This window comes from Lytechinus variegatus, chromosome 2, assembly GCF_018143015.1.
Source record: "Lytechinus variegatus isolate NC3 chromosome 2, Lvar_3.0, whole genome shotgun sequence".
Classification (NCBI taxonomy): Eukaryota; Metazoa; Echinodermata; class Echinoidea; order Temnopleuroida; family Toxopneustidae; genus Lytechinus; species Lytechinus variegatus.
This window is the reverse complement of record NC_054741.1, coordinates 38,556,235-38,626,466: the sequence shown is the minus strand read 5'-3', so window position 1 is coordinate 38,626,466 and position 70,232 is coordinate 38,556,235. Positions and strand designations below refer to the sequence as shown.

Sequence of the window (70,232 nt, the reverse complement as noted above, 5' to 3'; positions counted from 1 at the left end):
CAACCTCAGATATTATCTTGTATTTGTTAGATGAAATTTCATTTATAGTTCTATAGATAAGGCCCATGCACATACTGAGTTGCATAAATGGAACTAAACATGTAACAATTTTCTCGTTTTACATTATTTCGATGAAATCTTCATGGTTAAACTTTTATCTATCAGTCTCTCTTTGTATTTATTCAAATAACTTTTCCTCGAGGTGGACTTGACCTTTAATTAGAAAGTGAAAATGGAGTAATTTTAAGGCCCCTTTACAGGAAAAATAGCAGAAAGGAAGTGGATTTACCGCATCATTAAAAAATTTCCTTCTATTTCCCCTATTATTGTGTCCGATCAAGTACTTTGAATTTTTTCTATTATTTCATAACGATCTACGTATCTATGGAAATAGTAATTGATGTAATTGATGGGAATCACTGATGAACATTTGATAAGGACCGTAAAATTGTGGTTAGCAAATGAAAGTTCGGACTTGAGAAGGAAATTTGTGTTGATCAATAATTTCTGTAAGACAAAGAATTCCTTCTGGCCTGAGCGTAACAGGTGTCTTGCCCATGCTTGTTATTTCATTTTTTAAAATAACTATTACTTCCCGCCTCCTGTCACGAGGCTTGACAGGCCAAAAGTTTTCAAAGTTTGTTTTGACATGGACGATCAAAAATGTAGTCTGGAAATCACGAAACAAAGAAAGCATATATAGGATTGAAGCCACTTGCTTGCTTGCTTCTCCGACTCGGTCGTTGGCCCTCATTAATCAATTTGCTATGTATTAGCAGAAATGAGGTAATTTGACGTCACAGCTCACAGGTGAATCATGGTGCTTTGTCCGAAACTATTTTAGATGAACGGTGTATAAGATACCTAGTAAACCGCAAACATGTTCGCTTCGCTTTGATGATGCTTTGATGGTTTTGGGGGAGGAAAAGGGTTATAGTGAGGACTGACCCACGCAGTCGACAGTGCCAAGTCGAAAATAGTGAGGGTGAGTTTGTGTTACGTGTTGAGAATTTGGCGCGAAGGTTCAGACATCAGCTGTGACACCTTCATAAAGAAAGATTATATGTCGTCTGTTCGTCTGGGTATTCTTTGTCCACTATCCCCGTCGCACATTCCCTTAATTAGGGGCGTATCTACCCCGAATAAAGGGAGGGGCCATTTGAAAATGAAATCAATTCTCATTCATGGTCAAGATCACCATATTAACATTTTGATATTATTGAAAAGAGAAAATATTAAAAAACATAACTGTAAACCGTTTAACGAAAATATGATATCAAATAAAGTTATGACATAAAAAAGGATTTATTCCATAAAACAGTGATTTGCTTTTACAAACACAGGTGGTATAATGACCCTGATGACATCACTCACTTATTTCAGTGTATTTAAAAAATGATATTTTTTATTCTTCTGTTTGAGATAAAATTAATTGTTTCATTTCTAGAAGATTCAATATTGTAATTACTGTAACTTGTATTTCGATCAAGAGCTTTTATCTACAAAAATGATATTTGAAATTATACATAATGAAATATGTACACCATAGCAGAAAATGTGTGACATCGGCTCTTTCATCTGTTCATTTGCACAATCACCGTTGTTGCATGTCAAATATATATTCAATATAAAGTAAAACTTTAAAATGTCCTAACTTTTATTTCAAATCCAGGTTCGATTACATGATTTTATTGATACGCCTGTCCGAAATTCATTTGTAATATTTCACATTAATTTTTTTGGATGAATGGATTAGTATAAAGATATAAGGTGACATTTTATTCATTGTATTTTTCAAGGACAGCCTTATAGATTTTTTTCACTTCTTGTGGTGAATTGCAATCATAACTTTGATTTTTTGTATGGATCTAGTTCATGAAACATGGACATACATGTAGGGTAATCGAGTATCACTGATTGTTTTGCACGAGTTTTAGTTCACATGATCAAGGTCAAAGGTTATTAAGGGTCAATGGACATAGTATTTTATATTAATTATATATGAATGGTGGTTTTTGTGAATGATCATTCAAAGTCAGCACTGCTGCTATATTGAATGGCGTAATGCAGGCGAGACAGCCAGAGGCATTCCACTTGTTTTATTTGGGTCGTGATGAATTCAACACTGCATGTTCAAGGAGGAATTTACCCCCTGACGAAAAGTACATAAACACAGCAAAAGATAATGAAGGTTTGAGGAAATTCCATGAAAGATTGGAATTTTATTTGTTTATTTGTGACGCCATATGCTAGCATGCTCGCAACTTCTAAAAACAATCAATGAAATGTATTTTTTTCAAAAAATGAAACTTCAGTTTATCAATTAACATTTCATTTCACACAAGTTCCTGAAAAAAAAAATCAGTCATTATAAATCACTTAAATCATTAAAACATTTGAAATCGATGCATTTTATAATTATTACATATGGGACAGTTTTTTTTTATATGAGATCAGAAATCTAGAACTTGAAATTCTAATTATTACTTAATCTTTGATGGCTCTCAAAACTTCAATAGTTTTATTATTTTTATGGTATTTTTACAACAAACTTTCCGAAAAGGGTGAACTTCCCCTTTGACTTGATCAAGCCTGATTTTATGCATTGAGCTGAGACATGGGCTAAAAATTATCAAATTTCTAGATTATTTTTGAACAATTAAGATAATGGTCCAAACAATGACTCAAATTCATCCGAACACCACCCACTCCCTCTTCATACGATTCACGTTGAACTAAACTGACTTTACCGTCCTAGCAATGCGAGGGCGTTCTTATTATTATGCAGGGAATTTTCCGGATGCGATCGTGAAGGCCACCGGGGAATTACGTGTAAACCTTCCTGAATAGTGTAACCGTCGTTGCCGTTATATCTTAACGGGTTCAGGAAATATACAGTGACAAATGATCATGCCCTTAGTGATTAATTAAACGCTTCTTGTTTTCATGTTAATGACACGATTTGTAATGTGACATAAAACAGATTACGCTCACCAGGCAAACACTCATTGAAAAGACCGTTCCGCAAAGTTAATGTGTCTAGCTGAAGCCCAATAGTCAAAGAAAAAAATAATAAAATGCATTTTTATTTTTTTAATTCTAAATAATAAAAAAGCAAGCATACTGTGTTCCTGTCAGGAAGAAAATCTCAGATGATCATGGTGATTCAATGAGATTTATGTCGACATTACTACTTTCAACACGTAGGGAAATGGTTAAAGTCACATAAAGTTGTTCTCATGATTTCGAAGTAAAAGCTGTGTTACGTATTGCAGCGATATCAGTGGTTAAAAGTACGTGAAATGGTTCTGAATGTGATGGCAGTTTGCATAGTTTCTGACAGCAAAATAATGACGCTTTGTTCCTGTTTTTATCACAATATTTTTCATAGCCTATATACTCTTGATCGTGAAAATTTGGGGTGCAAAACGTGCAAAACGCCATCCTAAAAGGTAGGTTAGTATGTGCAGCCTGGATAAATGATTATGAATACTGGTAGCAGGGGCCGCGGAAGCGGGGCGGGGGGGGGGGGCTTCAGCCCCCTGTTTTAAAAAACCGTGTACAAAAACGTAAAAATTACCTTAGGATTGTGATTTTCTGCATGGTCGCCCCCCACTTTTGGCTCACTTTGAAAACCATTCCGCGGCCCCTGGGTAGTGGTGGCCCCACGGGTCCGTCGGCAAAGAGGCCATCCCAACAGGAAATGTGAATTTCATCTAATTTTGATTGCCAAATAATAATAAAAAAATAAAATGTAAAAATATTCAGCTCGCGCGTCGTGATTGCATCATTTGGTTAGTGAAATATGATTGGTATCAATTAATTCGTAAAAACAAGCCTTGGAATGCCCTTTTTCAGGTCTGAATATAAAAAAAAACCTTCAGCTCGCGCTTCGCGATCGCAATTTGATTACCGGTAGTGAGATACGTTAACAATGACTATAAAAAGTGCTTTAAATGTTAAGGTGTAATTCTAAAAAAAAAATCAAAACGGGCTTAGCCCTCTCATTAGATGACTATGCTGAACTATGTATGTTCTACATGAATTCCTAAAGAAATATCCCTGTTTGGGGTCAGTGTATACAAAAATCTCAGCTCGCGCTTCTCGCTCGCATTGTTTATTTAGTGAGACAGGTACGTATCACGATAATAAAAATTTCCTATAATGTCTCTTTTTTAGGTCTGAATACGAAAAATCAGTTCGCGCTCGCGTTATTTGATCAGTGAGATACATATCCTTTCAAAGACACAAACCTTAAAATGTCTGCATTTATGATATTAGGTCAGTATACCTGACTATTGAGCGCTTCGCGCGCCCAATCAGTGACTTAAATTTTTGCTGGTCCCCCCATGCCGTGATCAACGGTATGCCACTGCTTCTCTGATTAATGGCAATCTATGCATGAACGAGTGAATAATTTTGTTTTTCATATTTAGACAATGAATTTGGATACATCCGGAACGTAAGATCTGGGGGGGGGGGCTTTAAATCAGCTCACATTGTAATTGTTCTTCATCAGTATATATCTCGTGAAATTCTCATACAGAGTTTATGAATTTAGAAGAAAAAAAAATTAACTTTATTTCTTACCTTTAAAATGGTATGCCTATAGTCATGATATTAGACAGAGAGTCATTTCGACTATTGTGATGTGAACGTTATTTTCATCAGTTTACTTCACGTGGTCATTTCTTTTACTACACTATCACATAAATTTTAGCTACGATATCGCACTGATCTATTAAAATTCAATCATGGATAATTGTTTTAGAGTGTAACCATAACCAATTTGGTTGTTAAATGAGTTTTTGCGGTTGATAAGTTGGGCCACTGGCTTTCAAAATTTTTAAAGGTCAAGTCCACTCAAGAAAAATGTTGATTTTGATAAATAGAGGAAAATCCAACAAGCATTACACTGAAAATTTAATAAAAATCGGATGCAAAATAAGAAAGTTATGACATTTAAAAGTTTTGCTTATTTTTCATAAAACAGTAATATGCACAACTCAAGTGAGACAGTTGATGATGTCCCTCACCCACTATTTCTTTTGTTTGTTATTGTTTGAATTATACAATATTTAATTTTTTGTAGCTTTGACAAAAAGGACCAACTTGACTGAACCATATAGTGTCAAACAATGCTAATTCCACATTTTCAGGGAGGAATTAATCGTTGTTTCACTTGACAATGAGGAGAAAAATAGAATATTCCCTATTTCATATACTAAAATACAAAAGAAAAAGTGAGTGGATGACGTCATCAGTCTCTTCATTGTATACCGACCAGGATGTGCATATAACTGTTTTGTGAAACTAAGCAAAACTTTAGAATGTCATAACTTTCTTATTTTTAGTCCGATTTTGATGAAATTTTCAGTGTTATGCTTGTTGGATTTTTTTCTTTTTATTCAAATCAAATTTCTGTTAGGCTGGACTTGTCCTAGACAGTCGTTAATTGTTTTGATGTCTTGCCTCTGTCATCCCTGTTAACCTGTGCTATTCGTGGTCTTTAAATCGAGGTCAATTGATTAATTAACCTTTTTTCTAGTTAATGACACGGTTACACTCTTGATGAGATGTTAAATGAGCCAACATCTCAATGTATTGAAAAGGTCATCATAATCTTTGACTGTAAATTAGCTATTACCCCCCCCCCCTTTATTCCAAATATCAGCATCCTCCAAATAATACTTAGCAAATTACCTATATTTTTTCCACCAGACAGTACATTGCAAGCGACATTAGTAAGGCAGGATGTGGGTATGTTATATCTATCGGATCATTAATTATCCCCGTTATATGAACAGGTTTGGCGACGTGTCCTTAATCTTCTCGGCTCCATTTACAAGCATCGACTCACAGCCTTCCCGGGTCCACACCCGTGCACTGTTGTCGGCTCCCTTGTTCAGTGGTGTAGTCTCCCATCCAGGGGGTCGGGGGCGCTACCCCCTTTCTCAATGCTTTTGACTTTATCTGGTTCTCCTTCTTTCATTATCAGATTAGTTTGATAGCTACAATTATGAAGAATCATCAGTGATAAGTTTTTAATCAGATACTAGTAGTTCCTTTCCTAGTGCAAATGTTCTATTTGTTTTAATATAGAAGAATAAGTTTGAAAGAGTACACTCTTCAATTCAGTTTGTTTCGTAAAAAAAAAAGAATTTTAGCGTTTTATACATTTTCCGTTGTTAGTGAAATTTTGAATTGATTCGATAAATTTCGGCTTCTTCTCGATCTCCCATCTGTCATGTTGTGTATGGAAGAATTCATTGTTGACTTTCATACACAATAATTGATTGTTTAAATAAACCGAAAACTTTAACATCATTCGATATTGAAATCGTATGGTCTAAAATCAACAATGACCGCGATAGCCACACTGGACTGGGCTCGAATCTCGACCCTTTTAATCTATTATTTGATGCTTAACACTTGTATCTCTGATCTCCGAGTTGTGTATTTTAAAATTTGGTTAACGATAAGAAGGGTCTTATGTTTGAATAATGGGGATAAGAATATATGAAATTTTACTTTCCTAATTAAAACTCTGTATCATCTCCTTAAGTTTTTGGTGGATTATTAAGTTGTATCAAAGTCCCAGCCTCCCCACCCTCTCTCCCCTATAACTCCCCGAGGCGGCTATCACTCCCTAGCTGACAAGCTAACACTACAGCTGTGCTCATGTAACCCCTCCATATCGATGACACGACTCGGCAATAAAATATTCCCGCCATCGATCACTCATATATCATACATTGACCTTTATGCTTTTGTCGTCTGCGATGAACGGTGTAGAAATCATGTGACAGACGGTCACGTCTTGCTTATGAGTGGTTGAAAGTCACGATCATTACAACCCGAACGCACCGCGGGTGAGCAAATGCGTCACCTACTGTGTGTGAAACATTATGAAGACAGCGCCAAAATTAATATGGGCGGTCTTTCGAATAAAAAAGTTAATGAAATTCGAGTACGATTGATAATTTTTCGCACCGAAGATTATACAAACTGTGGAACAAAACCGACGACGAACCAAAAGGAATGTTTTCAAAACTATTCCATCTTCGGTTATTTCAAAAGGAGAACAAAAAGGTTTACCGTCAGTGGCGTACCGTGGGTCACGGCATGGGAGGGGGGGTACCAGCAAATTTGTTGAGTCACTTAATGGGAGCGAGTAGCGCGCTCAATAGCCAGGTATCCTGACCGAATGGAGACATTTTAAGGAATGTGTCATTAAACGGATATGTATATCGCTGATCAAATAACGCGAGCGCGAAGCGCGAGCTGATTTTTTTTATTCACCTATATCAGCGAATATTTGTAATCATGATACGTATCTGTCTTACTAAACAAACAATGAGAGCGCGAAGCGCGAGATGAAATTTTAGTATTGACCCCCAAACAGGGACATTTAAGGATTGTTTTCAGGAATTCACGAAGAGCATAACGATTGCCATAGTCATCTAATGCAAGCCCAAAGAGCTTGCTGATTTTTTTCTTAGAATTACACCTAAACACACGAAGCACTTTTTGTAGTCATTGGAATCATGAACATGTTACGTTTCTCACTATTGAAATATTGCGAGCGCGAAGCGCAACTGAACATTTTTTTAATTCAGACCAGGAAAAGGGACATTTTAAGGACCGTTTTTACCAATCCACCAATTCAAACGTTAGCACGGACTGAAAATGTTTTAAATTCAGCCCTTAAAAGGGGACAATCACTTTTAGTAGTCATAAAAAAGAAGCATATGTAACTACATAAAATAATAAAAACTCGAAATGCGAGGAAATGTATTTATTATATATTGACTTGAAAATAAGATGTTTTGTATCATTTATTCCCCTTGATTAGGACTTATTTGATTAAACAGACGCGAGCACCAGGAGTGATAAAGGCACTTCAGTTTTAAAAAGTTCTGCAAAAAATATTTCTCATGTAATATAATATAACGCAATTTAATATAGTGCAATACACAATAATTCATTCTTCCCTCACTACGTTTCTCATCCTTTCTCCTTCTTTTTCTCCTTTTCCTCCGTTTTTCTTTTTGGCCAGCAACCCCCCCATAGTTACTCCACGGTTTACCGTACTGTGAGTAGTTGTGGCGCCACGGATGGGGGCAACCGCCCCCTAAGATTTTTCAAAATCGTGAAATCAAAAGAAAAGAATAGGGGGTGGAAAATAGAAAAAAAAGTCATAAAAGGTGCGCTTGGGTTGTTTAACTAAAAAAAAAGAACCTTTTATTCAAATGACTTCACCTTTGTATCTTCTTTGGCCCCCATCTTTTTTGCCACCGCCTATTGGAAAAAATAATCGGCCATCAGCAATAGCATGATAGAAAGAGTTTAAAAAGAACTACTTTCCTGAGCAATTACCTTCAATGAATGTACGATTTTCATGACAACGGCCGTCAATCCGCAATTGTGGTTTGTGTTTAATTTGTATACTAAATCATATCCGGAGATCAATAATTAATAGCATTCCAGTCATTCAAAGTTTACTAAAGGTATATCGCATGGATCTAAACATCCCTTCACTTTTTTGAAGTCATTTTCATCAATGCTTCATCGTATACTACCAAAGTCTTATGGTAAAAGAATGTGATTATTGACAGGAGTAACGTGTGCTATATTTATTTTTAATGACAAAATGTGAACCATTTCCCCCTCCTTTCTTGATTTTAAATATATTCTAATAGAATAATAAGAATGTCCGAAAATAAGGTAAAAAAATATAGGGGATCTGACAAAATTTATGGTTATTTTGGTGTTGTTGTTGATTCAGGATTTTGTTTTGTGCTCATGAATTCTGCAAATATTGAGGGATTCTATTATTTGAATATATAGGCACGATAAGTCTGATCCGTAGAATATTTATTATATATATATATGTATATATGTATATATATATATATATATATATATATATATATACGTTAGTATATAGCTATGAGGCATATGCATAAGCTATCACAAAGTATTTTCAATGACTTTGTAAAAAAAACCCGAGTATATTCAATGTCATGATTTCCAGAAAAAATGAAAGATAATCCCTGATTGTTTCGAGTACAATCAGTACATCACACATGTACTGATGTCTGCCAAACTTTCTCATCCTACTTCATATATTGTTGCACTTATAAAGTTCAAATCCTGAAAGAAAAGATCCCTATATATAAAACATCCCACTAACACAACTAACATCAATAGTGCATTGAACTGCTTTCAGTAGCATCAAGATCAGCAATACATTAACGTACGATATTCATCCAGAGAACAATATATCATTTCCATCTATTTTTGTATTTTTACCAGAATAAAGGATACACACTAAGTAATCTGTGTGCCTGAAAACACGGAGTAAGGATTATTAGTGGGTATCTAGCGTATTCCGCTTGATAAAATCCAACTGATTATCAAGATTTACAACTCTCGTTGCCATGGGTTACCATCATATTCGCATGCGCATGCGCGTTGTTTGATTATATTCATCTTTTGCATGGATATATTGATAACTTGTACTATATAGACTATGTGACTTTATTTATGTTTTGCCCCTCTCCGAGGCAATTTAAAAACCACATTCTAATTGGTAGTGCTTGTGGTATCATCTACAGAGTTATAGCGCAACATGCAGCCAAGCAATAAATGAAATAATCACAAAAGGCTTAGTCATGAGAATAATTTTTTAGTTAATCATGTCAGCCTTTCCTTTCAATCCTCTTAAATCAACTTGATAAAATTTATATAAATAATGAAGAAAAAATGAAGGAGGGCGTACACAATCAAAGAATAAAATACATCTAGGCCTATACCCTATATCAACATTGCCTGTAATCACAATATTTTTTTTCATGGTATGTACAACTGTCAATTATATTTCATATGTTTCATACAGGGATAGTGATTGATGAATATGGTTTCCTATTTCATATACTTATATTTCTTTATAGGCCTATACATTTATATCAATATTCACATTCCTATATATATTAGGCTGCATATTTTTTAATACCAATAATGTTCAAATATTCATTTATCCATCCATGTACAATGCATACATTATTTTATTCATGTATTCATATATTTTATAGGTATCCATATGCAGATTACAAATTAAAAGTAGATTATTGTCGCTATACATGACAATGGATTCTTTCTGCACGCACTAAAGCATTTTATAATTTTATCTATTTATTTATCTATTCACACTGTAAAAACGCTGTTTAAAATTCCAACCACGTTGTAAACAACTACCAACAACAAAACATTGAGAGTGAGATACATGGTATTCCAATTAGTATAGATACATGGATAGCACTGTTCAAATGCTACTGATGAACATGATGAAAGGCTCTGCTTAGTTTTTATTTCCAATCATAACCTGAAAATTTATAAGCAAGTTTACAGTATTGTTTTTACTATATACATTCCTTCTTGAATCCTCATCAATCAAATTTCCAGTCAAAGTTGTTGGGTATCCCCCTACTACACTTTTGAAAACATGTCTGTGTATTACACATTTTGGGAAGGGTGCCGAGATTGCGGTTTTGCCCGGTATATACCCTTGACCGCCAAGACCAACGGACTTTCCCTTGATCTGTCCCATTTCAGAATCAATTTCACTCATTTTTCACGGAAATACTCAAATTCCAGACAGATTAAAAACAATCGTTTCGATATGGCCTGCATGCACATCCACATGGTCAGGGGTCGACTGCTTACCTAAAAAAAATAAGAAAAATAAGAATAAGAAGAAAAAAAACCATTTTCTGATTTTGTACTAGACATCGAATGATGCCCCCCTCCCTCATCCGCGGAATAAAACGTATTTTTGTCACCTGAAATAAAAGTTATAAGCATAATTGTAAATTACACACAGTCATACATGATCAAATCTGTGACGTCACAGTTTTACATGGACAAGACACCATTATTTCACCACTCTTACTTAAAAAATGGACAAGTTTTAGAACATCGTGATAATTCCATTCACATATGTATATAGGCCTCTATCATGTTTATAATGATGCTATGTCTTAGTTTGTTTGTCCCCATGTTGGCCAACGTGTATTGGGGATATTAGTCAGGAATACATCATGTACTTTCTTTATCATTATCAGTAAAATGATAGGTGAGACCTAGTTTTAAATGACCTCAACCCTGGTCCTTCTGTGAATCATGACGATCCAAGTCATTATGAATTACCGAACCATTTAAAAACAAGTCAGATAGCTTGTTAAGTTTGTTTAGTGCTTTCTCAAGGGTCATAATAGCAAGTGTAATATGAAATCGCCCTTGAAAAATAGGAGGCCTTTTAATCATGAGTAAATAACATCATAGACCTACAACACTCTTAAAAATGAAGGGCAAAATACTGTCCACACAACAATTGGTTAAAACTAGCAAATTCTGGGTACTTTTAAACCAGTAATGTGTGCTTTTGGGTGAAAACTACATAGTGTTTGTTGAAAACTACCAAGAGTTGGGTAAATTTTTAACCAATTGTGTGGCCAGTAAATAGCCCATCGTTGCACATAACTTTTCTTTAAAAACATTAATGTATCTGTATTGGCTAAAAAAAATGTCATTGAGCATGGGAATGTGCCCGGGGGGGGGGGTATTTGCGGATGGTAGCCATAAAAGCGCCCTGCAATACTGTTGTTGATTTCATTCAAATGGGTAGGTATCATTTCGCCCAAGGAAAATATCACAGTGTGATAGCACACCCTATATAATGGAAGTACAAGTCCCTCGTAATCTTTCAAATAATTATGAAGGCCATCTTTCTGTTGGGCTTTGTGTATTTCCTGAAGTCATCCACGGGATTATTTTCTCCTTGTTGGAGGAATCATTAATATCCCCTGGATATTTTCGCCGATTTTGCGTTAAAATGACAATTCAAATCAAAACAAACAAAGGAGCAAAAACGACACCAACAAAACCGGACAGGGTAACGGATTTTACATTCATCATCAACCGGATATAACCGGCTTACATTACATCCTTAACATTCAGTACTTTAAAAACACTATTCCAGCATGCCCATGCAGTGACAGTGTACATCATTATGCTTGTTAAGTTAACGACTCCACATACCATAATTGCAGAAAAGACTAAATAATTCAATGACAATCAATACCATCCATATATTGTTATGAAATTGGAACAGTGGGTGCAACAGGACGCCAGGATTGAACCTACACCCCTCCCCATTTTTTAAAAAAATCTTGTTTTAATTGTTGAAAAACCCAGCATTATTCAGGCTGGCAACCTTGAGGGACTGTTATTAAAGGGATGATCCGGGTTGAAAATGTTTAAATTCACAAAGCAAAATGCTGAAAATTTCATCGAAATCGGATAACAAATAACGAAGTTATTGAATTTTAAAGTTTGTAAATTATTTTGTGAAAACACTTATATGCACATGGCCATGAATATTCACTAAGTGGGCTGATGATTTCACATCCCCACTGACTTTTTTTTTCTTATGTTATTAGATGAAATAATAAATGTTTCATTTGTTCATACAGGTGTAAGTTGCGGCAATAAATAACTAATGCACTGTATCAGTTGTCAATCCAATTGTTTTATAGTTCTTGGTAGAAAAAATTGAATAAACCTAATTTCATATAATAAAATACAAAAGAACACGAGGGGATATGACATCATCAGCCCACCTGATGAATTTCATGACGACATGCCTAGAACTGTTTCACCGGAATAATGTTATTATTAATGTTATTTGGTATCCGATTTTGATAACATTTTTTCGGCATTTTGCTCTGTGAGTTTTACTCTATTTATTAAGATAGAAATATCCCCAGCCTGGACTACCCCTTTAACGTTAGCGGAATTTGTCTAGAGTTGTTGTGCTGAGAGGATCCGGTTCAATCGATAGTTTATAGGCATGTATATTAAAACATGGTTTTAAGGATGAAGGACTGTCTAGATATCTTGTCAAAGACAAGACGTACCGAAATTTGTCTCGTTATAGATAGGCCTATACATATAGGGCCTAAATGTTATGTAAACAAGAATCAGAAAATGATCGGATGAATGAAGTCCAAATAGTTTTTCAACAATATGCATGCAGTAAATAGTAGCAAAAAAAAAGAAGAGAAAAAGCATGGTAAGTAATCTTTGTAATACATGTACTAGGTCTTTGCAATATTCGTGCAGAAAAAATGAGTATTGATGGTACAATGATATTGATTGATTATAATAACGACAACAACAACAACAGGAACCAAACAGAGCCTACAAGGTCATAGCTGCATGAAAAGCACAATTTACAGGCTTCCAGATAGGCATAGGCATGCATTTACACAAGTGATTAACAATGAACACTATTTATAGATTGAGCATTAAATGGATCATGAACTTACTACACTAAATTGAATTGAGAAATAAGTATAAAGCTCGATTATCATTACAAATATGTGCAAGCACGTTGCAGCATTACAATGAAATGTGTTTAAACCTCATTTTGTGTCAGCGATAGTATAGCTAACCTCATCCTAACCAACCATGACTGGAAGCCGGTATGTGGGTCAGGGGAGGTTTGACAATCTCTAGTAGGGGGGTTTGTGGCCTACCGCACCCTGTCAGATAGGGGTTTAACGGGTTATTATTATAGATAATGTTGACCACTTATAGCTATATACCTGCTACTTCTAGCTGTCTTGTCCACTCAAACCAACGATTCGCCGAATCAGTATTACACCAGCCCCCCTGTAAAAATGACCACTTATCACATGCAGTACAGTAATTATTTATTTATTTATTTATTTATTCATTTATTTATCTACTTATTTATTTATTTATTCATTTATTTATTTACTTATTTATTTATTTACTTATTTATCTATTTATTCATTTATTTATTCATTTATTTATTCATTTATCTATTTATTCATTTACTTACTTATCTATTTATTTACTATATTTATTTATTTACTTATTTATTTACTTATCTTTTTATTCATTTATTTACTTATTTATTTATTTACTATATTTATTTATCGATTTATTTATTTACTTATTCATCTATTTATTCATATTTATTTATTTATTTATTTGCGCATTCATTTATTTATTATTCATGTATGTTCATATTGTCACAATATGAATACAATGTATTGAATTAGTATTTGAAAGTACATTGTGAACCGGGATTGCGAACATGCAAAGGTGCTGAAACATATATTATAAAGCTTAAAGTTAGATTATTTGAAACACCGTGTAAATCATGCGAAATTTACTATGTATACCCAATAGTTAAGATGACCTTGACCTGAATATACCATAGTTCAAAACTATATGCCTATATCTATCTTATGATTTATGTCTTTATCAGTTGATGTTAATTCGTGTTCCTTGGAACAACTAATTGAGGAAATGTCTAGAAGAACTTATCAAATGAAAGGGTGAAAGGTTTATTTATAACACGTGGATAAAAGAGAAACAAAACAGGGGAAATCCCATTTATGTATCGGCAGTCAGTGATACTTTCTATTCTTCCAGGGGTTTCCTATCATTTTAACAGTGATTCATATATCGATTAATAATCATGGTTTCATTACTGGTTAGTTTCCAACCATCTTTTGATCGCTCTCTGTAAAACAGAGAGTACCTCTATTTGGAACGATATGCGATGTATCTATGAATTCTGTTGGTAATTATGTTGTCATGACATCTGTGTAAATGTAACAAATTTATTTGATATTAAAAAAAAATCTGATTTGGAGTAATCATAAAAGTCTTGTGAAGAGGTCACCCATCTTGGCAATGTGTGCTATACACGTCCCACTCATTTAACAGTGTTTCTCTCAAAGATATATATCAATGGATTTATCCTGATCTTTTAAAATGAGTTGAGCATTATGATTTCCGTGATACATTTGACGGCCAGATACTTTCTATAAAGGATTGGGAGGACAATATAAATGATATCATCCTTTCTGTCTATACACCCGTCTGTCTCGCTCTCCACGCAATCGATGACGTAGTCTTCAATTCAACATGACTTGTATGAAAGTGGTATTTTAGGCAAAAAGAGGAAATTAATGAAATCCCTCTGTTTTATTCTGGCAGGGCTGTCGGAAAACGGAAGGATACAAACACCTAATCTACCACATACACTAAATAGACAATGGAATAGAATTTATTATAGATCGGCTTGCTAAGTCAAATATATTTATTCATTTCCAGTTTGGTAATATACTATGAAAGATCTAACCAAATCAATAACAAGAATTTCTCACATGAAGGTGGCGATCATTACAATGTCAGGAAGTGGATGACTGGTTTAATATAAGTAACTTAATCATTGGCATAAATGAAAAATACATGAATATAGTATCACTCTCAGAACAAAATTACTAGAAGAGTAGACAGACTTAGAGAAAGACAAATAGACAACCAGACAAGCAAACACACATAAAGACAGAAAGAAAGACATATAGACAGATAGATAGATATAGAAAGATAGCTAGCTAGCTAGATATATATATAGATAGATAGATAGATAGAAAATTAGGTAGGTATGTAGACAGGTAGACAGACAGACAGACAGACAGATAGATAGATAGACAGATAGATAGATACATAGATAGATAGACAGATCATGGATGGATGGATAGATAGATGAATAAATATATAGATAGATATATAGATAGACTGACAGACATATAGATAAACAGATAGATGGATGGATGATGGACGTATTGATAGATATGTCACGTAGATAGATAGATAATTAGGCAGAAAGAAAAAAAAAACAGCTTAACTTTATTTATTAAAAGGATTGCAAATACTGGGCTCAAAAGAAATACACTTTATTATAATCACATAATCACAATAAAACTTTATCGTAGACAAGGTTTTGTTGATAAGAAAATACCAATTCATATTCCATCATTTTTCACGTTGTTTTCAAGATTAAATTTTCCATTCCCACATCGGCTAAGATGCGAGCAGGATGTTTCCATTAAAACAATGTTCTTACTGTACAAATTATTTGAAGCCATGCATGGTTCAACCTTAAATTAACACAATGGAATAATAATTGAGATGATATTGATTTCATGATAATGCTCATAAATACTACTACTATACTACTACTACTACTACTATTACGCCTACTACTACTACTACTACTACCACCAGTAGCGGACCGTGACCAGGAGGAGACGAAGCATTGGGGGGGGGGGGCACTGCATTGTTTGTGAACAACGCCGTGCCCCCCAATGCTTTGTCTCCTCGGGGTCACAGTACGCCACTGACTACTATACTGCTACTACTACTACTATACTACTATTAGGCCTATACTACTACTAATGCTGCTGCTGCTACTACTACTTCAACAACTACTTCTACTTCTACTACCACCACTACTACTACTACTACTACTACTGTTGGTACTATTTCTTCTATTGACTACTTCAATGCTAATGATGATAATGATGCAAATATCAAACTATGATACGAATGCAACAAAGCGAAGAGAGCTTATAATGAGAAAAATATCGATGAAAATATAACTTGCCATCACTTATCAGTTCATGAATTTAACCATGATTATTATCCATCATTCTCTTGACCCTTAATTGAATCCACGTTTGATGAAAATTAAACAATTTAGAGTAATTTATATTTTGTTGAATATAGGAAGTGTAATTAGATTGGCAAGGATTTATTTGTTTTGACACCCTCGTCACTCATTTTAACGAATTCGAGGAAAAGGGAGGCAAAGACACTTCGGAATGCTTTATTATGACGTCGAAAACTAACATCGGAAGCTTTTTATCAAAGTGAGAAAAAAAAGAAATTTGTGCAACGAGGAGAGAGAGAGCTGGATAAAGGGGTAGACGGTGAGTGCCAACATCATATAGGAGGGAAATAAGAATAATTAAAGAAGAGATCCTTATCTTTACCCCCCTTTTCTCACTTCTGACATTGCGTGATCAACGATGATTATACAGAGATGGTTCAGTTTTAATATATTGTGACATCACAAAGACAGCGTGAGGGCGTGGTACAGGCGGTAGCAGACTAAATGCTTGTCATACTTTGCTTTAGCCGATAACAACAACGTTTTTTTTACTCCATATAACTCTTAAAACAGGATGTAAGTTCTTTAATAATTTTGATAATAAGATGTTATTAAGCTTCATTTCAACGAAATATGAGAGCTGTTTGTTTTTTCGATATTTTCTCTGCAATTAGTTGGTAATTGGATCGCAGGTGACACTAAAAAATACTCATTTGGGCTTGTATGTAACAAGTGCAAAATCCCATAATATGACTTGAATTTTACATTTCAAAATAGATAATTTGGTTTTATAGTGGCAGCCAACGGCCGAATAAGAAATTTTCACTCTCCAAAACGTTTTAACTAACCTACTCGTTTGGGATACCAGCTATTCCATGGTTTAGAGAAAAAAAATGTTTTTTTTACAGCTGTTAGGTTCACGTGATAGCTTTCTGATTTTGTTTAAACTCCGAAAGTTATATCCGCACTGTAAAATGTTCCGTTTATTCAATGTTGTATAAACGTATTCTCCATTGTCTGATATTTTGGTTAAGATTCAATAATGTTACTTATATACCTTATGTAATAATTGTATAATAGTTATTTTGACATTCAAATATGATAATAATAGCCATTATATAACATTTCAATGAGTGATTTTTTTGGTAAATAAAATTACATGAATTTAGCTCTTAAGATAAACTTACAATGTAGTATTTTCCCTATTTTATCTTCTAAAGGCTCATTGAAAACTTTTTTTACATATCTATATCAGAAAGCTATGCAAATATCATATCGTGAAAACTATTCCATGTCGTGGAACTGGTTCTTGCTTTTACGTTGATGGTAAATTTTTCCCATCACTGTTAAGGTTGAATGTATATCATGGGCATGAGGTTTTATATTCTAATAGCATATCATACTTAATAAATTAATTTAACCCTATACAGCACATAGCTGAACTCAACAGTATACCAACAATTAATTTAACAATCAAAATAATATAACAAAATCAAAATTAGGAGTATCAACATTACAGTTTTTGTTGTCGATAACATAATACCGATTGTTCCCAATAAGATTGGACTAGGAACTCGACAAAGCAGCGTTTCGCCGCATCAACGCCAAGCTGGTATCACCTATTCCCTATACATTTTACATCTCTGTTGTTAATCAGTCATATAAACGACAGAAATTACTTTTAAAGCCCTTTTTTGCTCAAACTGGAGACAATAGCAGAGCTGAGATTTGAACTCACAACCGTTCAATCATGGGTCAAATGCTCTAACCACTAGACCACACGGACTCAATTCAGGAATAAGTTCGAGAACTCCACTCAGTTTATGATATGATAATTCACTTTTATCTAACAAAGAATTCAAAATTTTACATTAATCATCATCAGATTTGAACCCATCTTTATAGAAGTTGATGATAAGAATTGAACATGACGGGTAAAGCAGGTCGTTTTCACAAGAACATTGTCAAAGCATTATCCCTACTTTCTTCTATATTTCACTTTTTCAATGAAGATAGTGTTTTAGGTATATCCTTGGAAATTTTCCTGTTTTTGAATTCCTCTCTATTTCCTTCTCGTGATCTGTGTCTTCACAGTATATTGTCACTCATTTCCTGAATCGACAAACCAAATCTACTGGGAAATAACGAGAAATGGTTTGGGGAAATTATCCCGGTAAATTTCCACATGGGTGTTTATATACACGTATCACAAGACTCATACATTATATAGGCTTATGTATGATAGTATAAGTCATCCATATTTTATTAAATGAATTTTATGGAAATGAAAACTAAAAGAAACATCTCAAATCGATTGATTGACTGAATTCTCTATAATTGCAATTTTTCAAGCCAAAATGTTTTATTTTTTTTAAACTGAAATGAAATGCATTGTGATAATTATGAATATTTAGAGGCGCTAGATTTAGATTTAGATTTATTTATTTCCGTTCAACAATTTTTTCAAAATATGATCAAAGTATAAATACATATTCAATATAATCGATAATACGGACAAATCAATGAAATTTCGTAACAAATGTTGAATATAAATTAAACAAAACTACAATTTGTTGCAGTAATTTTATCAATGAAAAGAAACAAGAAAAATGAACGGAGGGACTTGCCAAGAAAAGCAAAAGCTTGTAGAGAAGGCAAGCCCCTAAATACTAAAACGCGCTAAAACAAGAAGTACAACAGCGAGTACAAGCTACAAGGTGTGAAAAAAATTTAATAATGATTAAATATTCAGTCGTTCAAGAGGAATATAAAAGAATAATTATTGAGGAAAACAGTTTTGTCTTATAGGGGAGATTTGAAGCCAAGAATACTGGATGCATTTCTTATTGGAAGAGGGATGGCATTCCAACATGTATAGCAAAAATATTAATCGATATTACGTGCTTGGGGAATTCCAATTAGACCCATGTGTGTGAATAGTCCACCCATAATCATGCATCATTTAGTATCAATCAGCAATATTTGAATAATAAGAGGAATTCATTTGGATAATTAGAGGAACTATGCGTAGTTAATATCCTATTCATATTTAGATCCTTATACACATTAACATTTTCCTTATAAATTCAGATATCGCTTTCTATTTCTTCATAGATTGTTCAAAACATTCATCAGAGATGGAAATTTATATATGTCAGTGGAATGAATTTGGTCCATGTACTCTACAAAACATGCAGTGTATCTCTTCAAAGTTCAAATGCTACAAGCTACTTCTTTTAGTGTATCCCTTCCGTTTGTATATTGTGATCATTGCCTTTTGTACATGAGCTTTTGTTCAGAGTTGTCCAAGCGTAAGCTTTGGTAAAGTTTAAATATTGCGAAATAAACTAGATTAGCATCTATCATTCAATGAATAATATTTGAATGCACCAAATCTTAACCAAGGATTTACTTGAAATTTCAAACCAATTCAAATTTTTGGCCAAGTCATAGTTGGTGATCTCCCTTTCATTTCACTTTGTGTCACTATACCATAGACCAGGATCCGATCATCTATCCATCCGCCATAAGCATATTCCAACATCTTAACCATTTGAAAAAATCCTTTATTATATCCCTAAAATGTCGATTTATGCATCGTAACATCCGCCATGTACTCTCTTTAATGATAATTAATACAATCACTTTTCTAATCACCAGTTTTCCGTTACAAATTTGCTTGAAGAGGATTCAAAATTTTGCAAAATAATTTTGAGTATGTGCGTTATAATGGACAACGTTTAGTAGGGGAAGGCGGGGTAAGTTGTGACAGTTTTTGATTTTTGCATGTTAGAATTGATATGATTAATAATCTTGTCCAAATAAGTACCTTGCCTTGAAATTTAATTCTTTTGAAATATTTTCCACCTATATATAACTTTCTATCCCCACACTGAAAGTCATCGTGACCTTTGAAAAAAACGATGTCAAATGGCTCAACTTGCCCCATATATGGGGTAAGTTTGAGCCACCTTCTGGGGTAAGTTGAGCCACAAAAACTATGTACAAAATGTATAAGGGGAGAACCAGCATGTCAATTTTTTGTTTAAAGTCTTTTCACTTGCTAATTCTCTATAAATACTAACATCCTTTAAAAGGAAAAGAGCAGTCATGTAAATTTGCTCCTTTCAGCCAGCATTTCAATCGATTTTTATGGTTTGTTTGTTTTTTAAGATACATTACCATAGGAATTACCATGGCTCAACTTGCCCCATGCTGTTTGGCTCAACTTACCCCAGTCTGAACTTAGTGCGATAATTTAGTATCCACACATTTATTATTCATCCATCATATAAAAGACTATGACAAGAATGAAGATCCATACCTGGACTAATAATGTTGTTATCATGTCTTCATTATATTTAAAGACGTGTGTGTTTATAAAGCACTTATCTATTTCACACTATTTTTTACTTTTTTGGCTGAAATTCATATTTTCCCTCTAAAAAACTACTTTTTGTTTCAAAGTTAAAAACAATGTGGTGGGGTTAGGGGTTATGCTATGGGTCATCAATACATAACACCACCATAATGTCTGACTCATTCATTATTGGCCTGGGGCTGGTGGCTCAACTTGCCCCTATGCTCAACTTACCCCGCCTTCCACGTTTAGTACATATAAATCACAAATGTAAGCTTATTTCAAGATATAACCTATATAGATTTAGGCATCATTAATGGAGATTCGAATTTGCAGTATCATTTAAAGGTTACAACAAATACAGAGTCGTCGAAAACAAGTTTGTTCTTAATCCATATATGACTCTTTTGAAGTTCTTTGAATTATCATCACGCAGAGTGAATAACGTTGTGAAAGAAAAAAAAATGTATTGTGCTATATAAGATTACCCCAAAGAATTTCTTTCTTTCTATTTCATTATATTGCATTATGCTATACTTTCTCTATGTTGAATTTCAATACGTTGTTTCTCTTTGTATATATGTATGCATATAATTATTTTTCTTTCACATATTGGAAATCTATTGAAAATGTATTGATGTATTACCTATATTTATACGATATACTGCTATAAATATTTTTATGTTATCATTGTATTGTAGAACAAAATGTTCATGTCAAGTGAATAAATTTTGTTAATAAATTTAATTCATTTCAAACATGCAAAGACAAGGGGTTTTGAGTTTTTATGAATAAAATCTTGATGCAATGACACCGTGAAATCACAGATCACGAATGTGAGATGGAAACACAAACAAATGAGCACAAACAAAATACAAGATTTGACTACTTAGTGATTAGGATGAATCACTCACTGGATATATCAACTTTCATACTCTATCATGACTTGACATCTTATTATTTTTGAAACGGTATTCCCCCTCTTTTGCTTCATCAACAAAGCAATAAATGAGGGAGTTTCTTATCACAACGTACGCGTTGATTAATCATTATTATTTTGGAAGACGATTTTGACGGTTTATCATAAAGAATTTGATTCATGATTCACGGTGACAATGCAGGAAAGGGGGCGAGGGCGACGCATAAATTGAGAAGGAGGGGGTAACCCCTGACACCTTCTCTCTCCCCAATAACCACGGGCAACAAAGAGAAGGATGACGTCACATATTGAGTGGGTTATGTCCCTAGGATGTAACCAGGGTACCCTGTGATGAGTTGATGACGAAATGAAGTCTAGAAAGCATTTTTATCTCGTCTCCCATCTTGTCTCGTAAGAAATGGGAGTTAGAGTTGTTTCTGAGCGGATATTCATCGACGAGTCTGCCTGAACTTCCCCCACACTATCAATCAAGCTACCTCCCCTCTCTCCCCATCTCTCCTCCCCCTCGTCCTCTCTCTAATCTTTGCCTTTCTCAAAAGTGATTATGATGATGAAAATAATGATAATAATAACAATAATAATAAAAATAGAAATAATAATAATGATAAAAATACTAATAATATTATCAATAGTAATAATAATAATAATAATAACAATAATGATAATAATGATAATAATGATAATAACAATAGTAATAATAGGCCTAATAATAATTATAATGATAGTAATAATAGTAATAATAATAATAATAATAATAATAGTAATAATAATAATGATAATAATATTGATAATAATAATGTTCGAAACTTATGCAAGGCAATAATACAATAAACACAATCGGAGTCTATCTTAGATGTTACATCGTTGAAGAAACAAAATTTGTTGTTGATAGATAATTAATATTTAAGATGAACTTAAAGCGGAAGTTTGGTAAACTGGTAGAACCATATAAGGTTATAAGGTTACCGAGTTTTGTCTGTGATCCTTGTAAATATGATAAACCTAGATAACTTTCACATATCAAGTAATAAGGAAGATATTCCGAGAAGGATAACCATCTGTATTTCACTTTCAACTCTTTATCACACTATTTTTAAAAATTCTCTTTTTTTCGGTTTTAATGCTCGTTTCTCTTGTTTGTTCCACCTTTTTGTGTGACAGAACCTTCCCTATATTAGGCCTATAGATTCCCCAACAGTGAACACAACCCCTAACAAAATAAAATGTTAATAAAATGACAATCAAATCAAAACAATACAACACAATCTTCGAGCTCCTTTTCCCCCTATATAGTCCTGTCTACCTACTAGTATTTCAAATAATGTTACTATTTGTATGATTCACCTCGTTGAATATATTTTTTCTTTTTTTGTGTAAAATTTTCTGTCTATATCTCTCTTTTCCTCTCTCTCCATCATTCTCTGGCACCCTCTTTCATTTCACATTTCTTCATTCATTGCATCACTTTTCCTTCTTTTCTTTCTTTATGCTTTGCAGTCATACCATAACCGAAACCGACTCAACATGCCCTGATCGATCAAAATTATTGCGTTATTTCTAATGAGAAATTATCGGTCGGTTTGGAGTCGGTTCAGCCAATGTGACTGAGGCATGTGGGTCATGTTTCATAAAGACTTGCTTGGTACAATAACAAATGCACCAAATATCTATAATGAAAGTACTATCAGCCAATCAGACTAAAGGGCTTCAGTAGCTTTTAACTGTATATGCAAAAGTGTTTTAACCCGATACGGGCGGTGCAACCAATAATTCGTTCCTCAATAGAAAATAAGCGGAAATGATTTGGTTTCATGTATTTCCCTTAGAAGCTTAGAACTTTTCATATTCTGAGAAATTTTATTCAAGAAGGAAACGAAAGCTGCGACAATTGATCACCCCAACTACCTGAACACCATCTCTCTATCCATCGTACTACTAGCCATATATCTGGGTATGTCCAATTCTAGAATCTTCCTGAATTGATTTCACTTACATTTCTAGATCAAATAATGTAAAGGTGCAACACTCTCATATTTTGAGAAAAACGGGCGCACAAAAAGTTGGATAACTTTGAAGGTCAAGTCCACCCCAGAAAATTTGTTTTGATTAGAATCAACGGCGAAAATCAAGCATAACGCTCAAAATTTCATCAAAATCGGATGCAAAATAAGAAAGTTATGACATCTTAAATTTTCGCTTATTATTTTTACACAAAACAGTATTATGAATAACTCAGTGACATACTAATGAAGGTGTCAATTATCATGATATCCCCACTCATTATTTCTTTTGTTTCTTATTGTTTGAATTATACAATATTTCAATTTTACAAATTTGACTATAAGAACCAACTATTCTGAACCAAATGTGTTGAAACAATGGTAATTCCACATGTTCAAGGAGGAATAAAAAGAAACAGTGAGTGAGTGACATCACCAGTCCCCTCATTTGCATATAGGCCTACCGACCAGGACGTAGTCTGCTGGGCAAACCCTTCACTCGAAACATGGGTCTGAATGTGCAGCCTACTCATGCCTTGTGTACTGATGGCTCTCTCGAACAGCAAGTTTTGTATGTGCTAGTCTTCGCGTGGAGGCACACTTGTTGATCAAAGTTCCAATGAGGGTCTGTGCCTGCAGACTAACCAGGACGTGCAATTGTTCTGTGCAATTAAGCGAAACTCAAAAGTGTTTATGCCTTTCTCATTATTTCTACGTGCGATTTTGATGGAATTTTTAGTGTTATGTTTTTGTTGCATTTTTCTCTTTTTTTCAAATCAACTTTTTGTTGGGCTGGGCTTGTCCTTTAAGGAATTGCCCAATTAAAGGTCAAGTCTCATATCTTTGCATTTTTCTATATCGAAGAACGCCCAAGCTCTCCTGCCATAAAAAAAGTAGAAGTTGTAAAAGTGTCAACTCTAAGAATCGGACAGATTCTCTTAAAAAAAGACGGGTCGGAACTTGGTCTGTTTGTCCCCATTCTGGGTCAAAATGATCCGGAATAAGATCCGATGAGACCATGGTAACACAGAAAGGGTTCAGATATAGGGTCAATCTGACCCGGTTTTTTAAAGAGTGGACGAGGCCGCACCTTTTGCTTGGTTCGCCGATCAAAAGGGCTTAACAACTGGCCCGAAAACGGGCAAAGATATTTGATAAAATTTGAATAATGGTTCATTCGTTAAAACAGATTTTATGAGAATTGAAATTTATGAGCGCAGAAGTTGTAATCCTAAGCATAAAGGACGGTGTTTGCCAATTTTTTAGTGAAAAATGTCTATGTGTTACTTGAATAACCGAAACCAACGGAAATATTAATCCCAAAATGACTCAAGATTACAGGATAAACATTCCGGTTACGCCCATAATTCATGAAGGTTTTCCCTTAAAACGGTCATACGAAATAGGTAAACTTTGTTCAAGAAAATAACACGTCATCGTTAATGATGAATTAATTCCCTGATATACCATAGTCATTCACCCCCGTCAATCCATAAGAAAAAGTATTCGCCCTCACGTGCATGGTGTAAAAAGGTGATATTATTGAGTGTTTGTTAGGTGTATAGAGTATCCTCAGGCAATCTCATAAACACGGCGTAGCAGTCGTCTAGAGTAGTGCACTTCCCTCACGGCCTTATATGAAACGGGAAGCGATTAATCTCGTCTTGACATACGATGTGCGGAGAGCCAGTCAAACATGCACTGGAGGGTGCGTTGCGGACAAGCCGGTCTCTCTTACCCCCACGGTGTCGGCTACGGATGGGCTTCCGTCGCCTCGCTAAGATGATTCCATGAAATACGTCTGTAACTTTCAAAATAGATGTTTCTCTCCTCCAAAGTCTGTTCATAATTATGACGGACCAAATTTAGACGAATGTAGCAAGTAGAGGGACAATTATAATCACAGACGAATTTACCTTGACCAATCAACGCAACACATGCCTCTCTAAAGCTTACTTTTTCAAATTAAAGTGCGCTTTCTTTTGTTTATTTTGTATTTCGACATTCGGGGAATTTGATCGGGAATCAGCCTGTTGTTTGTGATTAAATCATTTCATTTATTTACATTCATTCGTAAATATAGTATAATTTAATTTCAGTTTGGTTTATTAAGTGATTAATTTAATTATACGAATGATTGAATTTATTCTTTCATGTTCTTTGGAGGCAGTGCAGGGGCGGATCCAGCTTTCGCCAATAGGGGGGGGGGGGGGCCGAAAAAATATTTTCATCAACATTTTTCTCGATTGGCCGCTATAATCCGGGTTTTTTTCAGGGGGTAGTCCTAACTAAAGACTGAAGTTTTAAGTATATGTTAGTTTTTATTGCCATAAACAACATAAGGTATCTCATATGGTCTTAATATACAATGCGATCGCGAAGCGCGAGCTAAAATCTTTGATATTTTATGTCCTTGGAACTGAAAATTCAGAGCAGTTTTTATAATCATGAACAAAGATAAGTATCCAACTAAACAATGCGAGCGCGAAGCGCTAGCCGAAATTTTATCATAGTAACGTGAAAAGGGACTCAATTAGGCCGGTTTTTAGTGACTAATGAAAAAGATACAAGTATCACCAATTAAATAATGAGAGTGCGAAGCGCGAGCTCCAAATTTTTTAGATATTCCGACCTGAAAAATGGATAGTCTAACCGCGTTTTTATTTAGATAAAGAACAAGCTGTGTGTCTCAGACAATTAAATGCGAGCGCCAAGCATGAGATTAATTTTTTGATATACTGAAATGATAAAGGAGCATTTTGACAAACTTTGGTAGGAATTTCTACAGAGGATAGGTATCTCACAAATTAAACAATGCGAGCGCGCAGCGCGAGCTGAAAATTTTGATATACATCAACAATTTGTGTAAATCAAACAAAATAATGAAAGCTTGATGTGCGAGCTAAAACATTGTGTGTGTAAATTGATATCAGAACTTGATATATTAAGTGTCATTTAACCCACTTGAATGGGAGTCATTACACAGGCAATGCGAGCGCGATGCGCGAGAGAAAATTTTTATATTAAGTCTATTTTCCAATTCTTCCCCTCATCTTTTTGTTTTTTCCTTTCGGGGTCGGGCCGGTCTTTACGAGGCTATAAATTACACATCATGGGTATAATATCTTTCTCACTTTTCTTTCTGTTTTTCGTAGTTTGTATCAAGGCAAAGAGTACACTTTTTTCTGCAGGTTGTCAAAAAATAGGGGGGGGGGCGGGGCCGGCTCGGCCCCCTCCTGGATCCGCGCCTGCAGTGTGAGGATATGTTTCTTCTCCTGAAATGTCAATATAAATCTTTCTATCAAGTTTATAGCTTGTTTGATAATAATAAAACACCATTTCCACTTTAATTAATTACAGTATTTCTTTTTAAACAAGTCATGTCATGAAAACATACACCGGTGTTACTTCAAGACAGGTGTTGAAACAACACCACTTAAGAATCAAACCGATACTGGTTTAACACTATTGGTGTTGCTTATGCCAATTGGTGTTAGCCTAACGCCAAACCGGTATTGTTTCAATATCTCTCTGGTGTGGACCGATATAGATACCAGGCTGGTGTTAAATTAACACCGGCGTTTTTGTAGTGTAACTTAATGTACGGCTATTTCCGACATAACATCATTTGACAATTTATTCATGAAAATTGACAAAATCGATAACTACCCGTTATAAAAAAACACAATTTATCAGCAACTTTTTTTTGTTATTCCATAAAGATTATTTAATTTGATATCGTCGAAAACAATAACGAAAATTCATTTCTTTTATTGTTTCAATAATGATGCTACGTCACAATAGCTTCCCCTTGAAAAACAATCAAATTGGATGATTGAATTCATTATTCTGACAAAGTGATCTTATAGATAACCTAAATCAATCCCACCTGAATTGGAAACTGTTTCAAGTGGGTGTGTTATCATGACAGTAGGAGTGCTACGTCAGACATACATACACCTGTCAAGATGTTGTTATGTACGTATCTTGATTCTAATTTGGTGTGTGTGGGTGTTGTATAGGCATTAGTGGCGGAAGCCCCCCCCAAAAAAAAAAAAATAATAATAAGGGGGGAGGGGGTCCACCTGAAATTTTGGGATGGACACAGGTAAAGGGTAAGCAAAAAAAAGGTTATCAACAACTTTTAGGGGGGAACCGTCCCCAACCTCAAATTTAGGGGGGGGGGGGCAGGTCCCCCGCTCCCGCCGTCTATATGTGTATAGGTCCTAGTATTGGGGTGTTTGGTTGAAAAGCGTAACATTATCAAATCGATGAGAACGTTGAAAACAGTTTTCAAAGGGAGAATCCAACAAACACTAAGACATTTCGTAAATATCAGATTTAAAATTAATTCATGACATTTTACTTAAAAATTCGCTTAAATTAAAAAAAAACAATGATATGCACATCATGGACAGTGTGCCGATGGGAGAACTGACGGCGACACCCACTCACATTTCTTTATACTATGAGATGAATTATTAAATATTTTGATTTTCTCCTTATTACACAGCGACGCAAAATTGATTTCTCCGAGGGCCTAATTTGGAATTATTATTGTTGTGACCGATTGTGATCTGTATTACTGAATTACTTAAATGTTCAACATTGAAAAAATGAAGTTAACCAATGAATAAAATCAAATGATATCAAATCGTATGTACTTTGATATGATTAAAAGTTGAAATATTGTATAATTCACACGATCAAATACAAAAGCAATAGTGAGTAACACCATCGTCTCTTTTGCATTTCACATAGTTGTACATTGAAATAGATAAGCGAAACTTTAAAGTGTCATATAAACTTTCTGACACATGCGAGATGATAGTATTTTTCTTTCTTTTCATTCAAGTCAACTTTTGTTAGGGTGGACGTATAGCCTTTAAGCGTTGATCAATTTCTGAATGAATGATTTTGATAGCACAGTTCTTATCTTTTTGTAATGATTTATTGTCCGTTCTAAATGTTATTGTTATGATTTATTAGCCAAGAATGATGGACATCCACTCTGCATATAGGCCTACATGGGTTAGGGTCAAAATAGATATGTCTTCCTGCCTCGATATATAGGGAATAAATTCCGGTTGAGGCGGGGAAAGTGTTGCTTTAGAATAAAAAAAGCAACATGTCTATTTTGCGACATTCGTGATTTTACTTAAATGGGAGAGAGAAAAATATATCCCCATAAGATGAATAAATATGAACTTCAAGTAGATGAAAGCATAAATGAAGTCCTGGGTGGGATGAAGTACTTCCCCGTAAAGCAAAGCCGTATGACACGAGTTCCTTTATACACACTCTTCTCATGACTCAACACTTGCGCCCTCTCATCAAGACTTGAAGAACTAGAAGAATTGGACCTGACTGAGACACGTCTCTCTGTTCGCCCTACCAATGACCTTCACCTCAGTCATGACCTTGTGCAGGATTTCTTCTATCATGGTGTCAATGTGGACTCCACGGGTGAAGCACATACCATTCCAATATGACGGCCGTTTATTCATAGTAATCTCACACTTGTTCTCTAAAGAAGTTCGATGTCATTGCTTATTTCAGCATGCAGTGGGTATGATTTCGCTGGTTTGTGTAGGCCTATGTAGGCTACAAACAGTCGGTCCACTTTCCAGATAGTCCAATACCACATAAGCCAAACCCATTAGATCTATATACTGTCAATTTGGTATATTTTTACCGTTTGGTCGAATTTATTCTAACTTATTCTAATTTAGTCCAGTATGTCTAATTTCCTCTTTGTGCAATAATCATAATTCATGTTTACTTTGTCAAAATGAAAATTATGTTCATGGACAATTCATCTATCAGGATAGACTAAATTAATGGTGTTAAACTAAGTGGGTATTATTGGACAAAATGCATACATGTATATAGAGGCCCGAATGGGATTTAGACGAAATGGTGAATAGAGTCAGTTATTCTTAGACCAAACGGTCATGAGGCGAAGTATTTGAAGAAACAAATGGTATATAGCCCATTTAGCATAAGTAGAATGAGACCAAACAGGTAGTAGAGAAAGTGGTTGTAGACCAGTACAGCGCAATGAGCCCCCCCCAAAAAAAAAAAATGCTGAAAACCTACATGCGAGCGAGCGAATTTTACTTTTTAAAACAAAAATCAATTTTCAAAATAGATTTTGACATACCTCTTATATCACATTTCACCCTTTCCCTTCCTTTTTTTCTTGCAGACTTTTTTTTTTGGGGGGGGGGGGAGTGGGAGGTCCATAGCTCCACAGCTCCCCCATCTACACGCAAGTGTTGTAGGCCAATCGGTATCGCTGAAACTAAAAAGCCCAATTGTGCAAAAGCCAAGTACAGATTCCTTTATCCGATGTATATTGGGATCCGAGGTTCTTTTTAAATGTGTCGTGAAACTCGATTAAAAAAAATCTTATTTTCAATTTATTATTTAAAGATGAACCCAAGAGAATGAACAAATTAAGATATTTAATACCGGTGTTAAAAGCAACGGTTGTTTGTTTTAATTCTTAAAAATTATAACATCTTCTGATTTTTTTTTTAGTAAAAGGTTTTTGTCAGATTGCTGATTGTGTAGTGTGAATTTGGTGAAATATTTCCAATAAAGCACTAATATGATTCGGTGGCGAGGCCAAGGTATTTTGATAGGACATGGCAGCATGACCTTTTTTATCTTAAAGAGCAAAATAATGTATTATGATGATAGTTACACGACCTGGCACATTATTTCTAATACTTTCTTCCTTCCCTAGCTTTCTCATGGGTTCTTATATTTTTCTTCATTTTTGATTCATCACGTGAAAAATGAGGATCATGCATCCTGGGATACCGTATGAAAACATCGTAAAAAAATCAGATATTAAATGGAAAACATCAATTTTTTCTTCATTATTGATTCATCACGTGAAAGTTTATAAGAAGGAGCACGCCTCCTGGGATGCAGTATAAAAACATCGTAAGATCAGATTTTACATGGAACTTGACATCCAATTTCTGGCGGATCCACGGGGGGGGGGGACATTTTTTATATATAGATTTGACAATAGACTAACTTGACTGAACCACGTAGTATTGAACAATGCTTATTCCACATATTCAGGGGGGAATAAATCGTTGTTTCACTTGACAATCGGGAGAAAATTAGAATTTTTCATATTTCATACAATAAAATACAGAGGAAATAGTGCATTGATGACGTCATCGGTCTCCTCATTATTTTGTATACCGATCAGGATGTGCTTAGAACTGTTTTCTGAAATTAAGCAAAACTTTAAAATGTCATAACTTTCTTATTTTACATCCGATTTTGATGAAATTTTCAGTGTTATATTTGTTGGGTTTTTCTCTTTTTATTCAAATTATTTCTTTTGTTGGGGTGGACTTGTCCTTTAAAAAGACTACTACTTTTCATGTACTGAAGAGTTGACTTATCTCAACGTATAATTCACCGTTCAGTATATCGTCCTGTCTGCGATTGTTCTATTTGGATGTAATTCCATTTGTCCTTAAGTCAGTTCGTCTGAATACTTGCAATATGTTTTCTCTTATAATTTCCATTATACTCCACCACTCATCAGATTAGAAGTAATGACATAAAAGAAATAGTTATTAAAAGAAAAGGGACTAACACTTAGAAGTATTAAATCAGACATTGGTCATCGGAAAATAGTAATCAGCCAAAGTAAAGCCCAAACACTTTCAAACGCTACCATTTTCTGAGGATCAGCGAAAGTTATTTGATTAAATTGATTGTCAACACGTTTGATATTTGATAGAATTTTTTTCAAATGGAGTTTGAGAATACCATTAGTCTTACACAATTTGTTCAAATAAAACAAGAGAGCGGTAGTGAAAACATTGATTTATGGCGATGATAAAAATCACAATTATGAAATTCACAATTTGCATGAAACTACAAGGAAAATCCGTATAGGGTTTATGCATATTCGGGTGTTTGGATATATTCCTTCAAACCCTTTTTCACTCCGTCATAGATATCAAATAATAATACAATCTTATTGTGCTACTATTTTACAAGACTGATTTACAGTAGATATCATATCATTTTGTAACACAAATTCGACGGGGTCCATTTATGAATTATATAGAAATTGAATATAACAGTACACGAGAGAACGAGACAGCGATGAGTAACAGACGACCATGCATAAAGACTACTCCAGGACTGAGTAAGCATTAGTCAATCATATTGGAATGTCTAAACTGCGGCAGCCTTCGAACAGAGAGGGTAGTCTTTTCCCTTAACGTTCCATTCATATGTGAGAGCAAATCAGTTAATAAAGTTTTTTCTACTGATTAAGGGCATTGTCATTAATTTTATATTCGTAAACTTTTCTCCTCAGTTTTAGACGCCGAATAAAACAAACTGCACTAGCCGCATTATGCACGGCCTTTAAACTTGGAATCCTATTACCATCTCTGCACTTTGATCGGATACGTCCATTAAAAAATAGGGGTAAATAAACATACTGAATAGCATTACACAATAAATGCATCAGTGAATCATAATTATGATAACAAAATATACATGATCACGTATAAAATTTACGAAAAAACAGGTTGACATGTTTAAACAAAATAACTAAACAAAGACCATGGAGTTACACATAATTATAAACCCTTAAGACATAAATGGACTCGCCTACGCCGAAATCGGCTCCCGCCAATCATGGTGATATTGGCCCTGACGTCACAATTGTGGGGGTGGTTATGCTAATAGATCTTCGAGTCATCAATGAATGGGCTCGTCATAGCTTGCACGCAGCGGCGACAACACGAGATCCTTTCTTCAATAAATTCCAGTAAATGTTGAGCAGACCAGCTGTAGTCAGTCGCACGCGTGCTAAGAGCGTTGCACTTGTTCGTTTCGTTTGGGAATTTACAGATAGACATTTCGAGTGTCACTCAAAAGATACACATTCAATTGTTTTTTTGAGGATTCCAGACTGGTCAGTGGAAAAATTACCGTCTTATAACTATTTATTTATTGATTCATTCTTCGTGTGGGGATACACTAAACTTATACCGATGACAACTATGCCCAGAGTAGTTCCTGATCAGAGGAGCAAATTTGAGAATGATGAATTATTTAGGAAGTTGGGCCGAGATTCAGAGGTAAGTCAATCAATTAATATTTTCATGAAATTGTAATTCGCCTTTTTGTAAAGAATAAATTACCCTCACGAATTTAATTGATCCCATGGCGAATATTCAAACATGCAGAAGCAAATTTCATCATTTATGCTACAACTGATCTCTAAGTTTCATCTTTTTATTTGAATGGAATAACGGTTTGTTCCACGCGGTTTTATTGTGAAGAAGAAAACGAAACATAATATACCGCATGATGATGAATATATTCGGTATGTGGTACATACACTGCACTATAATGTTCCGCTTGGCAAAGTTCCACTGCTTATTGCGTAATTTGTAAACTCCGACCCGTATACGAAAACACAATGTTTCCTCTTCCGCGAATTTAGGGCTTTAGGTCAATGACACGTTACAATGGTATCACAATTTCTTGAAGAATAGGTAAACATCATGGTTGTTGACTAAATAACAAGTACGTAAAATACTGTTCAGTATAGTATATCAGTCGAGCCGAATATATGTAAGATTTAACTTTAAGCGTGGGTTGTTTGTAGGAGTGCATGTTTAGTAAGAAAACGTGTATATCCCGGTTTTACTCATCCGTAGTATATAATGACAAAAACATCCTGACTCCATCTAGAGTTTTAGATTACAAAATCAGAAATTTAAATTGTAATGTTTAGATTTCTACCGGTTTCTGTCTGAAGTTCTGATTCAGAGTTTACGAGACATAAATTTGACCTGTGATTTAATACCTAAATGGCGAAGGAAGGATGCAGCGTGAACCTCTACATTTTTATGCTCGTTAAAATTCATTAAATTGCCTTTTCATTTGCAAAGGAAATACCAATTTATATTTTGTATTTGCTAGAAACAAACAAAATTTCAGATTTTCGAAATATGCTTATATCCCCAAAGACAAATTTCAAGCATTTAGGGTCGGTCAGTTTACACTATATTTTACTACCATTTTTGGTGACAGAAATGAGAAAAGTGGCGCGTCGGGTCGTATTTTGTTTTGATTCTAATAAGGACTAAGGTGTAAAATTATTAGGAATGTTACTTGTAAATTATATTTATTCGACAGTTAATCTTAATCGTATCTGAAGCAGAAGTTGTTTGGTGTGGTTGATCCAAACTAAGAGCACGTGTATTCATTTGAGTGGCGCCGAGTCTTTGAGTCACTCTCACGCCGCATTGACGGGGTAGCCACTCCGAGCATTACCCCCTACTCAGAATCTTGGCGGCTCTGCTCCTGGCCCTGTCAGGTTCGTTCGCACTATACCGTGACCCAATCATTATACTGTAGGAGGTCATGCGAATTACAATAGAATCATTGAAGGCAAAGAATTGAATAACACTCTTACAAAGATTTAGAACGTTGATGAATACGAGGAAATCAATATAATTTGTGACATGGAAGGGAGCGCAAAAACACTGATGAACGTGAAGGTCAGAGCGAGACGGCCATGGCAAGACGATCGATGCTGCTCCTTCTTTAGTTTTTATCTGCCATCTTGGAACGCTTCCATATCTTTGAGTTATTTACACGTTATCATACCGAAAAAATTACTCCTATTAATAATGATAGATTCACGCCAATATTTAAGTATGAATTTATTGAAGACGTTTTGCAATTGAGACCATATTGTAAGAGTTTCCCCCTTAAGTTATAGTCTATTTGTGTCTGGGATGGATAGAGAGAAATGAAGAGTACACACTTAATCTTTGTGTTTTTTTTAATAATCAATATACTTTCTACACAAGAAGGCAAAGTGAACAGTTTTACCGGCTCTTTGTTTTAATCATGAGTCCATGATTCTGGAAATAAGACGACATTTTCACATTTATAGGTCACTATGGTGAATATGTCTTCAAGTAATCTTGGTGTAATCATCTCAGGAATGGAGTGGATTTTTTGTTTTTCAAACAGGATTTATCTTTTTATTCTTTTATGAAATAAATCAATACCTGTTTGTGTTAGTGATAGATATTCTTATACATCGCATAATTATATCCTATGTATTTTCACACTTTCTTCACATCTCTCTTCTCTTATTAAAGAAATATATATTTTTGTTTTTGTTTAGATTCGGTACACAGGATACCGTGACAGAGCACAGGAGGAAAGGCAGATGAGATTTGTTAATAGCTGCAGAGAAGGACATGCACAGTTGGTAGGTATTTGAACATAAATAACTAAATTATGAAGATAGAAAGTTTGCAAATAATAGGAAGCAAGATAAGAATGATTACACTAAACACATCCATCCTTAATACTACTGATCATCCAAAAATGGTTATTAAAAAGAGATCTAGATTTGAAAAAAAGTAACATTAAAATGTTGTTCAGAAATTATTTTGTTGATGTGCATATTTGTACATTTCATTAAAAAAATCACAGATTATTTTCATTCATTTCCAAGTTTTATTTCAATTAAAAATTGATTTGCATGTTGTTACATTGACAAAACTTCTCTCCGCTTTCGGGTGAGTGATTGTCTGATTGTTCATATGTTAAAACACAACAGGTAAAGTGCGTGCTGCCGTTAAAAATATGTATCTTGTTGATTACTGATGTATAGAAGTATTATTTCCTTACTATAAATTTCACGTCTCACCAAATATGGTTTGTAAAATACGTCAATAAACATCAAATGTTTTAGTTCTTGCTTCGCATAGAAAATAATGTAAACCGTTTTAATGGAAGTGACCAAGCCAAAGAAAGAATATTGTTGCCATTTTCATCAAGAGTTATCAAAATATGCGCAGTCTCCTCTTGATAACGGTCTTTGTCATGTAAAACAGACGGTAATTAATTGTTCTATATGAACAAGTATAGGTAATGTCTGATATCTCCTTGAAGGGATTAAAGTGGTTTGCCTCGAGGGACAAGATAGGTGCACTCATCACTTAATCCCTCTTTCCGTCACTTTAAATCTCAAGAGACATTCTTGATTAAGGTAAACTATGATAGCTATTCAGTGTTCATCAGATATTACAATTTTCTCGTAGATGATTATTATTGGAATGTCATCAAAGACTCGCAGCAAAAATATCAAACTAAAGCAATGTACATTCTTCCGTTTATGTTTAGTTCAATGTTAAACAAAGTTTAAAATATCCTACATATTTATATTCCAGAATGGATTCAAAGTTGTTTGATTTTTTTAAATAGGCAAGAGTTTGAAAAATCTTTAATACGCGACCGTTTACATAATAATTTTCATTGAAAGCATATAGGCCAAAGACTTATTCCGTTTGCTTTTAAAAGCTACAGAATGTACTGAACAGCTTAATATGACACCCGGTTTCTTCATAAAATGGCGAAAGTTTTAGGGCAGCAAATCATTATAGAGGAGCGATGCATTATGATTTTCATGTTCAATCATTGTTTGAGTCGGTCCAATTGAGTATATATCAGATCAATTCTTAGAAGGGTCCATGATTAGAGACATGGGCATCTCTGCAGAAGAGGCACCCATCGTCTCCATACTTCCCGTGCATTGCCAGCTGATACAAACGTGCCCACCACACCTTCAATCATTCAATCTTCCCTGAGGGCACTCTTGGTATTAATTCTACCAATATGAAAACGTCTTTCACTCAAAAGCAGCTCGAAAAGAGGATAATAATGAAAAATCACGTACCAATGGTTCAAGGTTTTTTTAGAATGATTAAATTCCCGAGTAGTGAAGGACCTCCATTAGCTATATCCTGAGCGTGGCTTGAAGGCCTGAAGCCCGCCGGGGAAGTTCGGCCACGCTCGTCCTTCTCATTGCTCGTTTGTACACGGGTAGAAGCGGCCTTGTTGCTACTAGTGTTTACACAGTCAGGCGACAAAGAACAAATTCAATCTTCTTCCTCTCATTTCAAAAGTACCTTTTATTGTACCGACCCATACTTGAAGAAAATTTTGTTAATCTTGTATGACACGGGTCAGTTGATGGATGTAGAGATTAAGAAGAAATAGAAAACCCTCTCATAAAACTGAGACCAGAACCGAAATAATTACTCGCTTTCTTATTGTTCAAAGTCAAGTTTGAGACGATATTAGTCCTCCCGGCCAGTTAACATATCGTTTTTATGTGATGAACATTACAACGTATCCAATTAAAAGCCTATTGCCCATGTACCATATCAATGAGATGGAGAACAATGGCACTTCTTATATACATGTAGACGACTCCATGACCCTCTTTGGCGACAATGGACAATGATCAATCCATCAAAATTGAACCGACTATAAAGCATAACCGTTGAACCCTCATTCTCCCATGCATGAGAAAAATGATTCAATTTGAAATATTGAAAATAATTTGCAAGGTAGTAATGAGCCATTTGATTTGATTTTGATTTTCAGTCTTTCGTAGCGACGGGTACAAATCTTCACCTTCAGTTCTACCCGAACTCATGGAGTGAAACAACAGACAGAAAGCCAACCAAAGAATATGTCGACTTCGACAAGGAAATCGGAAAAGTAAGTAAAACAAAACAATATGTCAAAGTCATATTGATGAAGAATTGGGAGAACATATCTTTTTAATTCTGAAGATGTTCGTCATCGCGTGTTTATTTTTTTATTTATCTATTTTATTTAGTAAATATCTTTATTTAGAATAACATACTCAGACTGACTGTGTTTTTTTTCAGCAGGGTCCCGAGAACATAAAATAACAATAGATATATAAAAGATAGTTTAAACAAATGATTAATTCAATACTTCAAAATCAGAAAATCAGAAAAGTCACTAATACAAAAATTGTTCAACATAACATAATGAATTCATAAGGAATCGGTGAAATGAAAAATACATCAATAATTCAAAATATTTCAGTTGTGATTTATCTCGTGAACATGAATATATTGGTATTCGAAATAAAATATTTAAACACAGGGTAACATTTGAAATTCATTAATCATTGAACAGATACACCGTAAAAACTTTTCTCAATATTGCTCAGGTGGGAACATTTTGTTCCCACACATAGTCAAACACATAGTGATGTGTCAGGTTTATACAATGTGGAATGAGAATTTAAAAACGGAAAGTCGACTTTTACCTAAATTTGCTTCTCATACACGAATAATTACAGTTTACCAGATAATTTATTTATAGTGCAAGTTCATTCATTCTATAAAAGTTTGTTTAAAATTCATATTTCAATTCTTAACATCATCTACATTTGTGTTCAACTTTTTCACAAACTCAGAAGAAATCACTTTATTGGTAAAAATATCATGGTAAAAATTCAGATAATTATTTTGCAGATTAAATTATTATGTATAAACCTTGATGTTAACTTTAAAAAAAAAACTAAATGATTATTCATCATTACTTTTCAGAATAATATGAAATTACGCCGTGCTTTGGCTATATTTGAACCCGGTCATTTGACATGTTTCAAAACTTTGGAATTCCTTTTAATGATGATACCTGGACTATGAAGTATGAATGCATGTTTTTTTAGAGCGGTTGTCACAAAATTGTACATTTTTGGCTGCTTCTCTGGACTCACAAAGAGCAGTAAATGGCACTTCCGATATGATTTATAAAAATGCGGTATAGACCACAAAATAGGCTCATCCAAATCCTAGTAAAAATGTTTCCCCTGCATCACTAGTTTATTTCATAGCGATTTGCCACAACCTTCGTTAAAGCTTCGATTTTATTATACGAATCAGCTTCGAAGTACATGTAGTATTAATCTCGAGTGTATCATTCTGAATTAGACGTTTGGCTTGTTTGTCAGTTATAGTTTACTGTCTTGTGAAAAATGTTGAATATCTCTTCAAAAGTAGTGGATGAAATGTCGGAGATTCCTAAATATTATTTAGTATTTCTCGACATCTACCATGTCTACATTTAACACATGCAGTAAGGGACGCGAACAGAGGGATTTGATATACATGTATCTTGCTTTTCTCAGCAACTGCACTGTGGATCTCTCCAAAAATAACCCCAAAATATATTTTTCAAGAACAGTACAGTTTTACGCCAATACTTTCATCTTTATTTTTGATGAGCAATAAAGAAAAATAATTGATTTATAATTATAGATTCATGTCTTGGTAACAACAACGGAGAAGAAATCTGGGACAGATAGATTTATTAGTGTGGGGTATAATTTGAAATTATTTAAACATAACAATAAAGGAAGGACAGCGTCAATTCATAATTATGAATGTTAGCAAGAATGAAATATCTTTGTTTTCAAATTGCTGATTTCAGGTCCAATTTTGACATTGGAATAACGTTCGTGATCACTCACTTATTTCTCTGTCATAATTCATAGATTTGAGAATAATAATTCATCAGTTTGTGTAAGCCTGCCGAGGCCGTATATAATTCAATTAAACCTTTCTGTCTTTAACAAAACTATTGGAATATTAGATTGAGAATAATGCGAGGCATCTCAAGTTTCCACGTGTTTGTCCAAACGGGTTCCACCTTTTATAATTGCGTGTCATGGACAATAAATCTACTCGGGAAGCGATCTTGACCCGCTTACAGTGACCCATAAACATGGTCACTTAAATAACACCAGCGGTCGTTTAGGACGGACAGTCCATCGATACAAAGACCATATTCTTATATAGGCTATTTGACATTTTTCAGGGGCCGAGGGGGGCTCCAGCCCCATTTTTTTTTCTTAAAAAAAAAACCGTGTACAAGAAAAACCGGAAACACAATGACGATCTGATTGTGATTTTTTTTGGCGTGGTCAGCCCCCCCCCCCCACTTTCAAAAAAAAGTTCCGCTGCCACTGTTTTAGGGGAATCTTTAAGCTGATAATGGATGACCTATATAAGTATAAAATTATGCTCATTTCGATGCCAAGCCTGCATTCTGCTTCAAAAGAGATTTTGTGAAAATGAAATTTGAAAAAAAAGGAATTATGTCCATGGTCACCACAGTATACAGATATGATGAACAATCATTTTTTTAAAACACAAGTCCACCCCAACAAAAAATTGATTGGAATAAAAAGAGAAGAATCCAACAAGGATAACACTTAATTTTTTTTTATCAAAATCGGATGTAAAACATTTTAAACTTTCGCTTGATTTCACAAAAGTAACAGTTATGCTCATCCAGGTCGGTATGTAAATGAGAGTAACTGACCTCATCCACTCACTATTTCTTTGCATTTTACTGTATGAAATAATTTTTTCCTCATTGTCAAGTGAAGCAATGATTGATTCCTCCCTGAACATGTGGAATTAGCATTGTTTGATTCTTTATGATTCAGACAAGTTGGTCTTTATTGTAAAATCTGTTTAAAAATGAAATATGATCAAACAATGAAAGAAAAAACAAAAGAAATCGTGAATGACATAATCGACTATCTCATTTGCATGTCACTGAATACTGCATGCACACTATTTTGTGAAAACTTTCGAAACTTTCTTAATTTACATCCGATCTTGATTAAATATCCAGCGCGATGCTAGTCTGATTTTTCTCTATTTATTCAAAATCAACATTTTCTAGGGTGGTCTTGACCTTAAAAAGGACGTATACATAAAAGCAAAACATCAAATATGTACAGAACAAGCTGACTAAACTACCTCATAGTAGAGAAAACAGAAAAAAAGTAAGAAAATGCAAATGCATATAAATATGCGCTCTAGCATGTATAAATTCCATTCGAAAATTTGTCGATTGCAAACACGATAAACAAAGAAATGGAAAGAAGAAGAAAATCATTGAATTACATTAACTGCATATTATCTTTGTGATTATAATTACTTAAGTATGATGAAGAAAGTTGATTAACATGCATATCCAATTCAATTCAATGCAATTTCAATTCAATTTTGATTATTTCACTTCCATCAAACAAAAACAAATTGTATACCATATATAAACATAAGTATTTGTATCCGTTGCAAAGAAACAAAAATAATAATACATATGTTGTGAAAAACACTTACACAATTTGGGCAACACATTGGAGGTTTTAAATAAGTATACTATTTTTCAATAGAAATTAAATTAAGATGGAAATGGAGGGACCCACTAAAAAGCAATGCTTGTACAATGTGGGCCCCTCAAAAATAGATAACAAAACAAATAACAAAGTACAAATACAGACATGAGAAAAAACATAAATGAGAGAGAAATAATACAAAATAAATACGAAGTTATCAAAAAATATAGTTTGTATAGGACAAAGCGACCCGTCCTAAAATATATCCAAAGAACTTTGGAAACAGAAGGAAAATCTGAAGAAAAAAATGTAACAATTGAATGAAAATCTACTACAAAACGACATATATATACGGTCACAATAATATTGTCACTAGCATGATTAGTATGACAGAAAAGACACAATTGATACAACCACCTAAACATCCCTAAACCTGCATGCCTCTTCCATCCTTACAAACGTCTTTATCGACTGTGTATACTAGTAAAATGCGAATATGAAAATGTACAGGTATTCATAAAACTACTAGTATAATTAATCATTAAGCATAAAACTCAAGGCGATTGAAAGTAAGTTTGAAATTAAAGCAGTGACCTAGGGGTAAAATACGAAAACAAATCGGTAAATAGTCTAAATACAGTCATAATAGAAATACATTTATAAACCGCCGTTGTGCTTTTTAATGGTTATTTTGAATCCACTTAATACTAAATGATCAATCATAATTTTTGCAACGGAAATTCAATAACTCTTTGATTCGCTGAGACAGAGAATTGTAAGTTCAAGAAACAATTGGAAAGGAAACATAAATATATTTGATTTTATGAAACAGGCTGATGATATTAGAATGAAAAGGTTAATGTCTAGCCGTAGGGGTAATTCCTGCATAATAATAATGAAGATTATGCACGAACGGTTATTTTTTGTGGTGCTTTGTAAAATCGCAACAATAGAGGAAAACTCGAGGGCGGAAATGCATTTTGGTGATTTTCATGGGGGGATAATTTTTCTGAAAGTGATCATGTTTAATAGTGGCTGTCAATGAGACGGGCTATTAATCATTTTTGGTGGAGGTATTGTTGGAATCCCTATGACGGTTTCTATGTGTCGATGAACTCGTTTTATTAGCTGTACACAGTCTTCAGCATATCCTGTTTTTGATAATTTTTAGTGTATTCTTTAGAGTGTCTCATTTCCCCCATATCGTTCTCTATTTTCCTCTGTTTTCCTAATCTTTGGCGAAATTCAGTTTCCACAGCGAAAATTCAAACCGGAATCTCAACTTAGATATTTGCATATGCCTATATATTTAACTGTAGGTTGTTTTATAGTCCTCTATATTCAGATATTTAACACATTCACATCTGTTTAGGGCCTACTCGGAAATAGACGTCCATCATAACATGTGATCAATTCAAAAGCTCGGCCAAAGCTCTCCTTTGGCTGTTGAACATGCATGAAGAAAAGTGAAATTCGCAGCTTTTTAGTGGCATTTTACTGGCCGTGATCTTTCAGGGGAATTATGCCTATAATTGGCAATTTTAATATATTTTCAGTTTTTTACGAAATTGGTCTTTGTTTTAGCGTACTCGGGGCCTGATATTCTTCCTTGGTTTTAGAAGTTTCATACTTTCATTTCAATGAAAGTTAAAGATGATGGAACTTAAATTTTAGACAATCCAGTCTTAGCCAATTTCGTTTGTACCATGATCCATAAAATTGGAAGATCACACGCGAGTTCCACTCCACACTCTAATTGGGATTTAAAATAAATCCATGTGGACTGTATATAGTTTAATAGGGACCAATCGAATTTGGGGTTTAAAGGACAAGTCAACCCCACCAATTGGAATAAAAAGAGAAAATCCATCAAGCATAACGCAGAAAATTTCATCAAAATCGGATGTAAAATAAGAAAGTTAAGACATTTTAAAGTTGCGCTTCATTTCACAAAACAGGCCTAAATACACATCTCGGTCGGTATGCAAATGAGGGAACTGATGACATCACCCACTCACTATTTCTTTTGTATTTTATTATATGACATATGAAATATTTTTATTTTCTCGTCATTGTCATGTGAAATGAAGTTTCATTCCTCCCTGAACACACGAAATTCCATTATTTTAACATTTTGTGGTTCAGGCAAGGAGGTCCTAATTGTCAAATTCGTAAAAATTGAAATAGTGTATAATTCAAACAATTAAAAAACAAAAGAAATAGTGAGTGAGTGACATCATCGACTCTCTCATTTGGATGTAACTGACTCGTTCATATAACTATTTTATGAAAAATAAGCGAAACTTTGAAATTTCATAATTTTCTTACTTTACATCCGATTCACTGTGCTTGTCTGATTTTTCTCTATTGATTAAAATCAACATTTCTGATGTGGACTTGATCCTTAATTTTAATCTCAAAATTTATTTTTAAACCTCAAGCCAAGGGATTTGAATCCTCTGAGATTTAAGAATGTATCTTATAGGATTATAACTAAATCCAAAATTCGATTGTCCCTAATTAGTATATACTGTCCACCTGGATTTATTTTAAATTCCAGCAATTTAGAGTGCAGTATCAACTGTTTCCGTTTGATGAATACGACGGCTTGAATAAGCAAAGCCAATTCATAGACGAGATGTAAATTTCTCCTCTTTGACACTTGTCTATTATTTTGGGTCTGTATTTGGTCTTCACGGAGTCGTGCACGAATCACGCCACACTACCGTATCCATTATGCTGGTAAATTAACTATTGTTCGTTTCTCCGTGTATGGAGTCGTGCATTGCCTTCCACTTTAAATTGGCTGAACATCAGCGGAAGTTGGGCTTGTAATCAATTGAAATAAATGGGTATTCATTTGTGATTGAGCACTGAATATGAGTAGAAGCTCTCTTTGGACAATCGTATTATCCACCGTTACTGGTGTTCGGGGCATGGTGCTTCTCCTTGTTAACAGCGATATCGCGATTAGGAGAGATACAGCGGACATTGACATCGGTTCTAGCCGGAAGTCAGCCAGCAGGGATTCGAAGAAAACCGTGTAAAATAGCGTGTTATACGATGACGGAATCTCTCCGCCCGTCCGCCCCCGCAGACCAGTACCAGACTCTATCGACATGGTAGCTTCTATTACCCCCATAGAGACGTGTCTCTCATACCAGCATGGTGTGCATATTGTAATAAAATTATTAACCCCCAACTTTCATAGAAAAGGGAAATACGACCTTCTGTTTCTCGGCATGAAGCCATTACACTTTCCTTCCAAACAGAAATTATTGTATATAGAAATTCACGGCGTGTTGTGGCGTTAATTATAAGCTTCAGATTTAAAGGAATGTTAGATTGATTTACGGTATTCTAAGCTCTTTGTCAGGAATGGAATTTGATGGAATTTTCATGGATTAGTATCGTTGCGATTGCATGGGAAATTGATGCTAAATTTAGTCATCTTTAGATCTGTTTTCCATAGACTTTCTTATTGAACACTGTTCTCTAGTCTTACAATTCATCATTTTATAAACATCGGTGATAGAATTTATGTAATATATAAAACATTATGATGATCATTTTTAATAAATTCTAAGAGCCAACGATCGACTTGATGGGCCATTAGTGGAAGCCTACGTGTAGGCCTAGATACTGTTACTGTCCATTGTAACTACCAGTGCGTCATAATTTCTCGGAAACAATATACTACTTTACGGTGAGAGAGGGCGTTATGCCCTTTCAGCCTTTGTGCACCACAGATGCGTATACCAGGTAAATTGATCTTTTATCTTGAAGGAGCTTATATCATCGTTTTGAATGTATATTACAATGCATGGCGTAATTATTATGGTGTCTTGGACTGGTTAATGTAATTTGTTAAAAACGAAGCGTCTTTCGTTAATTACTGGTAAAAGATGATCAAATGAGAAAAAAAAACGACCACTCGCGTTTTCTCAGCTGTATGCGAATAATTACTTTCTTGATTATATGCACTTCATATACATTGGTGTATGGTTTATATCAGAGTAATTGGATGAGACCAGTGATCATAGAAAACTTTCTCCACAATAAAGCCTTCCTTTATAAGAATCAGAATGCATTTGAATTCAAATCCCATCCATGACGTAATTTCTTTCAGCAAGAAATGGAACCACATTGTGCTGCACCTAACCCAGGTAAATGTGATGGGTACCTGACAAAATTAACTGAAGTGCAGCTTGTGCGATGTAAAACTGGTCGACAGGTTAAAACAGGGGTAATGATATCTCAAATCCTGTAAGCGCATATAGATATTATATCAAAATCTGTGCAAGAACTGCTTATTACTCATCGATAAGAATTATAAACTCGTGAAAATAAAGCAACCGAATCTTTTAGTGCAATCGCGAATCTTTAAGTTCTACAGAACAAAGATAGCATACGCCATTTTCTTGATCGACACATTTTCATATCTTGAAGAAAAACATTTAACCTTAATGACCCGTTATTTCAAAATTGAATTAAATGATTAAAATGTATTCATCCATGTGCCCCCACCTATACCTTCCAAATTTTCATCATGTTTCGTGTCTTTGCGTAAAATTTATGATATACTAGTAATGGTAATAATGAACAGTGATCTAGACTCCAGGAGGATACAATCTGAGATTACGAAAAATCTGTAAGAGCCTGCATGTTTGATCGTTTGAATTACTTTCTAGGATCGCTTATTTTTTTATCACTCTTTCGTTTACACTTCTTTTTCTTCAAAATTTCGATTTCAATGATATAAATGTATTAATTTCAGACAAAAACATTCAATCAAAATGTATGAAACAATAGTATTAATGACTTTCAACTCAAGACAGGTGGAACATAAATCAAAATACGTCAAGAACCAGCATGCTCATGAATAAATAATCAATAACTCAAGTTAAACCTAACTTTAATTAGTATTGTGCTCCGCCATTTCCGACAAATTACCACCAAACACATGAACACATTGAAATAATGAATAAATTAATTTCATGGATCGTTACCGTTCGACGCCCCATGTGTGTGTGTATGTGTAATGCAATTTAGGTAAAAGCTGGCTGCCTTAGATTTAGTTCTCATTCAGTCAATCCGCGGGAAATCTTTGAATACTATTCTCTTTTCTTTTGCTTTTTGTCTGTTTGTTCATTTCTTTTTCTATCTATCTTTCGTTCATCCATTCATTCCTTCCTCTCTTTGTGTCATTCATTCTTTCTTTCTTTTTCTTTCTTTCTTTCTTTTTTTCTATCTTTTCTTTTCTTTTTTGCCTGCTTTCTATAATTTTCCGTCCTTTTTATTACTTCTTTTGATATTGTATTTCTAAAGAATGTCATGCGCTACGATACATGTTCACAGCTTCGATAAGTTTTTTACGAGATCGTGGACATGGTGGACATAATTCTAATTTTGAATAACTGGGTATATTTTCTACAAAAGTTCAGCATTTTATTTCACCTATACATGACTGAATAAAGAAAAAAAATGATTTAAGAGTAACTGTTTTACAGTTATTAAGTATGAAAATTTGGTTGATGGATTGAGAAAAAAAAAACTGATCTCAAATCTTTGTTTGGGAGAAAAGAAACAGTTGAGTAAGGCATTTTAGTGCTAATTTTGAGAATGGAATAAAAATATGCCATCTTTTAAAATATTCGAAAATGAATTGAAAATCAATAACCTAAAATAGGGCACTATAAACATGGTAGAGAGTTTTCTCTATTCTTATCAATCCTTTCCTTTTCTTTTTCAATTCATATTTTGTTTTGATAGTTGCTTAATGTACTGTCTATTTTAATCTAGTTGCTTCATGTACTGTCTATTTTAATCTTTTTACATGTTCTTTAAATATGATTATGTGATACTATGTCAAATAAATATGACAAATGGAAGTGCGAAATAGGATAAAAATGAATTTAATGGAATTAATTCATCTATCTTTATTTAGAAATATATTGTATAGTAGGAAAACAAATTTGCAGCACTTTATGATAAAATATTTTCTGGTATAATTTTCAGCATCTAGTGCAAATCTGTTTTTTATATTATCTGTATTTTTTTCTACACTTTCAATGTGAAATGCATTGACAATTATTGTTATGAGGCCTATATCGATTAAGGAGATTATTTAAACATATTATGAGACTGCTAGCCTAAAGCATGCAGCAGCTATCAAAATGCAGACTATATAGGCGGGGCATACCCCCGACAGTGCAAGCCGAGATTGTGCTCTCGCAACACTGAAGCGAAAAATCGCAGCTTTTGCGTGGACTACCCCATTAGAAACTACTATCGCTATTCAAGAGATAGAGATGTGTGGCGTTGTATTTACCCTGTATAAATACACAAAAAGAGGAATACGTTAGAAATGATTAACAATTTGAATACAACAATTCCAAGGTTGTAGGTTGTTTGATAACATGCATGATCACGTCTATAATCACACAATTGAGGGCATTGTGTTCAATACAGTGTCAATATACATCTCTATAATGATTTAGATTTTTCAATGCGTGCATGGTAGATATTTGAATAACAATAATAAACAAATACTCCGGATACGGAAATGGCCAAATTAGCAGAACATACACCATTATTATACCTAATACCTTCACTGCAGGGAGTCGATTTTGGGGTTAGAATTTAGCAAAGTAAATTAAAAATGAATGATAATTGCGGGGAATGTCTTAGTAATCTTGCCGTACCTAATTAAACCATACAGACTAAAGTATTTTGCGAATCATTTCATTAGTATAAAAATTTCCTTAATGATAATATTTTTTTTGTATTGATTGGCGTCAAGAAATAATTTCCTTCATGTATTTTGTCATTAGTCAATTCACAATTTGAATGTGTTCCGATGATAACGACATCTTCATGCCGGCCTATCATGATTATACCCGCGCACAGTCGTCTTTTTTCTGATTGGTTATAATTCCGCTTTTTGGAAAATAAGTATAATTTCTGGTAGCGTGGTAAGCTATTCAAATTTCCATTCATCTTCAAATCATTATAAAACTATAAAGCCCCAAAATCGTAATTAAAATGTAGGAAAGAAATATAGTGCCCATTCATGGCTTATAATATTCTAATTAATTAAGAATAAAAGTAGTCCATGAAATATACATTCGGTTTGTAAACGTTATAATTTTATCATGACTTCTAATAGAATATGTATTGCTTGGTCATTCTTTGATCATCATACAAGATGTGAACCAAATTTTATTCGTTTTCATATTTTTCTGCAGGTCTGCCTGAAGTCGCAGTTCATCTTAAATGGAGTATGTGTAATATGGAGGGGTTATATCGATCTCAACAGGCTTGATGGTGTCGGTCATGTTGAATTTGATTCTCATAGAGCGAAGGTAATATTTCACACAGCCTCCGTACATTTATATAAGTTACCTCAATGTTTGAACTGTAAGTAATACGCAGTTTGCCCTCCCTGCCGTTTCCTCTATCAAACTAAAAAAAAAAGAAGGTAGATTCCAATGAGGGGACATGACATCATATTGGTTAGGAGCATCAGCAGTTGACAATTTTGATGAGAATGGTTAGATATAGTTTAGCTACAGGATATACTATTGATGAAAGCGTACTTGGGAAAATGCAGATTCATGCTAAGTTAGTACTGCCTTGGAGGCTGTTAACATGATGTATGTTGTAACAAGGGGAATTCTCATTTGAACTTTGAAATAATCTCGTTTTAGCATGAATGAATCATCAGAGAATGACCTTTAAAGGGACAAACGGCAGCGTGGAGTTTTTTCTTCTTTGTGTTGTTTTACACTGCTTTTGACACGGTTTAAGGGATGAAGAAAGTGGATAAATTGGTGAGCTTTACGTAATGGTATTTGATTAAGTAATTCAGTCATCATTACATCATTAGAGTAAGATTAGAATAGAATATTTCAGAACTATCATCGTCATAGCAGTTGATGATTGTGATGACATAAGCCTAATGACCTTTTGGGAAACAACCGTTTCTGGTTAACCAACGCTCATGTTTTTCTTTTCAATAACAGGAAGAAGATGAAATATACCGCGCCACAATGGAACAGCAAAACAGGAGACTTCGGGAGTTTGAGGAGAGAACGATGTTACATCGAAAAGAATTTGAACAACAAGTTGGAAGAGAGGTGAGCACGTGAGATTGTCCCAACAAAAAATATCACTTTGCAATGCCATAGAATATTCCTTGTGTTAAAATATCGGACTTTGTCATGGACTTGGCGCGCCGAGGGAGAGAGAGAGTGATGATTAGGGTTCACCAATGTTCGCGCCACTGCTACAAAGTGTCTTCTGAAATGGTTGTATTTTTGATAAGTTTCTCGTCCAGATTTTGCGATTTTATTTCGTCTTTTCAGAAGAGTGCCAGGGAGGAATGGAGTGTTGGATGTCGTTGGTTTTTTTTCAACTGAAAGAACTATTTTTGTCTGTGTATTTATGTATATTTATAGATAAAAACAACTTTGAAATGTTATGATGGTTGATGTATATAAAGGGATAATTTATTTAAGTTACAAAATAATGTATGAAAGAAACTGTTTTTTTTAATGTAGGTATTTAGAGTTAGAATAGAATATTTCTTTTTTTTGTAGCAGAACCAACAGTGAAGTGGCGATATTTGCAAATTGGTTGGATTATTTAGTATTATTATTGATATTTTGTCGGCAATAAGACAAAAGTACATTCTTGAATAAAACATTGGTCAAAATAATTCACATATCGGTGAATACGTGTCCGACAAAAAAGAATAACTTGTCCAAATCAACCAAATTATTTCTTGAAAATTTACCGAACCATGGTTCATGTTAAGACATTTTCACCAACAAATTTGTTATTTTGACTATTTTTGAAGGGTGTAAATGTGAAGCATGTTTGCATGAAGAAAGTACACCTTTAGTTTATGCAATACTACAAACTTTAAACTTTATTTTGGCATTTCACCAGTTAGTAGTATCGATTGCTAGTTACATGTTCTTTCGCACATTGTGGAAATTGATCATGAAGTATATAGTTGATTAAATGTGATACTTTATCATGTTCTGTATATAACTCAATTTCTTCTGGAAGAAATTTCAACATTATTTTAATATTTGTACTGAATACATTTAATGTGTATATTTGAAATTTCCATTGTGTTTTTTTATTGCTGATAAAGATATAATTTAATTTCTTGTTTTTTTTCGACCAAGTCAAAACGTTGACTTATTGTTTGATTATTTCATACAAAGATAACTTAAAACAGAATATATTTTATGCTTTTTATGGAGAAACCCACGAAATTCACCTGAGTATGTTTCTAACCGTATTGATCTTGAAAAAATATAATTTTACTTTGATATCCTAATTTCTTTTTAGAAAGAATTAATTGTTATTTTACGTCCTTATCTGAAATAAGTATTTAATTTCAATCGTAAAAACAACTGAGCGTATAAGTAGTTCGGAAACATTCACGATAACTAGTATTTATGATATATGCAAATGTTTTCAAAAAACCTATTCGAATTGAGATATGATTAATTGGATTAAGATACTGAAATTTAGTAAATAACCTAGCTGAAATTCCCCATGTTATCGTGGAATAATGGTAATGAAAGAGATATCCATTGGATATGTATGTGGTTGTGATGCTGGACATGATTTTAAGAAGAATGCAAGTGAAATTCCTACCCATTTTTGTTATTGAAGGGCAGATCTTTTGTCAATATACCAGTCTTCCCATTTTTATGTGTAATTTTTCTTCGACGAAATGAAAGAGAAGTATGTGTGAAATAAATTATGTACAAATTACATTTCTTTTCATAACGTGAATGTGTGTTATCTTTTTCTTATTTGCGTCAGTAAACTTCATTTTGATAGAGTAACCCGAATAATCTAATGAAGATATTAGTTAGCTGTATGTTTTTAAGAAAGCATTTTCATTGCAGATAAACAACATAAATTTGCAATATATCATTTGTTATTGATGGATTGTTACATATATGATGATTCCAAATTTCCACTTGTAAGCTTTAAAGCGGAAAAAGATCCAATTTATTATAATCGTTAGCAGAATGGGAAAACATTATATTTGCTCATAAAATAATGCAATTTAGATTGGGAAATGCATTTTCCTTCAATAATGGTAGTTTTACGCAAGACCTAATTCAAACGACAGTACTTTTCAAAAAGTGCTTAGAATACCAATTTTTAGGTCGGAATATCAAAAATGTTCAGCTCGCGCTTCGCGCTCGCATTATTTAATCGTTTAAAATGCGTATCGTCTTGTAATGGCTAACTGCATGCAAAATTCCTTAATGGTCCCTTTTCGATCAGGTCAGAACGCTAGTAATCATCTAGTTTCATGCGCATCTTGTTCAGGATCACAAACATTGCCAAAAATGTTCAATTTTAAGGTAAAAATACATGAAATTAAAAAAATAGCTCGCGCTTCGCGCTCGCACTATTTAAATGGGGCTTATGAGATTTTTTCACATTTATGCTGTTTTATAAGAATAAAGCTAACCAGTGACTGTGAGGACTACCCCTTCAAAGGAGCAATCCAAAATCAACTTTGAGCGGCCGATCGCGGAAAATATGTGTGAATTTTTTTTCGAACCCCTCCCCTATTGGCGGAGGCTGGATCCGCCCCTGCTTTATAGCGGAGAAAATAGTATGTTTAATTCATGTTTTTTCTAATATTAGAAGCATCAATGATTTAAAAAGAATTGAAGGCAGAAGAATAATAGAATAGTGTCGATGAATTATTGCACTAATTTCTTCTGCCCCTCTTTTTTAGGTAATATTCATTAATGATTACAGGCGCGACATTTCCCAAGGTTGCGAGTTAAATTAAATCGTTCGTATTTTATGTCTATTCCGAAAATATAGTTCGGCAAAACCTAGTAAAAAATAATATATTTGATTTGTAATGCGCCAAATCCACTCGGCAGAGTGCCCGAGGCACAGCGAAAGAAAGAAAGAGAAAAGTACAAATATAATATTAATAGATTCAGGAACGAAAACCTACATTCTAAAGCTAACAAGCTTCGCGACTATTATTATATCTCGAAAATGAAATATTTGATTGTAGATGATGATTACTCGGTCTTTGAAAAACGTGCAATGAATGCAAATTGTCGCAAATGGATTTCTCACTATATTTTAAATATGGGCGCCATTGATACGTCGTTGTTGTAATACATGGGTATTTAGGCCCAAGAAATATAGAATAGAAGATATTGGTAATCGTACCTCACATGCAAATGTTCAAAAAAAAATTTACTCAATTGTCCTCCAAGCAAAGAAAATCTGATCAGGTTTTTTTTTTTATAAAACCATTCGTAAAAAGTACTGATGATTGTTCCGAACGCCTCGAATTTTGGCAATCCAAATGTATTACTCATTTTTTTTTAAATCGTTGGTGTTATAATGTTGATTGTAATTTTTTCTTTAGGCGAAAAAAAATTCCTCCCCTCCACAATTTTAGTGCAATTAGTCATATTTTGATTGCTTTTCACAAAATATGCTTTCTGAGCGTGGTTATTATAGTTTCATGAGTTCTTGCACAACTTGAAGGAAAACTGCAATGCTCAGTCATAAGGTTATAACTCGTGACGTTATGATGAAAAAATGAGCATGATGAGGGGGTCGTGTTTTGGATACGACGCACTTTTTCTTCAAATGATAATCTGAAGGAGAGCAAAGCAAGCGCGCCAAAAATTATAATGTTTGATAGTGTGATTTTAAAGTCATAGCTTGGTATGTAAGAAGGAAATGCCAAATTCATTGATTTATTGACAATTATGATGTTGATAAACAATATAGATGAATGTTTCATTATAAAAAGTATTGTGAATATTTGGGGCTCCCGACTCATTCCTCCCCCATAATACTGACTAAAATATTACCAAATCATAATAAATTTTCTCAAAAGAAAAGCGAACAAAGTGCGATCTATCGGTAGTATTGACATTTTCACAAATTTATTTTAATGAAAGAAAATATAATATTACTTACTTTTGAAATATTATGAGCATTGATTTTTAACACGTGGGTGTGTGCGAGTAAGGTTGCTGGTGTTGTTTCTGTGACATTCGTAACTGAAGCTCGTGGGCTTTCCAAGACACAAAACACAATTTTAATGTAGCGATTCAGTCCTAATATCCCTTTTTACATTTAAGAAAGACAAATTGTGAAGTCAGTTTTATTAGACAAATTCTCTTTATTGACTGAGTCCCTCCTGAGAGTCTCTCAGAGGACATCATCACAATATTCTCTTGATATTATCATATTGAAAGTATATATTATTTGATACATCCTCAAATTAATCAATCGTAACCAGAGAGAACCGAAGTATATGTTCAGATAGACAAATATTTTTTTCAACTTTATAGTGATGTCGTCCGTCCAGTATCCACTACAAATCGCCCATCAGTTTGATGATGCGCCATATATATGCGTTTCTGCGGGGTTACGGGAGAGCATCCCAACTCGTCCCTATATAACTGTTCCCAATTTCCTGATTAAGATTATTTTCCTTCTTTTTAAAGAAAATATATCTTTATGAAAAAATGATTTTTTTATGGTGGTCTAAGATTGATTACGATTGGGTTTCCCTTCAGGAAAAAATAATGAAATTAGTCGGCAATAATGTGCTGGATGCTGGCCTGCTAATGATTTTCACATTAAGAATTATTCTTCGCTCTACGTAGACACATTTGAAGAATGGAAATGCAATGACACGAGGAATGTTTTTCTCAAAACCAAATTCATACATTTATTATAACTATTATCATTGAATTCCTTTGTAACGAATCGATATGTTTGATTTGATAGAGCCCTCCTCTTTTACAAATATGAAAATAGCTCGGCCATAAATTTCCAAATTTGTTTAGTTGTGTAAATATGAATCTGAATAGCGGATCCATTTCTTATTGGATTTATGTGAGGACAGGGAGACAATATTTATTATTGATGAAATAGTGACGTGATACTTACCGAGAGAGTATAAAACATAAACAACTCGATTCCGTAGTTAATAACGATGGTAATAGTAACTATTTAGTGCAATCGATCTTATGTCTGCAGGTGGTAACCCCCTTCTCTCGGGGGGGGGGGGCACTTCCATTAACGAGTGGATACCATGCGCGACCATGGGGTCTCGAAAAGCACAATAAACACGTATTTTCCATATTTTGAAAATGCACCCCTTAACAAGTATTGGCGTGTGATGAAACCCTACCCTTATTGGAAACAAAACGATACTCTTGGCAAGTATTCCCTGAATTGAACTCCAAAACAAGTACAGCAACATTTTAATTGTTATGTCACGGACGTCGGTTTTTCCTTTACCTACATCGTTGGGTTTAGTATAGCCCCCACCTCGCGCAAATTGTACTCTAAACACGTAGGTCCGTATTCTGATAGCTGGTTTAACTTAAACTCAGGCTTAAAGTTGTGCTTTAAGTATAGGAAGCCAAAAGTATCAAAATTTGTATTTCTTATGTTTACTTAGCTCTTTCCTGATTCATCGATGGTGAAGACAATCCTCTTATATACTTCCTAGACAATTATGAATGATTTGGGAGCCAAATGAGCTGAAGCATGAAATCTCTACTGTTAGTGATTTATGTAACAATTATTACGTTACGTACGTATAACGTGCCCTATCTTGAAAAAGACATCATTTTTTACGTGTTTTTTGGTCGCGCATGGTATCCACTCGTCAATGTAAGTGACCCCGGTCCTTCTATTCAGGTAATTAGAAAAAAATATGGAAACTGAGTTTCATTTTATACATATTTTGCAAGTTGAAGGAATAATAATGGAAGGGCGCATCTCGAACATAAATATAACTCGACAAAAACTGAACTTGCATTGGGTTGATCTAAATAAATGTGTGGTCAATTTTGAGAAATTTAGAGATAAAATTATATTTGTAGTTTTGCACTCCTCCTGGGTTTAATAAATAACATTAGATCTTTAGTCTCTGGTGGTCGGCTGTTATTGATAAAATATCTAAGACCAGCCTTGACAGAACTAACAAGATTCTATAAGAAGATCAGCATTCCTTAAAGACCGCATTTGATTTGGGCATGCTCTTGTGGTTACATTTCTTTCGGTCCTGTGGTCTCTTTTTTGACAATTTCACTCGAGATTTCCCGGTAATAATACAGAGAAGCTTTGTGAATTCCTGGCATGAGTAATAGCACTGGAATGACTTTGTGTCTTGGCTCTATAAGGGGTCCCATGGTTAGGGTTTTGACCTAACATATACTAAAAACCCGACGTATTCAGTATATTTGTTATGACTTAAAAGGTGGATATTCCCCCCCCCCCAAGATGCTGAGAACTGTCTAGCCTCTTAATTATACATACATGTTAGAGATATGATAAGAATGCATTAACAGTCATCCTATAGGATGATACAGATATACATATCCTGTTGTACAGGCGCGTACGCAGGATTTTTCCAATTCGGCTTCCAAACCAAAAATTGTTGCCTCATTTCAACTTAAAAATATATTTACAACAGTGTTGTAAATATATATTTTAAGTTGAAATGAGGCAACAATTCAACTTAAAAATATATATTTACAACAGTGTTGTAAATATATATTTTAAGTTGAAATGAGGCAACAATTTTTGGATTGGAAGCCGAATTGGAAGCCCTTGATTACATCATGCGAGCGCGAAGCGCGAGCTCAAATTTTTGGATATTTTATATATTTTAGACTCGAAAATGTTATATTCTGAGCAGTTTTAGTAATCATGAACAAGAAATTTACAGTATCTAACTAAACCGTTCATGTGAGTGCGAAGCGTGCACTTAATTTTTGGGCGATTTAGACCTAAAACCATAACATTTTAAGCACTTTCGGTCCAGGAGCGGGAGCTGAATTGCGTTTTGCGATTTAAACCGGAAAATTCTAAGTGTCGGTAAAGAGATCTCCTTACGGTCGCATTGCGATAAAAGTGTTCAATTTGACATTGCCGACAAAGACGGTGGAACTAAATGTCCAAGGAAGAACATGATACTTGAAAAAATTGGAATAACCCTCTTTAACCCGATAATTTTTCATTTTTCCGACAGGCGTCATCACATTAGCTTTGCACTTGCGTAATAGACAATTTATCATTTTCTCCAACGGACATCTCAGACTCGGTTAATTGCATCATGGACCTACTAGTACAGGTCCATGATTGCACCGACACCTTCACTGCTTCACCTCCTCCAAACCTCATCCCCTTCTCTCTCTTGTCTTTCCTTTTATTTTCCCTTTTCCTCTTTCTCTTTTTCCTTTCCTTTTCTCTTTCTGCCTTCCTTCCTTCCTTCTTTTTTCCCTTCTCTCGCTTTTTTTCCATTTTCCCCGACAAACGCGCAGATTTATCGACGATATCAAGGTTAGTTGGGAGGGGGGTCGCACCCCAACCCCTTTAGCGACGACCCTGCGTACGAGCTTGGAGCAAGCATGATGTGCAAGAATAAGGGGATTTTGAGAAAGAAATGTTAGTTCACAATAAAGTTCACTATAAACACCATAAGTCGAATAAGATTCCACTCATAAATACATGCCAAATATTACTCTACTCTAGCACTTAATCGCATTTTAAGATTTTTTTTGTATTTCCCTCGTGATCGAGGATTTATTAATGAAAAAACTCAAATTCAGCGATACAAAATTTAAAAATATACACATCAAAGCAGCATCCTCTAGGGATCATAATGACATGTACAATGTTATATCAGATGACTGATTGTTAACATTTAGTAATAAGTTCTATAGTCAATCCATGTATTATATAAAGTTACTTCAAATGTAGTTGAATAGTCTTCTTGGTAGCATATTGGCTTTATTTTGCATCTTTTCCATTAATAGTTTTCCTGTTATCTCTCCTTTAAAGGTCAAGTCCACCTCAGAAAAATGTTGATTTGAATCAATAGAGAAAAATCAGACAAGCACAATGCTGAAAATTTCATCAAAATCGGATGTAAAATAAGAAAGTTATGACATTTCAAAGTTTCGCTGATTTTTAACAAAATAGTTATATGAACGAGCCAGTTACATCCAAATGAGAGAGTCGATGATGTCACTCACTATTTCTTTTGTTTTTTATTGATTGAATTATACAATATTTCAATTTTTACGAATTTGACGATTAGGACCTCCTTGCCTGAAGCACAAAATGTTAAAATAATGGAATTCCACGTGTTCAGGGAGGAATGAAACTTCATTTCACATGACAATGACGAGAAAATCAAAATATTTCATATTTCAAACAATAAAAAACAAAAGAAATAGTGAGTGAGTGACATCATCGACTCTCTCATTTGGATGTAACTGGCTCGTTCATATAAACTGTTTTGTGAAATGAAGCGAAACTTTAAAGTGTCATAACTTTCTTATTTTACATCCGATTTTGATGAAATTTTCAGTGTTATACTTGTTGAATTTTTCTCTTTTTATTCAAATCAAGTTTTTGTTGGGTGGACTTGTCCTTTAAATACATGAATAAGACCATTTCTCTTCTATCATACTGAGTTAAATTTCTTTCCAGAATAAACTTATAAATACACAATAGAGCTACTACTAAAACGATATATAAAATCCTAATGTTCTCGAATGAGCATTTGTTTCCCAAAAGAAATAGTGTATATTTGTGTATGGTATTCTATTACAAGACATAACTAATATATAAGTGATTTGCTGCTAAAATCGTGTGTTCGTTTTCTTTTTTTTAACAATAATACAGGGGAATACCATTCTTTTATTTAGTGAGTATACACTCGATGTTTTGTCAATGTATATCTTAATGTTATATTTTTTGTGACCAGGAATTTAGTTGCCCACATACATGATATAGTAATGAAAAACAACTAAATGATCTGGTTTTTAGTACATTTTCTTCCTATACAGATACAGATATTTGACGAGGTGATCTTAGAATTATGATCAATAATGGCTCCCCACTCACTTTTCCTTCGTCAGGAATGCAAATTAAAAGTCCAATTGGAGAAGGTTTCCAATACTATGTACACAATCTGTGGATTTAGCAGGCAATGTTGAAATAATAGTAGAGTCTAATATAATGTATTTTTAACAATGTCCACATCGTCTCTGGATCCACAGACTGCCTTTCTGCCAAACCTATCCCATGGGGCCATTTATACACAGTCGCTAATACCCCCTGAACAATGCCTATTGCCACACAGTCGGAATGCTTTCGATTTCTTCAATGATTGGTATATTATGGTAGACATGTTGGGGGGAAAAGGGAATAAAGGGCTTTTTCCACCACAGCGCCGTCAGAACTCCTTTGTCCCAACTACAAGAATATTCGCTTAAAGGTAGAAAATTGGTCTTGTTGAGACGAACTTTTCTTATGAAGTTCATACGAGAAGTCGGGATGTTGTAAATAAACCTTACAAACGGAATCCTAATTCTTTTATAACATTGTATAATGGATGTAATTCATGCCATCTTTTAGGACTATGGGTCTCAACTGACGACACACATAATGTCTCTAAATATATAACGTGTATCTGATCACCTTAAATTTTGAAGAAGGGAATAACAAGAAAAGACGTCTGTCAAACAGCCTGTGATCCTGGCCAATCATGTTACTAATCACAAGGTGTTAAATTGCTGATGATATTGGTTAATTTTCTTTTTTATTGTGAAATGACCCATTCGTTCGATTTGAAGGCAGAAGAAGCAGGTACTCTTTTAAGAGCATCCAATGTCCACCTTTTATCTCAACTAGCCACCAGTCTCCCTCCTCCTGACAGACAGGGCGCCGTTTGGTGTTTCTTTTGGAGTCTCTTTAAGAGAGGCAAACGTACTCAGTAAGAGAGGCTGAACCACTCAGTGCACTTTCGTAAGAGGTCCACGTGGATGTAATGGTGGCATTCATGGCTCTATTCGTTGCAACCTGTCTAAATCTCGGTCGTTCACCCTCCATGTTGTGTCATTTTACCATTGAGCTTTGGTACTACCGGCAGCTTGCGGCCTGCCTGGACCGAGCCAGCTAGCTACAAGCGTAGCAGCTGATGGCCTTAACGTTGAAGTTGTCGCTCTTGTCGTGGCCCATTGGACCATGAAGTCCTTGGGCGAAAAAAGTATTAAAAGCCGATATTTATTCATAGTTTCTTCCTTGACGGCTTATATCTCGGGCAAAGAATTTTAGAACGAATTAACCTCCAGTGACATGATTGAATTGTTTAATCTCTAACATTTAATGTGAACTTATGTTGAAAGAAGTATCAGATTTTGATCTGCCGATGGTTGGAACGGGTGATCGCGACGATCATAAATTCAGTGAAAGAAAAGCAAAGTTTCGAAGGCCATCAAGTTCAGTGAGATGAAACAAACTATTATGGAGTTACTGTCCTCGCGATAATGGTGTGGCAGATCGTCAAACTTTCTATCGGTATGCAAACTAGTGAAATAAATATCGCCAAATGGAGAATGGTATGAATTAATAATTAGTACTTTCAGCTTTTCAACAGAAGTTGAGGGTTTATCAATGTTTAATGGTGGTTATAGACGGGGAAATAAACACCCACCGTTTGGCAATACTTCCAACAAAATAGTAACGCCGTGAAGTCTCTAGTATTGAAGCTCGTTGTCTCTTCGGCAGCGTCCCATGCGATCGTTGGTTAACCACATTGTTCCATCCAACTTCATTACCAAATCTAAAGTCAATGAAAGCTCTGGGCCTAGGGCCCTCAGGTATGGACAGTCACATCATCAAACTTCACTCGGAGAAGGAGATAGCATAGAAATTGACACTTTGGGTTTGTAGTCCCACGATTGATCAATGATGTGGTTGGGATTCGGACAGGACGAAGGATGCCCTACTCTAATATGAAAGTTTGACACCCGCAGTAATAGATGTGACATCTACAAGATGAGTCCTTCTTATAGAGTTCTTCTTCAACGTTGTTTGATTTTTTACTCCTTCTCTTACATTGTCATTCTCTCTTGACTCCTTTATTATTCTCCTATATTCTACATCACTTTTGCTCCTCATATCCTTTATATTTTCAAATATTTACCGATGTCCTTTCCTTCAACCCTCTGAAAAAAGACACAGTGCATGGATGTTCGAGAGCGGTTTAACTTCGTTGATATAAATTATTTGAAACATATTTCCTATTTTGCTTTCGTTACAATATCTTGAAAGTAAGCATAACAAAATTACACAATTCAAACTTCCACCTATTTTATCACCTATTGTTATATATTTTAAGAATGTCGGGATTGTGATGATAAGTCCCAGCCGAAGTGATAAATTCTCTCCAGGACGGTGCTTCCGATTTGTAATGACAAGTACGAATATGAAATTTTCGATCAAAAATAGCCAGAATTTTATTGATAATGTTTATACTTCTAAAGATGTTAACATTTTAATATGAATGTGGACGGTTGGTTATGCACTGATAGTACATTATTGTATAGTCTTTGATATACAAAATATCTAGACGCAGAACTTTAATCATGTTAGATTGTGTTATGACTCAGTCGTAAACAACTTCTTTTAGCTGCAATGTTTATTGTTAAACAATACAGACCTGCTCTCCCCTCTTTTAAATCAATGATATTTATTGATTAATTTGATAAACAAAATAAATGACTATATTGATTGTTTCGTCTGTAGGATTCTCGCAAGAAATAAAGATTAATTTGCATTGGTTATATAGATGCACGTTTTCTTGTTTCCTGATGATATTGTTGGATGTTACGCTTACTCACTTTCTAAACATTGCATATGATTATTGATGTCCACGGGGTAGTGACGCCTGGATTATCTTTTATCGATTGGATGGATGAGGGGGACTTCGTTTAGTCTTCCCGAAGCTGTAAAAACATGTCCGATGTTCGCCCATCGTGTGTCTTTCTCTCTCCCCGGTCCGAATTATTTCTCACTTAAGAATAATCGAATTGACAATGTCTGATTGCCATTGGCTTTGTTTAACCAGTATAATGGCCAGCCAGCTCTTCAGGTAGGATAGGTCATATTGCCTCCCCTCTTCTTTGCTGGTGTCCCCTCTCTCTCCCCTTCTTCCAGCTAGTTTTTTCATCTCCTCTGTTTCCCACATCTTCTTGTCCAAACGATTAGATGCTCCTCCTGGCTGTATGTTTACTCTACCGTCACTCGTCTCTCCATAATTGTATTTATTCTCTCTTGGATTTGAATAATCGAATCACAACGAGATATCTGAGTGTAATGGCCCACTTATCACATGCTACATATACACAACGTGCGCGGTGAGCACGTGAGGTTTGGTAGTGCACAACCTGTAGAATAGTGCGTTGACATAGCGAGTCCTCGTCTAAAGCTCGACGCCGTGTGCTATCGAGTGTATGGCCTATGTGATTACGTACTTGTAAATCGGTAATACCATCCAAAGGATACTGGTATGGCGACAGTTTCAAGTAGTTCAATTTTCCGCCTTGGTGTGTTTGTTGTTCTAGATGGCACCTACCTACCTGTCAATCTTGACTCATAAATCTCCATCTTTCTCGCAATCTGCATCCCCAGAAGACATGAGAATCTGCACACATATCGTTCTCCCTTTCCTTCCAGCAATTCTCAAGTACAAGAGTGTGAGACAAGGGAAACCATTGCATTTCAAATTGGAGATGAATGGTTAATATTCAAAGAAATTAAAACAGATGTGATGGATATTCCACGTCAAATGAAAGTAGGTTGTTTTTCATGGATCAGAAAGCGTTTAGTTTCTGATTTCTTGTGCACTTTTTTTTCTCGAGAATTAAAAGGATCTCGTCTGCTTATTCCTGTATCTCTATTTTTTTTTATCTTGTTAAGGATTATTCACGTCTCCTATAACACAAACACTACCATTGAAGAAAGTCCTGAATATTAACCACTTAGGAAAAAAAAGGAATATTTTCTTGTCAAATCATAATTTACAATGGCAGCGTCATATTTGAGCTGATTTCAGAGGTTTGATGAACTATGCTGATGTTTTCACGCATAATGAAGAATGGGATGATTTAAACATTGATGCTAATAAGACAGAAGCAGATTTACAAAATTACCAATACCACTGACAGAAAACGAATGAAGCGATTTCAGTGCGACAATTCTAAAGGAAAATAAAGTTTCCACCAAACTTTTCACAATAATACTCGTGTGTAAGATTGATTGATTTTTTATTAATGATTAAAATAATTTGGATTAATATTTTATCTAGAACCACATGTCAATGTTTGATCGTTCTGCTAACCATTCCATTCACAAGGGAACAAAAGAGTAAGCCCACCTTCCGATCTGCTACAGGCCGATATACAAGACGCACACCCACAAACGCACACCCGCGCACTTCAGCTCATGCACACACACACTTCACGCACATGGTAGTTACGAGATGCGCCATACGATAGCAGTGAAACGCGGGGTTTTTTGACGACGAACCTGTATCGGCGCCTCTAGTCTATGTAAGGTTTCCCTGCATGTATTGCAATACGATTTTGCCAAGCTTCCAGACGAATTCTACCGTCTTCATCGGTTCTCTTTTTATCATTTTCTTCCTCAGTATGTTTCGATGTAAGCAGAGAGGGTGATTCGTGAGGATTCTAAAACGTCAAGCTGAGCTGACATTCCCGATGTGGTCTTCATCAACATGTACTAGTATATAATTCGATTGCGATGGACAAGGCATGGAATTGGGCGAAAATTGGCGCCTGTGTGTTCTATTTATCCCTCCACTCCCCAACTCGACTATTCCTAATCAAAACCCAAACCAACTCATTCCCCCCTAGTTTTTCTCACTGGCCTTCTTGTATAAATTCTTGTAGAAATTCTCCTTTTTATCTTTATAATTATCGCTACCGCAGTATCTTATGTTTCCGCTTCTAATCTCATATTTCAGAGCGTAATTTCTGTAATAGAAAATTACAACAGTACTGCATCTCATGCCTCCTATATTCCTATTGTCTTCCATCAAACTACCCTATCCTCTGTATCATCATGTTTATCAATCTCCCTCTCCCTTTTCCCTCTTTTGCAAACCCCTCTCCGATATTTCGGAGCAACATATCCACTCCGAACGCGCAAATCATACTCCCCTGTACGACCCTTGTCTGGTGCATTGTACGATACATGCCAACGTGTTTTAATCTCTCAGGTTCAATGACCGCTCTCCGTTTGACGGAATTTACTTTCTCCATCAATTTCTAGTTATAACAAAGATATTTTGCATCTTGATCTGCGTATTAACATACATGATATATATATATATATATATATATATCTTTTCCACATTTCAATAACAAAGGTATACAAGTACATTTATATGTAAATACTGCTGTTGTATTCTTTAACACCAATACACATTTCGCGCATCATATAAAAAGGGAGAGTTGTCACGACGATACGTTTTTCTTAAAGAAGAACAGAGTTATACCTACTGAAAGAAATAGCTCGTATCGATGTTGGCGCGCCTCGAACTATTTTCATACAGACGTGTGCAATTTGCGCGTACCTATTTCATTAATTTTATTTTTTTGGCATGCACAAGTCATGTAACTGTTGTTACCAGACACCATTCATATTCTTCCCAAGATAATCATATAACATGGAACATGATCTTTAATTGCATGAATAATGCACATATGTTATTTCTGGGGAAAGGAATCATAATCTGCAAGCATAACCTCCGAATAAATCCCAAACACAGGATACATTTTCATTTATTCATCCTTGCTCGCGCGAAGCTAGATTTAACATGATTAGCCGTATTCACCTTTACCATATCATACCTTATTTGTGTAGATTTATCGAGTATTGTGAAACGTAGATCATCCTTGAGAGCACATGTTTAGGAGATGATTCGTTTCCTCATTATTTTCTTCATTACTAAACTTCAGTATCAAAACGATCCAGGAACAACTACTTCCTATTTGAATAAACGTATACACGAAGTCATTTGTTCCAAACGACATCGACCTCCTAATCTGAAGTGTGAAAAAAAATCGAAACTTGACCTCTTGGTGCTGTTGTATATTGCGATGACACAGTCATATCGTCCAGTAATTTGTCGCCAGACAGGATTTGTTATGTCTAGTGACGGCTACAGGGTTCAAATTATGATATTGCTATACATCTCAATCTATGTGTCAATATTAAGTTTTGTGCCAGACGTCGTGTTCAAATAAACAATATATTCTTCTGTTGGAGACGGTATGGTCATCTTTGTTTTTCCGTCATGTCTATTTTCATTAAGAGACAAGAGGGAAATAATATTACAGAATGAAAAAAAAACTACGTTGGTAATGATATCAATATAATGACAGTTATTTAATGACACTCCCCTCGGGAACGTCAGGTATGATTCCGTTGAAATGAAGAATTTAGTATTAAAACCTTCTGTTGGAAAACATTAAATATCACGAGGGAAACATGAAAAGACATGTTTTTCGTGAAATTGAGTAGTCGGTGTGGTATCACCTTTGTGTACGAGGCGTGTGACGAATATAAATTAAATGGAATAAGAATTTGATAGCCAGATAGAGACAGACTGGGTTACGGAGTTAGAAATGAAGCGATATAGATGTTGATGAACAATTCTGGTTGTACTAAACTCTTTAAAATAAAGTAGAGAGAGAGAGAGAGAGAGAAAGAAAAGACATAGTAACTAGAAGTAATGCATGAAGCCGCTCATCTAAACACAAGCATGACAAGGGCAGCCGCAGTTTTCTTATATTTTTTAACTGAAATTGAAGGAACTGTTGCTCACCTTGGTCGGAATAATGTAAAGGTTCTTATTTGAATGACTAGTCTATGACTTACAAGAGGCAGTATCTCGAGCTCGTTTGGGCGTCTTGAGGTTCGTCACTACCACTAATTCATCTTGGGAGCGTCAGTGATGTTCAACGCAAATTGTGCTGTAAACCAACCAGGTTTCAGTAGCTTGAAATAGATTCGAATAAAGATTAGTGACGAATAAAGAACTTGAAAAAAATGTGCGCGGTCTTGAGATGGAGAGGCAAAATTAGATCGATGCATGCCACAAAAAATGTAGAATATAATTTGTACGAACTGAGACAGGTGGGGGGGAAATGGCATTTCAATTTCTTTAGATAAACTGACAGCATATGCGAAATGACATATTGCTTTATTCGTGATTCAAATTATGAAAAACTAATTAAATGAGATGAATGACGTGATCTCCATTCAGAGATATCAATGAAAAGCTATTCTGTAGAGCAGCGTTGGAATGTCTTGATTAGTGTCTTTACAAATTATTGTTAAAGGTAATGACCAATTAGGAAGGTTAAAGCATACCTACATACCTGAGAAACACGTGGTGACGAGAAAGAATTGTACACAGCATTACAGAGATATATCTAAATTATACTTCGGCATGATGCCTTTGTTTTCTAGAGGGTTATTGATGCTGGGACTGGTTCAAGAACTTGTGTGATAACTCCGAAGAGTGTTTCGAAAGTGAAATGTCAATTCGATTTGATTTGATTTTATTGTTTACTTCTGCAATCACATCATTCGTTCATGTATATAATGCATTTTCCATAACATAACAAACATGGTATATTGAGAACTTTTTTGGCATGAATCATAACTAAGTGTACTAAAATTATCATTACAAACAAAACTGATCTTATACCAAATTAGTTAACATTTACAATTTGCAGAAGGATTGTCATCGTAAGCAGATTGCTTGAAAAAATGACAACCCCAGGTTAAAACTCATTGATTAATATAATGCATTAATACAGCAGAATCGATATACAATACATTTCATGAAAAACAGCAGTAATGTAATTTGAGCAATGAAGATGGAGATGATAAGGATGAAGATGATGGTGAAATGGTGAAGATGAAGGCGATGGAGAGGATGATGATGGTGATGATGCTTTAATGATGACACATCGACACAGAAATTTTACTTCAAATATTCTGATATCAACATAGATTTAACGTTTGCCTTAAATGAGTAAAGAGACGTGGATTTTTTTTATAGATTCTGGTAGAGAGTTCAACAAATCAGGACCATGGTGTCTTATGGATCTCTGCGCAATAAGCAATTTGGGGTTGATTAAATGAAAATTAGAAGAGTTCCGCGTAGGGTATGAATGGATAGATGTGTTCATAATATAAAAATTGTGACATGAAGGTGAGAGCATGTTTTTTACGTATTTGAACATAAGCAGTAAGCTTTGAAATGAATTTATGTCAAAAAGAGTTAGAGTCTTTAGTTTATGGAGTAATGGATTTATGTGTGATAAATATTGCGAATTAGTACAAATTCTAATTGCTTTTTTCTGTAATAAATATATTGTATTAATTTTAGTTTTTGCACAGGTTGCCCAAACTATATTGCAGTACGATATATACGGCAATATTAATGAATTGTATAGTAAAACAAGTGTAGTATGAGGAATTATGTTTTTCATTTTGTAAAGTACACCTACGTTTCTGGAGATGTTAGTAGTTATACAACGTATATGTTCATTCCAATTTAAATTTAAATTTGGTATCATGGACGATGATGGACAAAAGCAATGTTGATGTTGGAGACCGTGGTGACGAAGAAATACTCTCCTTCATGATGTACCTGTTGGGTTTAAAATTCATAGGCAGTTGAGGTCATGTCGAAGAGAAATGTCTGTAAAATAGTCAAATCGAGTAGATGATCTATCAGTGAAAGGGCCAGTACCATGGGATTGGGGATTATAAGATATAAGGGCACGAATGTGCTAGATTGAGAATGATCTCGTCTCAAGAAAAGGTACAGAGAGAAATACTCTCATTTCAAGGTCAAACCATTAAGGTTTAAGTCTTACGGTTTAACGAGTTTGATTAAGGATAAAGTCTTATGGTCTTAGGCAGACATAAAGGAAAAAGTCTTGTTATTTATAATGGATAATGAGGATAAATTGCTATGGTGTAAAGTGGACAATCCAGTCTCACGGTTTAAGATGGACCATTAGGATGAAGTCTTATGGTTAAAGATGGACCATTGGGGTCGAAGTCTTATGGTTAAAATGGACTATTAGATATAAAGTCTTATGGTTTTAGGTGGATCGTAAAGGATAGTATCTTATGGTTTACGGTGGACCAATAAGAATGAGGCAGTCAGTAGAGTTAATTGGACTCCAATATATGGAAGTTTAGGATGTAGCCAACATCTTAGTCTGATGGTCTAGTGGTAATACCAGTGGTGTCAATTTGCCTATGAATTTTACCCAAAGAGCGTGGATTAGACATTGGATCATGTCATTTTATGGGTGACGGCACTCATATTGATCACGCATAAATATTTATTCCCGGCTATTCATGATAATGGGATGAGAGGAGAAGTCAGGTTAAAAACAAAGTAGACGTAGAAGATGACTAGTTCTGACCAAAATAGGACATTCAAATGAAGATTTGGACTGAAATTTAAGTCACAGATCATAAATTGGATAATGGCCCATCGCCACATTGCCCCATTCGATTGCCTTGCTCTTTCGCATTTTTCTCCTATATCTTCCCACTACGGCCAGTGCCCCCACATTAACTGCACTAACTTTACCCCCAAATAAGGTAAGATACCAATAGGAAAGAAACAATGAAAGAGAGAGGTGGAAGAAAGGGGAAAGAGGGGAGTTGACTGCCCTTGAATGTGTATGGTAATTGTGTTCGCCTTATATGCTAATGGCTGTGATTATAGGGTCAATGTCCTGGCTGGCTCAACCAGCCACCCCTTAGCTCGTAGATGAATCGAGTTGGCTATACTGCTACGCGTGCCTGTGTTGTGCTTCCTTCTCTCCGCTCCTCACAAAAGCTAAACTTCTCTTATGTTACAACTTAAGTCCTAAATGACATCAACCCCCAAGCAATGTTTGATTTTGCATGGAACACAGACTGAACCAAGTTCGGCTTCGTATTTTACAATCTCTCTCTCTCTCCCTCGCGTCAACAGTGATCGTGTAATACGATTGACGCGTCTACAGGCTTGGGCTACCGGCTCAAAGGAAACCAGAGTGACAAATTTCCGGTATTATCACAGCACATTTCCAAATACGAAATGAAATACCCCATAAATTGTTAAGTCTGACTTTTCAGGTATGGAAAAGAATGCGAGAAGTAAGTTGACCCAGCAAAGAAAAATAACAAAAGGTGGAATAGAGTTGGAAAATAGTGGGAGGGGGGGGGGGGGGTAGCTACCGGTATTGCACCTAGGTTATACCTTGCCTACTTAACAATAATTCTGTGGATCGGTTCTGTCTGTCAGTTTTTGAATCCTCAATGTTTCTCTCTAATTGATGATTTGATATTACATAATAGCCTTATAAAAGCAACATAAAATAATTTTAAGTAAGAATTCTAATAATAAAGAAATCGATGTCACAATTAATATATAAGAAATCCTAAAGGCAACGTTTTGTTTATGTTATGCACAGAAATGAAAAATATAGAAATAGCAAAAGAAGTATTGCTAAAAAAAACATGTTCTTTGAACCTTATTAAAAGTTTGTGACGCAATGGATGTAGGGTAATGCTTATTTGTTTTTACATATTCATATTTATCTGTTATTAAAAAAAATCATCTTTAAAATCTGGAAAGATCTGGAAAGAACAAAGTCGGAAAATTGCATGAAGATCCGAGATGCAGGCTGCTGTTTTAGTTGAGATTTTCTTTGTCTTAGGCCTAGGTGATTCGTTTTCTTTTTAAATATTGAGTAAAAAATTACTACATTCGAATTATGATGGTGAAAAGGGAGTTGGGGAGAGGAAGGGGGGGGGATAGCTGTAGGGAGTATATAATATCTTGGTTCTGCGTTCAAACTGAGTTGAGCACAGTTAGAGATCTGTCTATACAAGAGACCCGTACGGAGCTAGGAAGCTTGGGCGATCGAGCGGTCATTGAACTCAATGGATGAAGACGTCTTAGTTACGACTCTCATACATATGCATAGTGACAGTCACCCTCATCTACACCAATAGTAGACACAACCAGTTTCATTTCCAAAAGCATTGGAATAAATCTGAGAAAACGAGCACATTGAATTAACAGCATTGTGAGAAGTTCGATTACATTTTGGCCGAAAATCGAACATCTTTGCGTTGCCATGACAACGCATGCTGTAGAGACCAAGATGCGTGTGATAGCAATGACCCCCCCCCATTCTATTGCTTTCACTTATATTTCAATATCACTTATTTCAATAGTATTTGTTACATGTATAATGCTCCCGATGCATGGCTACCATGTTTCTTCAGATAATCAGCTATAAAGTGTCCATATAGTTTGTTTTAATAAAAATCGTTTTCCATTCCTATCTGAAAATCTGTTATAGTTCAGATTTAATATCTAAGAAGTAAAACCAATATACATGAATTTTAGAAGATATCTTGTCAGACGGACATTCAATATAATTTATAATCTAAATTACTTGATATTCATAAAATATGAAGAGATCCTTTCTCTTTAAATTCTCACTTTTCAGAAGGAAATCTTTAGATGAAAATACAATGTATTCATTATCATATGGATATTCTTTCAAGTGCCCCTTTGATAAGGTATAGAGTCAAATGTGAAAAGATTTTTTGATTTTTTTCCAGCTAAGATATCGGTTCTCGATCTTTCATCTGTGACCTCTTATCGTGCCTAAAGATGCAGAAAAAAATGAAACATTGATATCAAGGATTCACCTTGACTCGTAAATCACATCAAACAAACATAAAATTAGCAATACACTCATCATTTGAAATTTTTTTGTCATTTTGTTTTTAAATTGCGTTTTAGTTGCCATTAACATTCTGTGAAAAGGTCCCCAAAATTAGTAAACCCAAATTGGGCATGATGTCAAAGAAATTTGAAAATCACTGAGCTAAGAAACACTGTTCCCCAATTATTTACTTCTGGATTTTTCATTCTCTACCTCCAAAGGCAGATTCAAGTTTTTAAAAATATCTGTTGCTCTTACCATTTTTTTAACCTTTTAGAGTTAGCATATTCCTCGAGTAAAAAAAAAAAGATTGCCTCCCAAAATAATAATAATCAGAAAAATTGGTACTTCTATTTGAAAATAAAACTGGATGCATATATTAACATGAACCTTGGTAATTTCTTACATGTAGATGTCTGCATTGCGTTTGTTAATTGTTACATGAATATTTTCTTTTCTTTAACTCACAACCCATTTTTATGGAGAATCTTTTGAAAACATTTATGCATGGATATTGAGTTGATAGAAGTGCTTGGTGCAACTAAAAACGATTTAATCTCGAAGATTTTGTATGCTCGATTTGAAGGCAGGCATTGTCGTAGATTGACAGGACTTTGTCATGACTTTTGGTTGTAC

The 70,232-nt window shown here is 34.6% G+C and overlaps 1 protein-coding gene across 1 annotated transcript; it reads left to right on the top strand.

The window, feature by feature from the left end:
- Nucleotides 1-32,640: 32,640 nt before the first annotated feature.
- Nucleotides 32,641-50,721, top strand: LOC121408055 (core-binding factor subunit beta-like). The gene is made up of 5 exons (XM_041599376.1): nucleotides 32,641-32,992; nucleotides 35,062-35,148; nucleotides 37,335-37,451; nucleotides 48,153-48,269; nucleotides 48,930-50,721. The coding sequence occupies exons 1-5, from the start codon at nucleotides 32,684-32,686 to the stop codon at nucleotides 49,053-49,055; spliced, it is 756 nt and encodes a 251-aa protein (XP_041455310.1). The 5' UTR covers nucleotides 32,641-32,683; the 3' UTR covers nucleotides 49,056-50,721.
- The last annotated feature ends 19,511 nt before the right edge of the window (nucleotides 50,722-70,232 follow it).

Coding starts and splice junctions, on each gene's coding strand:
- LOC121408055 (XM_041599376.1), top strand. CDS start 32,684: ATGTTGAGCAGACCAGCTGTAGTCAGTCGCACGCGTGCTAAGAGCGTT. Junction 37,452..48,152: donor TCGACAAGGAAATCGGAAAA/GTAAGTAAAACA, acceptor ATTTTTCTGCAG/GTCTGCCTGAAGTCGCAGTT. Junction 48,270..48,929: donor TTGATTCTCATAGAGCGAAG/GTAATATTTCAC, acceptor TTTCAATAACAG/GAAGAAGATGAAATATACCG.